This window comes from Elgaria multicarinata, chromosome 8, assembly GCF_023053635.1.
Source record: "Elgaria multicarinata webbii isolate HBS135686 ecotype San Diego chromosome 8, rElgMul1.1.pri, whole genome shotgun sequence".
Lineage (NCBI taxonomy): Eukaryota > Metazoa > Chordata > Lepidosauria > Squamata > Anguidae > Elgaria > Elgaria multicarinata.
Genome location: NC_086178.1, coordinates 68,982,857 through 69,054,945, shown reverse-complemented (window position 1 = coordinate 69,054,945; position 72,089 = coordinate 68,982,857).

Here is a 72,089-nt window from a genome sequence, read left to right as displayed (position 1 = left end):
AAGAATTTTTAAGATATGTTGATTTGTTGTACTAATGTTGTTCCCTGTCTTGATCCAAAGGGAGAGTCGGGTAAGAAATAAATAAAATAATAATAATTATTATTATTATTATTATTATTATTATTATTATTATTTCTGTGCAAAGTGTGAATGTTGCTGATGTGGAATCAAATGTGTTAAAAACTGATTTAAGCCATCGATGACTTAAACCTCACTGTCTACTAAGGATAATTTCCACTGCACCACATGATCAGCCTTCATAGGGTCATCACATGGTGGCCATAATTTCATGAGATGGTTCAGAACATTCCAGTGGGGCTTTTGGGTATAGAAATAGAAGGATCCAGAAACCTGCACATAGGGGGTTATCTGTTATAAAAAGCAGCCAGAAACCCATACACATGAAACTCTGAATTGCAGCTGATGAAGCATTATGGGCTTTTGCTTCATGGTGTCATGTCAAAAAAATTAGGGCAGTTTACTACCACCACCATCACTGCTGTCCTCCTGTCTATCCTCACAATAAGCTCCATCACACCAGCAATTTATCACACTCTAGCCATGCCTGGTATGTGTTTTTGCAGTCCCTGTCCTGCACTCATCTCATGTTTTCCCCTCACTTTTCTGTCTTATTTTGGAGTGGGGAAAGTCCGTTTTCCCCCACCCCTTCTGTGCACAATAAAGCTGCTCCTCCATCCTGTGTATTGCTGTCCTTGCGTTATATTGGACCTTCCCATTTTTTGTTGGGGAAGTGTGTGTCGAAGGACGGTCTTGCTGACAAAAGAGGAGGCTATTTAATTTAGAAGGAAAAGAAAAGAAAGAAAAGAAAGAAAGGTGACTAAGTAGGATACAATCACCAGTAAATGGTATGGAGAGTGTAGATAGAGATATTCCATTCTCATAATACCAGAACTCACAATCACCCAATGATATTGACTGCCAGTAGATTCAGGGCAGAGAAAAGAAAGTAATGTGGCAGACAATGCATAATTAACATGGAATTTGCTGCCACAAGATGTGGTGACGGCCACTGGCTTTGAAAAGGGAACTGACCAATCAGGGCCAGTATCAAGGATAGTTATGGCTGGGCACTTGCCCAGGGCCCACACCCCAGCAGGGGCCCACTGACAAGAGTTCCCTGGAGTTGCTCCTCCTCTCCACCATTACAGATTGCCTCTCACTCTGGCCCAGGCAACAGTGGTGGTGAGAGTAATAGATGCCTGCTTGCTCACTGTCTCTGTGCCTCTCAAGCCAGCAAGTGGTAGCAATGATAAGAAAAAGGAAGACAAGCAATAGCAGCTGGAGACAATGGTGGTGTGGAGGTAAGGCTTACTGAAGGCTGGAGCCCATTGATAGTGTCTTGTCCAAAGGCCCTCAAAACCATGAAGATCAATTCATGGAGGGAAAGTCTTTTAATAGCTATTACCTTTGGTAACCGCCAAGTTAAAAGGCAGTATTTCTGAATGGTAGTTACTGAAGTGGGGGGATGTCTTCATGCCCTTGCTGGTGGGCTTCCTGAGAGCATTTGGCTGCCAATGCAAGAAACAAGAGGGTGGACTAGATGGTGTCTGTTCTGATCCAACAGAGTTATTTTTTTCTTTTATAAAGGGTGAATTGTGAATTTATTATCCCACCACCTGCAGAAAACTGACCCTCAAGGTAATGAGCTGGCTGAAGAAAAGTGGGCACTGGACCAACCTTGACTGAGGAGGAAGCAATGGGCAAAGCAGACAGTATCCTCTGATCGGTGGGTGTAATGGTGGAGACCATTTCACGAACCAAGCAAAAATCTTGCCGCATCTTATCAATTGTACAGAGGAGTCACCAGCTGGCCGAGCAGTGGGACTGATAGCCCTAGGTCAGAATGGCAAGAGGATATTATGCAATGCCTTCACTTGCAGCCAGGAAATTAGTGCTCTGTTTCTGATGGATCACAGCTTGATTTATGGTGCCCATCCACTGAAAAGAGAAACCATGTTATTGAAAGAAGCACTAAATCATGGCTTGCAAGGAAAGGGAGTGGCTCTTTGTACACACACAAAGTGCTGTGGTGGGGAAGAAAGCACTTTCTTGTATTTTTGTTTTAAAAGAAAGAAAAGCATAAGACACACAGGGATGGAGTTAATACCAGCATTGCTCTTCCTGGAATAAGACATATTCTGAGAGTCAGTCACTGTGTGTATGTTTGGTAACACAGGCATTGAGGCTAGAAAGGATCTGAGATGGAGTATAGCACAAGAGCGAGAAAGGAACGTGTATGCTTCGCATATGGTTGAGGTCCATTATAGTAACCTTAGATTTTGCAAGTGGAGTTATGGGTCAATGCAAACAAATTAAGAGTTCATCCCCCAGAGTGGAAAGATTAAGACACAGGAAGCTGCCTAGTGGTTTAGATACTGGCTAATCTGCCCCCTTTCCCAAGCAAGGAGTGATGATTGGTTGGTGTGTTTTTTAAACAAAAGAAAAATGTCTACACATCTTTTAAATTAGATTTTCCTAGATAAATAACACAAAAAAGGGTTGACAGCACGAACACCTCCAGTACATGAAAACCTCACACTATTCATTTAAAAATATTTTCAATTTTCTTTAGCTTGAATTAGAGAGAAATGCAAAAACAGTTTGTGATGACAATCCAGAGAGCTTCGGCTATGCGGCGGTATATAAATGTAATAATAAATCAATGTAAAATTATGTATTTCATGGAGTAAAATTATGGGAAGGGAGAATGAGGGCCTATTCATATAAGCATTTGAGTCTGTGGCACCTGTGGGTTTATCATCAATCCTTAGAGATTTTCAGCCATGCTGGCATGTGCTGAACAGATCAGTCCTCTCCTTTACTTAGGATTTTGTTCTCCTTCTCTATAAGATCCCAGCCAATCAGGGATCACATTGTGAACTTAATGATGTCATAATGCTATAGAATTGTGTGCCAATGTAAATGAAGCCAAAACGCCTTACACTGGTCATGTGAAGGATCTTTAACAACCAGGAATGTGAGGGTAAATAGTCTATTCATGGCAATGCTTCCTGTATAAGCACACACCTTTTCACCTTTCTGCCCACCCCGTCTCCCTGACAACACTGATGGAAGTGTTTGTGAAAAATGTATCCTTTTCTGCTCAAAGCTTGTTTGAAACAGAGAGCAAACTCAATTTTTCAGTGGTAAGGAATACCTTGGATAGCTTCTTTAGAGTTTTGACCCAGAGTGGATTCACTGCCCCACTGACATTGGAGAAACCAGACTCCACTGATGCCAGAGCAGTAGTGATGTCTGAAATAAGGAACATGTTCTAGGAGCTATGATTATTATGGGGAAAATAGTATTTTATCTGAATCCAATGCAGAGTTAAAACTGAGAGTGTCTTTACATTAAGCCAAAAATGCACTATTACATTTTTCATCTTCTTCTGGAGTCTTTCTGCATTGACTATGGCAACTTTAGATGGTGACCAATGGCAGCCACATGATTTGTAATTAAAATTCCCCCCCTTTTGGCAATGCTCCATAAAGTTAAATGAAACATCACCATCTAGTGGCCAGAGATATCGCACACTAATTTTAAAAAGTGCATTATCTCTGATCTTTTTCAAAGTGAGATTACCGGTGGATGGCGCAGGAGTCATCCAATCATGGCCAGTCATGACCGTGCAATAAATTGCTCATGTAGAGAAGCTTTGAGGCTCTAAAGATGCCCTATTCTCTTCAGCCCTGAGGAATATTTTGCATATGCATCCCCACAGTACACATGAAATATTCCCTGATATTGAACACAACAGGGCAACCCTTGGCTATATGGAGTTCCCCTTGCACATTGTATCTTAGACAATGAACTGTGTGTTCTACAGGGCTGGAACAAGAGGTAGCCCTTCAAAATAACAGCAGCTCAGGCACAGCACCTTCAGTGAACTTTCCTATTCTGGAACAACTGGGACATGCAAACTGAGAACTCTCTCAGTCTGCATCTGATCTTCTTGGATACCCTGTGGAAAACAGTAGCACTGTAAGGTCAGAGGTTGGACATTGCAAGTGGGTCAAAATCCTATAGTGGTTAATATCAACACTTTCTACTTGCTACTGGAACTGCCCCTCCTGCCCTGCCTGAGCATTTATGTGGCAATGATCGACAGATATATAGGTTCCCTTTTTCAAGAGGAATATCTCATTTGTAAACAATCGCCATCCTAGTGAGCTCTTAACAGCTGCCCCGGACTTCTAGCAAATTTGCCAATTCTTGAGTGGCTAAAATTCACAATGTTTCCCCCCCCAAAACCTGCTCCAGTGGTCTGGTCTGGGGTCTGGCATTCATTAGAACAACAACCCTCCCAAGGGTATGGGGGCAGGCAGCTTAGCATCCCCCACCAAAAAGAACCACAAGAAGCAGCCAGGGCTTGGAGTTCTTTCTATGGTGAGAGGACAGTCCCAGGGAAAGCTCCATCACTGCTCATTCTCATGTGCAGAGGGGTCTAGCTGTGTGTAGCTGCCCAAATGGCCCTGTTTTAAACTGCCTTTCCAAAACAACCTTTATCGCTTGAGCAAGAGGAGCTCCTGTCATTAATTAGATTCCATGTCGAGGCTTCTAACAGAGCCACCTGGGAAATAAAAGAAAACAAGACAATACTTGCCTTAACCAAGAGAGAATTTGCAGAATGGCTGGAAATCGTCCTCATAAGTGCCTGTAATAAGTTTAACTATATACTGTACAGTAAATACAAGCCGGTCTATGGAGTGGCAAAAAATAATGAAGTAATTAGGTGAACTATTATAAGCACCTGTGACACTGATTAGCACAAGCACATCTCAGGCAGGAGTTTTGCCGGATACAACAATAAAAGGGTTTTGAAGCTCAGCAGCTCACAGGGCTAATTTCAGCAGCACCAGCAGCAAGGCAGGGGTGGGGGTGGGGAGGCGTGGGGTGCCGTGCCTCGCCTCGCCTCGCCTCCTCCTCCTCCTCCTCCTCCTCCTCTTGCCCCCCCCCCCCCCCATGCTGCTCTAACAAATCATGGATGCCAGAGTGAGAAAGTGAGGGTAACGGAGTCCAGTTGAGTTTGTTATTCCAGTCCGCCTAGTATAAACAGAGGTTTTCTAAATTAGATCCGCGTTCCAACCCATTAAGGTTAATGCAGTTTTAATTAGCAGCTGATTTGCAGCTGAGGAGAGATACCATTTCACGTTCCTTTTCTGAGTTTTTTCTTCTTTAAAAAAACAACAACACACCACAGGACTGCATGGAATTAAAGGCAAAATGAGAAAATTAAAAGCTTTTTGCCACAGTTTCCCCCCTGCCCCGGAAAGAAGATTTGAATGTTGAGGATTTCTTTCTCTCCCCTGCTCTTGAGATTTATTTTCCTCACTGCTGCTTTTAAGAGAGAGAGAGAGAGAGAGAGAGAGAGAGAGAGAGAGAGAGAGAGACTGGAATTGGGAAAAGAAGAGAGGTGAATTGTTTCTATTAGGGAGATGCATCTTCCATAAAGCGTCATTGCAAACACTTGATGTTTCTCTAGGGGTTCTTTCTACAAGCAGGTGCAGCTACCAAAGGGCTAGAGCTGGTTTGCCCACCCCCCTTGAGAATTGATGGCAGGGAGCCCAGTGACCTGATTTGGAGGCCCCCAAATCAGCTGCTGTGCTTGTGTGCCTTATCTCTTCTTACAAGCTTCACAGCAATAGACAAGTGTGCAACTGAGGGCAGGAAGAAGGTCTGACTGGCCCACCACAGCAGATGTGGTGAATGCAAACCTCCCAGGAGGGATTCTCCCCATTGCAGTGATTCAGCACCAGTTACAACATACTTATTTCCCTTTCCCTTTTTTCTGTAGGTTTGCATGTCCATATGTGCAGCTAGTGTCCTTTCTAAGGATAGCCCAATCCTACGTATACCTACTCAGAAGAAAGTCCCATTGAGTTCAATGGGATTTATTTTCAGGTGAGTATAGGTTACCAGCCTTAAAGTGACTATATCAGCTATTCCAACTGGGTGCCCTTACATCATCCCCAGCCATTTGGTCATGCTGGATGGGGATGGTGGGTATTGTAGTCCAAGACATTTTAGGCAGGCATGAGCTTGGAAAACTGGGATTACATGGTCTAGGGTTCATCCACAGGCAGGAGTATTGTCCCAGTCCTTTGGGTCAGTCACAGAACCCATTCCTAGTATTTTGGTGAAGATAAAGTATGATAAATCCATGTAGGCCCCCTTAAGCTCCTAGGAAGATGGGTAGATATATATATACATGTTCAAGGCTCTGAGGAATACAGTTCAAACCAATGGGCTTGCCGATGACTAGCAGTGGCATTAGAGCTATACTCTTCGATGAGCTTGAAGCCACAAAACACATCATCATCATTATCTGCTCCAAATCTGATCTAAGTCCTGGAAAGCCCCTGTCTTCAGCCCTGCCGAATATGAGTACTCATGAAATTTATGAATACTGTTTATGCCGTGGAAAACTATACAAGATTTCCTTCCCTTGATCCCCCTCCCCAGTCTTTCAAAGGACATGTTTATTGAAAAGAAAGGCTGTTCAAGAGGCATCTTCTAATATCTGAACATACTCAATTCATTATAATAACACAACAATTGGTGTCAAATATATCTGGGTGCAGCTGCAGTCATTGGAAATTATTTGTGAGCTCCAGCGTAGTGACTCCCACTAGACAAGGTCACAGGATCCTTGAAGGTGGGTCACCAGATTGCCAGTTGTGATTGTTTGCAGAACTTAGAGCTGAAGGCATTTTACTTGCAGATCAGGAGTTAAACCAAACAGGTTGATCATAAACAAAGAGCCAACTATCTAAGCCACCGCGCTATCAAGCAATAAGCTGATTTACTGGATGGGAATGCTTTTGTTGATGGATTCTTTATTCCAATACAAAGAAAGCTGTATCTCTTATAGCTCCACTATGTTGACATGGTCATTTAACCAAGCCTTCAGAAGGTTGGAGTTATCATATGATGTACCCATTGCTACAGATTGGTCCAAAGACCTGTTTTTCTTTGAGAAGAGAAACTTTATTCTTATAACAAACACCAGGATCGCCCAGGTCATTTTGCTGCCTGAAGCAGAGCAGCAAATGGCACCCCTCCCAACACAAACACACACTCCAAGTCAAGGTACATAATACCCTAGTTGGGTGAACTCCCACAAGCAGTTCTCCCCTTCCCTGGCAGTAAGTTTATATTAATAATTAGCAATTTGCTGCCCATTATTGACACCCAAAATTGGCTGCCCCATTCTGCCTGATTGTAGGCCCTGTCCTGCTGAGCAGACACAAAAACATTTTGTGACATCTTAAAGACCCAGGGTGGGGTATGGGCAACCTCCAGGGGTCTAGTGTCCAATCCTCCCTCCCCAAAGCTGCCTGCACCCCTGTACGTTGCTACCACATTGCCAAATTTGCTGCCCAAATTTGGCAGTGCAGCACAGTGGTGTGAAAGCTCCCTGCAATTTTGCTGTAAAATAGTGTGCCCAGGGAGTGTGCACCATGTTTTATAGCAAATTCAGTGAGTTTTTGATGGCTGTCACAGCAAATTCAGCAGTAGCATTGGGGGTTGACAGGGAGCCACACAAAACATGGGGGGGCAGCTGATGGGCCTTCTGTTGCCCATCTCTGTTGCAGTCCAACAGATTTATTGTGGCATAAACATTAATGGACTAGAGCCTGTTTCATCAGATACTTACAGTGTTATGCTTTCTGTTAAACCTTTACTGTGAGAACCCATCAAAGGATTTTTTTTGCTGCTCCATCCCCATGCTGACTCAAAGTGCCATCACCATCCCATTATTTTTGGTGTTACATTGTCTCTGGGTCTCCCCTTCATTAAGCCTAGTAATCTCTACACCAGGGATGGGGAGCTGGTCACCTTCCAAATGTTGTTCGTCCACAATTCTCCCATCATAGCTGACCATCGACCATGTAAAGGCAGATGGGAGTTGGAGTCCAAAAATATCTGGAAGGTCACAGGTTCTCTGCCCCTATTCTACACCTGTTGGATGCTCCTCCCACCTGTTGGAAATCACAGCATTAGTGGCAAGCTAAATACATACCATGAAGTGTGTTGAATTTAGCTGAATGAAAAATCCCAGATCAGAATTCCTCTCCAGGAACATCTTAATTTTGTTTAAAACAAACAAAAACAATTTGTGGAAATGCTAAGGGAAAAGTTTGTATTTGTTCAATCAATGTACCTTGCACATCTCTCCCAATTTGTTCTTGGGCCTGTGTCAGACTGCTGTGTCTATGGCGTGATGATGATGACACACAAATACACCACACAAATCCAAATGCTGAAATACTGTGGTAAGTTAGTTTGCACTTAGCAATTCTGTCTAAAATAAACTTTATTGCTGGAAAAAGGTAGTAAGACACAACCAGCCCTTGGTCTATAGAACTAGAGATTAAATTGTTGTCATCTATGGGGAATTTTATTAACAGCTGTCCATTGTCAACACACTAGTGTAAATGGAGTATAATTATTTATTATTATTATTATCAGGAACAACAAGAACAAGAACACTTTTAACAGCAATTTCTCTGGGTTGCTCTAACAGATAGATGTATCTGGCTTCTCTCAATTTTAGCACAAGATCTTAGTATGTTAGGACAAAACTAGACAAGACATGAAAGATTCATAATTCTATTTCCAGGCATTTCCTTAAAATAAAGGATGCATGGAGCACCCATCCCCAAATTAAATCGGAAGAAGGGTGTTAACCCTGTATCCCATGTTGTTTTTCTTTTCGAAATAATCTTCCCAAGGTGCTGTGTGAACATATAGGCACTTGTATGTTTTTCCCAGTGGAGCAAATAGAAGTTTTATGGAGAGTGGTGGGTAAAAGGACTAACCCCTCCCATGTGCCACAGCCCTGATCCAGTCCAGGTCCTACCCAAGCTGTTGCTTTTTTTTTCTTAAAAGAAGTATTAGGAGACCCTAAGATGGATTCCCCATGTCTCATCTCAGCAAGCACTACACCCTCTCTGCCATATATTGCTCAATGCATTGCTGCCAAGATACTTGTGCTATGGAAGCTGCACATTTTCCCACACTATGATGAGATGCACGCCATTTCTATTTAACTATAATCATTATTTCTAAATTTGCATCCGTACATATAAATTAGAATGTGGAAATTTAATACAAATTAATGCCCCCTTTTCTTGGTGATGCATATACTTTTCTTTGGCGATTCACCCGGCCACCCTAAATATGAGCAGGTCAAAAATGTGCAGGGCAATAAGCAGCTCAGATCTTCCTGGCATGAGAAGACAATCTGCCCCAGGCTACCATGGGGCTCTCAAGAGATGTACCAGTGCCAATCTCATACATAACATATTATCGTGAAACTCTGTAAACTCTCTAGGAGGTCCTGAAACCAGCTTCTCTGAAGTCAACAAGATTGTTCCTCAGTTCACTTGATTGGGCCCCTCTGAGTGTTGCTTTGTTTTAGAGGATGTTTGGTCCCAGTAGAAAGAGTCTGGGGCTGGGGCCTTTATATAACTTGAATGAATGGCGCCTTTCTGTATTTGCCATACAGTTTAATTAGCTTCCTGCAAGAGCTGTTTCTGTTTGGAAAACAAACTACATTCCCCCCCTCCCCTTTCTTCTTCCCACCACTATTTCAGACACTCAGCCTCCTTGTTGTATTTTCTTCCCCCATTAACCAATGAATTAATCATAATGGCTGCCAACCTATTAAATGCCACTTAATCTAGAAGGGAATGTGGCATTAGACAAATTGGGCATGCTAGCATGGATAGGGATGCTGAGCTTAAACGGTCAGATTATTTTGGGGGTGACTTTGACATGAACTATGAGAATTCCAAGAATTTGGAGTTTCAGATAACAGAGGACTAGAAGGTTGCTGATTGTATTATAGGAATAAACAGAAGGACCAGATCATATGCTATTTATCATCTGGGCCTTAGATTCCTCTGGCTTTCTCTACTGGAACAGAATTTATGGCATCTACATCTACATCTGTAGACGGAAAGCCAGAGAACAAGCCTGGGGTATCTCAACCCAACCCACAGAAGATTTGCAGTTTTGGTGGCTGCTCCCTGTGTTTCTAAAACGTCTAACTTTTCAGTTTGCCAGTCATGATTCCTTTCTGTCCGCTGAAGATCTGCCTGCAGACTAGACTGCAAAAATATACATTATTATGGCAAACATACAAGCACTAATCCAATTTAAATGGATTTCTTTCCAACCAATTCTATGCAGTTTCTCTTAAAGCCACTAGATGGTGATTAACTACCATCTCTGCTCACCCCATTTCAAAAGCGCTTCCAACACCAAAGCAATCCATTGGATTTTCCCTGCTTTTCCTTCCAATGAAACATATTTTTCCTTACGTTGCACAATTAGATCGCAATATTGAAATGAGACATAAAGAAAATCTGTGTTTTGTCAACAAATCTGATTCTCTTGACACCCAAACATTTTAGAGAGTTCAGGGTTGTTGAAGCAAAAACTGTATTATCTCCTTCAAATCCCTAACTTACCTTTCCACTTCTGATTCACACTACACAGTTCTTAGAAAACTTTAAACCCTGGATCTGGGGAAAGTTTTGATGCTTGACAGACCTGTGGAGGGATCAGGTCAGACTCCAGTACGGTACAGGCCCTATTCAGACAACATGCTAAACCATGCTGCTTAACCACAAAATTGTTAACGGAATGCATTCCATTAACCATTTTGTGGTTAAGCAGCATGGTTTAGCATGTTGTCTGAATGAGGCCACAGAGAGAGAACCTATTCCAAGATGTGTTAAGAATGGTTGAGGTTCTTTAAGAGCATTGCTGCTAAAACATTAAGTTTGTTTTTAAATGGATACTGTTGTTTTTATACTGTTTTTATGTTTTTTAAATTTTTGTATACTTTTAATGTTTACTATTTTTAATTGCTATCCAATTTAATATGCTATCCAATTTAATATGACTTTGATTTTCTCCTTCCCACATTAGCATTTTTCAGCAGCTGAATGTGCATTACTGCGTTAGGCAGCAGGCACAGTTTCTGTGAGAAGCTGCACCAGCACCACTTTACCTGGCTTGCTACCCTCAATAAGTTTCTGAGCAAGCTGTGAAGTGGCTTTTTATCACCCAACTTATTCATTTGTTTTATTTATTTATTTATTTCATTTTTATACTGCCCAATAGCTGAAGCTCTCAGGGCAGCATCCATAATAAAAGCAAAAACAATCAAACCCATGATAAAGCCGGCAATAAAAGTCACTTGAAAAGTATTATTTTAAAAGCCAGCACCAAAATTCCAGCATTTGAAAGAGCTGAATAACTGAGCAGATAAAAATGAAGATGATTTTAAAATGCAGTGTTACACATATTAAAAATAAAGCAAGCAGCACATGAATACTTTTTAAGGGGCTGGGAGAGTAATGAGGCTTTTGGTGCCAAAAACTCAACAAAGTGGGCACCAGGTGGGCCTCTCTAGGGAGGGCATTCAATAATTTGGGGGACACTTGAAAACAAACATAAGGTGCAATCCTATGCATGCTTAGATTGCGACTGTAATTGTTCCTATTAAAAGTATCTAACATTGATAATAGTCAATTTAATAAATGATTGTCGATATCCACATTCTGAGGGGCCACCTGCTCCCACATGAACTTGCTCATTCTTTGAGATCTTTGTAACCAAGACCTTCAGTGGCTAGGCAACCAGAGGCAGGGCCTTGTCTGTGCTTGGTTGGTGTGCACTCTTGTTAGCTTGAAGGCATCTGGTTAAGACAACTTTAGCCTCCTGAGTTCTTAACGAATGACATATTTTTATTTCTATCACTGCTGATTTAGCCCTTTTTCACTGCTCTTTTTCATTGCTAAGGACTTTCGTTGTGAATGGAATTTTAATGTGTCGTTTTACTGTTTTATCATTTTTGCCATTAGCTGCTTTTGAAACTAGTCTACACTAAATGGCAGGATAAAAAATATTGATAATAATAATAATAATAATAATAATAATAATAATAATAATAATAATAATAGGTTGTATCTCTGTCCTGGTTGTGTTCAGGGCCTGTCATCCCACCCTGGTGGCTTGTTATCAGATAAGCTTATAGAAGGACCCCTGAGATATTTTGAGGAACAAATAGAATTTTATGTGAGCCAGGCTGCATGGCCCCATTATAAGGGAAGGGATAGTAAGAGGGTCAAATTGTTAAAAAACTGCATTCTGGAGACGGGACAGAACAGCATCTCTGCTTAGATCTTTGTTACATTTTTATGGGATCTTTATTTATACCATATTTAGATTTCAACAGTCCATAGATGCAACCAAATAAGGCCATCAAATTCAGTGGAACTAAACTGCTTGAACTCTAAGTACCGTAGCTAAGATGGGTTGTGGAACACATGGAGAATCAGGAAGACTTCTAATTGATTCAGAGTTTTCCAGTGCTGAAAGCAAAGCCCAACTTCACAATAAAAGATTCAGAAAAAACTGTATGTATCAATTTTTGTTATTGGGTCATTTTGTTTGTTGTTGGATTATGCATCATGAGTGCAACCTGTATGCCACCCCGTGGAAGTAAGCAGCTCCGTAGCATTTTGAGGAGTTAGGGTTTGTATTGACCAGGAGCTCACATATTCATATCCCACCTTTCCTCCAAGTAGCTCAAAGGTATGGTGGCCATATACTAGAGTGACCAGGCCCCCGTCTATATGACAGTGGGATTGCTTCTCATTTAATTTTAACCCAAATTTTAGTTGATTCAAATATAGCCAACGAGTGTCACACTGCAGCAGCAACAGCGATTTATCTCCTGATATATATTTTTATAGTGCAGTTATTAATGCGCACATACGCACATTTGCACATACTAGGCTATGGGTTATAGATGAGGCAAGGTATCAATTTTATCTGCGGAGCTCCGCAGATTCATAGAAGAGGAAAAGCGAGTGGGGAAAGGACTGAGGCAGCAGAGGAGGATGTGGGGGCGGGGGAAGCAGCACGTTGCAAAGGACAACCCTCCAAACAGAAAAGGCTTCCCTAAGGCAGAAGAAGTGCAGGGCCCGGGTGGAGAAAAGACTCTCGAGCAGAGGCTGCTCTCTCTTGAACTGACCGCCTCTCCACCCATGCCCTTCTCTCCTCCTACCTTTCGGAAATCTTTTTATACTGTATTTTGTATTTGTGCTCTGTTGGTTGTTTTATTATGGTTTTAATTTTTGTGAACCGCCCAGAGAGCTTCAGCTATTGGGTGGTATAGAAACGTAATAAATAAATAAATAAATAAATAAATAAATAAATAAATACATTTTCAGTTTGCAGGGTTGTCCTTTGCAATGCACAGGTGGAGAAGCGGTCAGCTCAAGAGAGAGCAGCCTCTGCTAGGGAGTCTTTTCTCCAATGAGCGAGAGGGGGACTGAACATGTCTCATCCCTCTGGCTGCCCATTCCCCCCTCTTTGTTTTAATATTATAAGCTCTATCTGTGGAGCTCCTCAGAATCATATAATTCAAAATGAAAATGGCGTGAAGGAAGGGGGTCCAGAGAAGGACGCGATAGGTGGGAAGGTGAGAAATTGGCCAGTCACTTTGTCCTGCCCTCAAAGCTCCACCCACATGTCAAAATTCAATTTAACTCCCCCAACGACACATAACGACAATGCGGTGCAAACTCGGACATTCATCCAAAAGTCACAGTAAATCGCAAATGCGAATATGTGTATTATCACGTTAAAGAACTGGCACTGTGGCGAATGGGTGGCTGTGTCATATGTCCTAAAATGTGGATGTGAGAATTTAGGTTGGAGTAAAGAAGCCATATAGACATGCCCCAGGTACAAAAGAAGGCAGGGCTTCTGCAGCTTTAACTGTTGTGATGAAGAGGAAATTTCACCAGGTGCTGCATGTGTACAAATGGCACCTGCTGAAATGCCCTTTTCTATGCAACAGTTAAAGATACAGAAGCCCCATTTTCCGTTTCATATGGTCGCGCTATCAAAGGGGTGTGCCTATTTTATCCTTCAACAACCTGTGAGGTATGTTAGGCTAAGAGATATTGGCCTGATGTTATCTACTGAGCTTCATGGTTGACTCTTCATGGGTGAGTGGGGATTTGAACCTGTGTTTCCCATGTCCTAGTCCAGTATTTTAACTACTACACCTTGACTAATGCAGCCCTCTCACCTGGCCTTCGCCAACCTCCAGATGTGTTGAACTGCAACTCCCATCATTCCCAGCCAGGTTGGGGACAGCTGCTCTAACCACACTGACCTGATATATGAAATTTCCTAGGAGCACACTTGAATCCAGACTGATGAAAAACCTCTGGCCAGATAAAAATAATAATAATGAGCGGTCAACCGTGGGATTGTATGAACTGTGAATCAAGAAGCAGTTCTCAAGGACACCAAATATGAAACCAAAGATTTGATAGAGGTTTTGAAAATGGGGAATTATGTGTATGGGGAAGGGGAGGTTAATCCCAGAAAGAGAGAGAGAGTGGGGAGGGGAAGCTATTTGGTTGAGCTCTAAGAAAGCAACCAACATCCCGAGAGTTAGCAATATCGAACAAGATGAAGAATGGAGCATCGGAGTTAAGCTCCAGATGGTAAAACGATCCTGTTGTCACACCAAAACTGCTGCATGGCTTGCCGTGGCTTTCAGTGGAATCGCACCCTAGCTAGCAATTGTATTACAGAATGGGAAATGATAAGAAATGCAGTTCACATAAAAATGAGGTGGGAAGCCGAACATGTGAGAAGAAGCCTTTTACAGCAAAAGACATTTTAGTTTTCCATGGCAAATGCTTTTACCCTGGAGTGCACGTGCACATTTATGCACCTGCATCTGTGTGCATGGACCAGTTGTATAAAGACCAGGAAACAACCCATCATCTCACTATATCTCTTTCTACTGCATGCCTCCTCATCCTTGTGCCTTCTGGATGTTTTTAGCTTCAACTCCTACCAACCCCTGCAAGCACGGCCAATGCTCAGGGATGATGATGTCTGGCTTGGGAAGACTGTTTTCCCTTTCCTAATTTTAGGGAATTAGTGTTTATTAGCCAAAGTATTAGTTAGATGTCAGGGGACACACAACCCTGTCTTTTGATAAGTTGAAAAGGTACCCCCAATCTGTATGGCAGTTTGTTATTTTATAATGATTTATTGACAGACTAGAACTACCCGGACCCCTGACCATTGTCCATGCTGGATGAGGCGAATGGAAGTTGGAGTCCAACAACATCTGGAAGGTCACATTTTCCTAAGTACTGATTCAACTAGCACCCTCCATATGCATTGGATTACAACTCCTATCATCCCCTACCATGACCTTGCTGGCTGGGAATGATGGGGGTTGCAATCCAAAAAAGTGGCATACGCTTACAGATAGGATACAATGGCTCTTTGCAGATAGCAATAATTGAAAACCAAAAAAAAAATTCTTTAGATTTATTGTTTTATTAATATTAAAATTTACTTGATTAATTAACCAATTCATTGATTAAAACACATCTGACTAATTGACTAAGATTTTTATAAATTGGGCGACAACCTTAATTTATTTGTAGAGAGCTGCATTTCTTTTGGGTAACATCTTGCACTTTTAGAGTCAAATTGGCCTCTTAGACAAAATGGACAACACCACTAAAGCATTTAGGGAAGTAGGATATATTTGCAGACAAAGAACTGATATAAACAAAACCTAATTGAACATGCTCCTCTTTATGTACTTTGTTAAAATGCCGCTGTCCTTGGGTATAATAAATCTCAACTTATTCCTCTGATCTTGGGGCATAAACTGTGTTCGGTGAATTGTGTTACTTCTTGTCAAAAAGCACTGATTAAAATTTGCCTCACAGGCAGCGTAAAAACACAGAAAATGCAAAATAAAAATAAGTTATTAATCAGTCTAACGGGCAACTTAAATGAAGAGCTGTCTTCTGTGTCATATTAAAAATGATAATGAGGAACATTTCACAAGGCAATATTTAAAAAGGAAAAAAGGAGGAAATCTGTCATGCAGACTTCTCAATCTGTATCTACCTTGTAGCTTAATAGAAGCAAACTGTATGACAAGATTTGAAGTTGGTTACCATGGCTGTCTTGCCTGGGGAATACCTGCATTTCAACATAAACCTACAACCAAAAAAGAAGGGGAAAAACCCCACCAGGTGTTAGGTCTTCAGTTCCCCTGGGACAGCAAGGATCTTGTCTTTACAAATATTTGCATGTTGGATGCACCAGAGCTTTAGCCCCATTGAATACACCTCATTGTGGGGCAGGGGAAAGGGAGGAGAGTGAAATATGTTATGACACAATACTATACAAATGTGTTCTGCGAAATTAGATTTTTATGACTCCCCCACCCCTGAAACACTCACACTCACACATATACCCTACAGGCGAAATTCTGATGTGTTTTTTTCTTTCTTTCTTGTACGCAGAAAGCAAAGGAGAGAAATGAACAAATCTGAAGCTTTTCTTATTCATAGGGAGCCACTGAGTCCTGTAAAGATGGCCATTTTTCATATGCTCAATGTGCTTCAGATTGTTAGTTGGATCGGATCCTGATTTATGCTGGATCAACTGCACTGATAGAATTGCATTTCTCCATCCCTGCCTTCCCATTGCAGCCCCTCCAAGCCACTGAAAATGCTACATGGAGTGTCAGAAGACCCTCCTGAATGGGGTGACTGTGGTGTGTGTGTGGAAGGGAGAGGATCCCACTAAATTAGGCAGACAGGCCATTCACAAGTGGAGCTCTTCCTCTCATGGAAGGTCCCTTCTTCTTGTGAAAGGCAGATCCTGAATCCAACCACTAAATAGTAAGAAAATTGCCATCTTACTGGGTTTTAGCTGTGATACCCAATGTGGGGGTGGGGAGATTATTATAGTGCCAGCTTGAATTTTTTGGAGGGCTTTGGGCAATACACCCTGAATGGAGCCCCTCCTTCCGTGAGTCTGCCTTCTCGCTGCCATTGTCACCAGCTGCTATTGCTCCTCACCTTCTTCCTCATAATTCCTATCACTTTCTGCTTGAGAGGCAAAGAAGCAGGCACTGACATCTACAGCTCTTTCTTCTTACCACCACCATCGTCTGGCCAGATTGAGAGGCAGGTGAATGAGCAGGTCGCCATGGTGAAGAGGAGGAGTGACTCCAGGAAGCTCTTTCAGTGGGGCCCTACTCAGATGTTGCCAATTGGCAGATGCCCAACCATGATGGCAGATCTGGCAAGGGTAATGCATGGCAGTGTTGCATGGGTCTAACGAGGAAAAACACCCCCAGCAAGCATGTTTGCTACATGTACACCAAAGTTTTCAGCGCTCAGTCCCATAAAGCAGAATGATGATGCATGTCTACTAACTGTCAGTAGCATGCTAAAAGTTTTTAGTGGCCTCTGTAACCCTGGCACATCATCACCACCAACTGTTTGGAGAAATATATCATCCATTCACACTCTGTACGATTTACCTATGAAAAACAGCAGTGTGCATACAGCAGGTGTGCTTGCCAAATTATGTGTGCATCAACCCTGTGACTAAAACTTTGGCAAGGGTTCAGGTATTGCTCTGGGAAAGCAGAAGGTGGGGAAACTGATACGTATCACTGGCAGTTGGAGAGAGGACAAAGTAGTGCCAGGATCACAATGGAAAGTGTCCACAAGAAAGTATCTGATGATTTAAAAGAGTTCTAAATAAAGAATACATTGTGGGCCTGTTCAGACAACATGCTAAGCCATGGTTAATTTGCTAACCTCTTTGCAGCAAGTGGTTAATGAGCATGTTTAAACCATGCTTATGTAGCCACCATGGTTAGGAATGGTTCACATGACATAATGTTTAGCTCAAAATGCTTAACCACGGTGGCTTAGTGTGTCTAATGAACAGGGTCTTTGAATTATCTAAGAGTGGTTTCCATGAAGTTAGTTCAGCATTCCTCAGCCTGTTACCCAATACAAATCCCATCATCCACAGCAAGCATAGGCTAGTTTCTTTCCTCCTGGGTCCCTGCCCTGTCAAGCTAGCCTAAGGGTAGGGTTAAGAGGTAGTTAGTAAAACCCTCTTTTTTCTACAAGTTCTCTATCCAGTGGTGATTATGCTTCGCTAGAAAGCTATGAGGCAGCTGGCATACAATTTCTTATGCTAGAAACTGCTGTGGAACTTTTGCCGGGAGTCCTGAGACTAGATGGAGCAAAACTAGTAGAAACCATGTGCTCTTGAAAATGGGAACATAGGGCACTGCCTTTTAGGTCAGACCATTGGTCCATCTAACCCAGTATTGTTGACACTGACTGGCAGCGTCTCTCCAGGGTTCGGGACAGGGAAAGAGTATCCTAACGGCATCACAGTGATGAGATATTCTGATTCACTTGGGAGTCCAGATGTCATCCTCGTCACTAACCCCACTTCTCCTTTTATTGTATATACCTTAAAGTACTGGATTGCAGGTCAGAAGGCTGTTGACACACCACCTTCCAATGTAAACAGGCACAAGAAAAACAAACCTATGTTATTGCAATGACATCTGTAAGCCTCAGCCTCTGGTAAGGCCAGGCATGAATAAGACATAGCAGAACCAAAGACGGATTGGAATAATGTAAGAGTTGTGGGTGAAAGTAAGAGTATACTTTTCTTCAGGACTTACATTTCAGTGGTTATTATGTCAGACTTTCTTTTCCTGGTGTGATGGAATTTGGCAGAGATTCCTTTCTTATCCAGCAGGTATAAGTCAAAAATAGGATTGTGTGTTATAAACAATCTTCTTGGTGCTTAAGGTAAAAATGGAAATCCAGTTTTATCCATCATTTACACGCAGCCCAAATCCCCTCAATGCCTAGATTCAGGATGACCATTGCTGTATATGCTGGAGAATTATATTTGCTCCACATTTTTAAGACAGCCAAATTAATTTGCACTTCCCAGATTTCTCAGAAAGCCTTTCTCATTTGGATCGTGCATTTTTCTGATTTTTGTGATGCAGTTCTTGTCTCAACAAAGATTTAGAAAAATGCATGGGGATGGGGAGAAACATACCAAAAATCTGTGTTTTAAGAGGAAATGCATAAAATGTAAATGTGATTTGTGTGTGACTGCTTTATAGTCACAGAAAATGGGATGGAAGAGACATACAATTGAACACATGCAAAACTAACACAGACCTGAAGAAGACTGATCGGTCCATGCTTAGCCATGGCCATTGAACTCACTGTATTTACCCTGGCAAATTTGAGGAGGCAATAGCTGTGCAATGTATTGCACAGAGTACCATCACAATTCACTTTCATGGAAAGCACAAGCTCATAGAGGAAGCGTGGCTGCAGATGCCCATATCCCAAGAAGACGGAAACATTGATATAGCTTGTTAATGGGCATGTTGTTAATCATTTGAATGGCTTGGGTAAGGTGATCCCTTGCCTAGGCTGGGAATTTGTTTCCTGCTTGAAACATCTCTACTTTAGATGTACAAAGTGTGAATTACAGCTCACTCTATACCGCACCATGTATGCCATAACACATGCTAAGGCGTGCAATGGAAATGAGATGTATTGTAAGACAATCTAGTGTTTCGTGAAGTAAGAGACTAAAGGCCAGATAAGAGTGGGAGGAGGGAAAGCGGGGTACAGCTTTTCTTTCTTTCTTTCTTTCTTTCTTTCTTTCTTTCTTTCTTTCTTTCTTTTTTAAGAACAGGGACTTATACTATGAAGCATATTCTTATATTTCTATGCTGTAAGTATCACTACTTTTACACAAAATAGCAATGTTATATAAATTTACAGCATTGTAGATTTCCCCATTTATATTGTTTATGACTACATAATCATGCCAGAAAACACAATTATACTGAAAAAAAAAAACCCCACAATGTTTGAAAATTTAAGAATAGATTCTGGACCTTTCATTTTTATCCTCATTTATTCTTCGGCACTCATGTGGATCTAGCCCAGTTTTCTACCAACTTGCTGCCTTCCAGATGTTTTGAACTATCACTCCCAGGATTCCTGACTGCTGACTATGCTAGCTTGAGTTCATAGGAGCTGAAGTCCAAAATATCTGGAGGGCACTGGGATGGGGACGGCTGGTTGAGACCCTTTTAAAAATTTTAAATATGAAGGGAGCTGCTGAAAAACACAGGATGTTCCTTGTGGGATCTAGTCTTTTGACTTTCCAACAGTGCTGTACTGTCTGCCCCCTCCCCCGAAATACATCTCAGCCTACCATGGGTTATGTAAGCCATGTTAGGTGGCAGTGTGTACCAGTGGCCATTTTGAATATTCATGCAGCAGTGGGCTGTCAACGTGGTTTATCGTGTTGTGCAAACCTGTCAAGGTGTCTTACACTGGAGGGTTATGCAAGGGTTGTTTAACCCTCGCATAGGCCACCCTCCAGTTTTGCACAACACAATAAACCACGGTGACTGACTGCCACATGGGGAAGATGTCCATGTGCTTAGACTCTTCTTTGATCTTCAAATGATGGCAAATAGGTTGAAGGTGGAGCCTGCTGCCTTAATTCTGCTTCTCTCTCCACAGTCCATGCATATTTATTCTAATGAAATTGAACATCTGAAAAGCCCTGTTATCTCCTGTATCATGCAGATGTTTTGTCATGCACTAAACTAGGGATAAGAGCAAACTGCAAAGAGTTAAAACCACCCAGTGTTGGTGTGTTGGCTGATATTTTCAATTTTAGAAGGAGCAAGAGCTTCTGTTAGCAACAGCCCGAAGTGGTGTCACAGTCTGTTATTCCCACAGCTGCATACCATAAATGAATGAAAAAAGCTGCATACACTAATGATGATTAATTGCATTTTTCTCATATCTTCATATCAATTAGCTGGGAATGTTCCTTTGTTTAAATAATTGTCTTTTGTAAATAAATCTGTAAACACTACTTAAAGCATATTTTTGGTCTAATGGTACTTATCTGAAAGTTAACAGATTCAAGATGTGATGTGTATTTTAATTGATTGAATGTACAATAAAATGTGGCATTGGGTGCTAATTTTTACAGCAAGCACATTAGAGCTTCAATCAAATTATACATGGTTTAAAACAATATGAGCCTGCATTAGACCAGCCACTTCTCCAGCACATGTTGGCATTACAGAAATAGTATGAATACCGTATGGACGAATACCAGCTGGGAGAATAATAATAACTGATGCAATTTTCTGATTATATTTTATGTCACACCTGTGACAGCCCTTGGACATGAAAAAATATCTCTTATTGCGCCCCCCCCCCCCCCAGTATCTCCAGCTGGTATTGAGTTTTTAAGGGTGAAACCTTATGCATATTTAGACATGAAAAATCTCCTAAAACTCCCAGCAACTCTTCAGTCAGCCATGCTTGCTGAGGCATGCTGGGAATTTCTGTCTAAACATGTATAGGATTGGGCCCTAAAGGACATTTCTAACTGCAGCTGCTCCTAAAATTCTTGTTTAATTTTTGCTTTGATTACTACAATCTGTATTTGGGATGTACAAAATAGCCTGGCCCTTTGATAGAACCTTTCTGACAGGCAGGAGGAGGAGGAGAAGAGGAAGAGGAAGAGGAAGTTGTTCTTATTCTCTTAAGAAGTCTTTAAAAAGAAACTTTTCAGATACCACCTTCTTGTGTCACATCCTTCAGTGTTGCAATCCTGTACACACTTTCCTGGGAATAAGTCCCATTGAACCCAATGAGACTTAATTTAGGATAGACATGTACAGGATTGCAAAAAAGGAAGAGAATGGATCATAAGCAAAAAAAGGGAAGAGAATGGATCTGCTGTCCAGATGCTAACTGTTGATGGTCACATTACAGGCCCTTGCTTTTCCTATGGTTCTTTATCTTTAAATAGAGGACTGCTCTTTGACTGCTCTTCAAAGAGGAAACTCTGTAAAGTAGGACATATGGCCATTCTACTGACTGGTGCAGACTTTCTGCTTATTTGAAGTCCTTCCTTTCCCTCTGGGCCTAGAAATAATCCTTAACCTGACAAGAACAGAAGAGTGGGAGTTGGGGAAGAGGATGGACCTGAGTTTACCACTCTCTAACAGGTTGGGTTGTCAACTGCATTATATTGTCCAGTCAGTAAATAACAAAACAAAACTATGTTTAGTCTGGTAACCAGCACGGTTGTTTGAAAAAAATCAGCTGACTTTAGATTCTACCAGAGCCTATTCCTTTTAGTGCCCAATTATGCACTGGATCTACCCTAATTAGGTTGTCGCCCTCTTCATAGGCTCCACTCACAGTCAAATAGCTTCAGCCAATAGCTTCGGCTATTGGGCGGTATAAAAATGTAATAACTAACTAACTAAATAAATAAAATCTGCAAAAGCCCCATGAGCTATTATGGCACAAGGAGTGATTCACTGACATGGACATAGGAATTGTTGGTCCACCTTGCTCTGTATTATCTACACACTGACTGCCAGCAGTTCTTTGGTTTTTAGGATGGGAATTTTTCCACGTCCTGCCTGGAAATGTCAAGGATTGAACCTGGGACTTTCTATAGGCTTGTGCTATTGCCTCTTCCTCTGCTTGGCAAATGGGACAGGGCCATTTTGCACTATTCTACTTTCCATAAAAGAACCCTCCCTCCCTTACAATGAAATGCCATCCCTAGAGCTAAACCAAGGGTGGAGAATGTGTGATCCTCTAGATGTTGTCAGACTGCACTCCCATCAGCATGACCCAGCATAGCCAATGGGAGTGATAAGAGTTGCAGTCCAACAACATCTGGAGAGCCACATGTTTCCCATCCTTGGGCTAAATGAGTAGTCCCCTGATCATGCAGATGGCCCACAGGGTTCCAAGCAAGGGAATACTGTGCTGCTCTTCTTATATATTACATAGAAAGAAGAAACTGAAGCACATACCAACACAACAATGCCAGTAGCTCCATTAGTAGAGGGGCTGGGGTGAAATTCCTTTTCTGGAGCTTGGAACTGTGCATTCTTAGATTAAGAATGTTGGTTGTTATTTTTTAACTCTGTGCAGCACCTTTTAGCATGTGCAAGATCTAGTCTCAGTCTGAGATAGCACTCTGAAGATTGGAGAACAGGTTACTCTTTTGGAATATGACTGTAGCAGTAAAAAGGAAGAAGCAAAACAAAGCCCCATTTGTGTTGGGAACATAAGCTGTCAACCTTTGGTCCTGACCCCAAACTGTAGAACAGCAGAATCAGTAAAACTGAATTCCAAAAGCAGCTTCATACTAATGTACTAAAGTAGGGAGAACAGATGTGAAAAATAAAATAAAACTGGGGCTACGCATACAGAATTCACATCAAAGTTGAAACATTTTTCCCTATTGTAACTTCTAAACTAATTATCCTTTCTTGACTAAAACCTGCCATTGGATCTTAAAAGCTTGTCGGAATGAAGTGCAATGCTCCATATATGTTTACATTTACAACAGGTTTCCCTTTGATATTTGACAAGGTTCTCATGTCATCTGGCCTTAAAGTAGCTTCAGAACTTTTCATGGACCAATTTGTGGGATCTCCAGGATGCTGGGAATTGCTCTATATTCAGACAGCTTGCCCCTGGGAGAACACTTGAGGATTAACACCTGTTAGCTGGATAGAACAACTAATAATATAGGGGGAAATGGTTTCTTACAATAAGCTTTAAAAAATTATAGGATAATATATATAATTTTCCTTATTGATCTTCCAGAAATAACCTTTGGCCTGAAAACTTGGGCTGAATGTGGAAGAATGTATCTTTACATGTAAAATCAAGGCTCTTTTTTTAAAAAAAATACATTTGTAAATCTTACTGTCCTCTACCTCTAGTAAATATCTGAATGACATGTTTAAATATTGAAACATTTAAGTAATTCATAGATATTAGGAAATTCCTCCCTAAAATGCCATGACTAACTTAGACAGCCTTGATGTACCTTTTGAGATGTCTCCAATAAGTCTCAGTATTGGCATTTTGTTTCTAGATGACAAGTACCTTATGGTGTTTCCCCACCCCCCACCCCTTGGAACTGTACATTAGAGAGATGAGTAAACTTCAAAGGGCTAAATAGCAAGGGGAGGATGGAATATGGCCACACATAAAGGTATCCTGCTCCTCCAAACCCCTTTAGTAGCCAGACAAGGTCACTGATCAGGGTAATTTGCAGGAAAAGTCAATTTCTCAAGTACCCAAAGCAGGTGTTGTGGCATTCTAGGACAATTTACTGAAACGAAATTGAGGAAGTTGAAAAAAGCAAAGGTCACAATTCACAGGAAGAAGTGAGGAAAGTAAACCCCTTTGACTGTATTTTTAACTCCTTTTCAACCACAGCATATTTAGAAACTTGGGACTGTTTCCACTTTAAAGAAAGGCCCCCCTTTTGTAACTTTAGGAGATGTGTTTGCAAGGAAGGTGGTGGCAGGGCTGAAGAATATATATCCATTGCAATATACAATAAGTAGAGCATAAGGCAGCTGCCAAGCAGACAGACAAACTTGAACATAGCTGTGTTGCAAGCATGGTCCCAGAGATGGAAGGTCCCTCTAGTTCAAAGTGTTCTAATTCAAAATTTATTTTAGCAAAAGCAGGCCCAAAGTGAAATATAGACGTGGGCTGGAGAGAGAGAGAGAGAGGAAACAAAAGGGAGTTAATGAAATGAAACAAAATAAAGAAATGTCTTGGAAAAGGCAGTGCTCATATTATGGGGTAAAAAGTCAGGTAGGGAGGCTTTATTGAAATCCATGAGCCCCCCTGAGGGACAATCAGTACATGATATTTATTTATTTATTTATTTATTTATTTATTTATTTATTTATTTATTTCTATACTGCCCAATAGCCAAAGCTCTCTGGGAGGTTTACAACAATTCATAATGAATTTAGCAAGCATTAAAATACAGCATAAAATTCAGGGGGGGGGGGAAATTAAATATCTAAAATGTTAAACAATTTAGACAGCTAAAACCAGTTTCAATAAAATATTAGACCTGTTTAGATGACAGGCGTAAATGCCCCTTCATATGCCATGAATTGCCTGAGAGTAGAAGGCAGTCTTGACCTGGTGCCAAAACGACGACAATTTTGGTTCCAGGAGGGCCTCTGTGGGGAGCTCATTCCACAGTTGGGGGGCCATCACTGAGAAGGCCCTCTCCCTTGTTGCTACCTTCCGAGCCTCTCTTTTTACAAAGTATGCTTGGGTCAGCCACTCTTATTTTGAAGAAAAAGCAGCTATCTGGTCCAGACCTGGAGTTTCCTATGGAACACTCACCCACTGGCTGCTTTTTGCTCCTCACTGCAGTAAACTCCCCCTGCCACCCACCCACCCACACGCATACTTAAGCCAAAGCATGCCCCATTTTTATAGCCTTCTAAAATTAGTAGCTAAAGTATCTGTCACAAAGGCCTTCCCAGCACCTTCGGGGCTGTTGCAATCCAACCAGAGGGGGAAAGTGCAGCCACACTTACTGACTCCCTCCCTGCAGGTACAACCTCCCTCCCTGCAGGATGTCTCGACGGCTTTTGATACCATTGATCATGGTATCTTACTGGATTGGATCTGTGAGATGGGAGTAGGAGGCACTATGTTACAGTGGTTCTGCTCCTACTTGCGGGACTGATCCCTGAGAGTGGTATTGGGGGATTCCTGTTCCACCCCATGGCAATTAAGCTGTGGGGTGCCACAGGGTTCTATTCTGTCCCCCATGCTGTTCAACATCTATATGAAGCTGTTGGGTGAGGTCATTTTGGGGGTTGGGTGAAAACAGTATGCTGAGTGTACTCAGCTCTACTTCTCCTTGTCGTCGGAGTCAGCTGGGGCTGTGAAGGTGCTGGACCAGTGCCTGGAGGCTGTAATGGGCTGGATGAGGGCCAATAAACTGAAGCTGAATCCTGATAAGATGGAACCTCTGTGGATTGGTGGTTCCCGAGTCCGGGAAGTGGGTAAGCGACCTGTTCTGGATGGGCTTGCACTCCCTCTGAAGAAGCAGGTACGTAGCTTGGGAGTACTCCTAGATCCATGCTTGTCACTGGAGGCCCAGGTGGACTCTGTGGCACGGAGTACTTGGGGCCAGCGTCGGCTGATCCGCCAGCTTCGGCCTTTCCTGGACAGGGACAACCTAGCCACAGTAGTGCATGCACTGGTAACTTCCCGATTAGACTACTGCAATGCACTCTACGTGGGGCTGCCCTTGAAGACGACACGGAAGTTGCAGCTAGTGCAAAATGCAGCAGCTAGACTGCTGGCAGGTACATCTTACAGAGCCCACATAACACCAGTTTTAAAGGAACTGCACTGGCTGCCTATATGCTTCCGGTCAGAATTCAAGGTGCTGGTAATGACGTTTAAAGCCCTAAATGGTTTGACCTCGATACTTGAGAGAGCGCCTCTCCTTATATATGCCTGCCCGAGACCTTAGATCTGTTGGAGGAGCCCTTCTCCGCATCCCACCAATGCAACATATACTCTATGATGGGACAAGGGAGAGGGCTTTCTCTGTGGTGGCACCCCGGCTGTGGAATGCCCTCCCCTTGGAGGCCCGATTGGCACCAACATTGATTGCATTTCAACACCAAGTAAAAACATGGCTTTTTAACAAAACCTTTGGTGGTTAAACTCACTGGCACATTGTTTTAACTGTTTTAACTGCATCTATTGCTTTTAAATTATATATTGTTCTAACTTGGATTATGGTTTAATTTGTTTTTAACTGTGTATATTTATTGTTTTATACTGTATGTTTTTATCTGTACGCTGCCCTGAGATCTTAGTGATATAGGGCGGGATATAAATATTTTAAATAAATAAATAAAATAAATAAATGTAGTGCACAATAACCTTTCCCCCTGCAGTTGTGTATCCATGTATACAATCCCATGGAGTGATCTGATAGAATGAAGCAGACCATTAAGATAAGAATATTAGTAACAAGAAGATGAAAGATTCTACAATTTCCTGTTCAAGGGGTTTCAGGACAGAGGGGCACTGATTCCACCTGCCCTCTGTTCCAGCATGGAAAGTTTCTTATGGCACAATCCTAAGCATGTTTAGACCAAAAAAAGTCCTATAACTGCCAGCATTCCTCAGCTAGCCAGGCATGTCTTTTTTTCTGTGTAGACATGCATAAGATTGTGGCATTACAGTGATACCTTATTTATGTCTACACAGAAGTAAGTCCCATTGAGATCAGTGGGGCTTACTCTGAAGTAGGTGCATATATAGGATTGCACCCTTAAACTGCTTAGGGGGTAATCCTATGCCTGTCTTGACAGAAACAACGGGGACATGTGGGAGTTATAAGATTTTTCTGTCTAAAAACTGACAGGATTGCAAATCTGTCTAAACACAGGTAGGATTGCAATCCTAGACCCACTTGGCGTCCACATTGAAATCATTGGGGCTTACCTCTGAATAGATATGTACCTGGAAAGTGAACTCATCAGGACTTGATTCTGGGTAGACACGCATAGGATTGCACTCTTAAGAAAATATCCCGCTAGCTAAAACAATATGATAATCTAAACCCAAATTATATATTTCTATAAATCAGTGGATGCTCTTCATTTAGTGAAAGAATGAGGTGTTTGTCATCTCGGTACACTTACTTAGGTCATTGTTCCAACAAGAGATATTAGAACATTTGAGGAATTTCTGATTAGCTCAATCAATCCCTTCCTTTCCTTTCCTTTCAGGAAAGTGTGGATACAGCTACATTCCCATCGCCTGGAAAAAAAAAAAAACCCAATCCAGCTGTTAATTTTTTTGGCATAAGTGTCTTGCCTTCTTTTCACTGGTATCAATTACATCTAAAGACTGGAAACAATCTAGACACTGAATACCTAATATTTTCAGACTGGTAAATCGGAAGATGAGTATGAAGGACTTGGCTTGATTAGTCAGACAAATAAACAAACAAAGTAAAACACACAAATAAAGCCACCACACCTGCAAGAATGTTAGATATGTTAAAAGGGGTTGCATCCCTAGGCGAATTAGGCCGGTTCACTTTTCATCACCAGTGACCACATTACACATGCAGCTGGTGACATTACTTAGCCTCCAGCAAGGTCAGGAGCATAGAGTAAAGTGCACACAGAGAGAGAATTGTTCTAGTGTTTAGAGCAAAAACATGGCTAAATTGGAGCTAAACTACAGCTGCAGCTTGACCTGCTGCAGGATAGCTCTCAGTCCACTGTTAATGCCCTGTCCCTAAATACATTGGGTCAGATTTACAAGGGTGTTTCTTTGTCATGCAAAGAAGGCTAGAAGGGGTGGGAGGCATGTGGGATGCAGACAATGTCATGAGGGACCTGCGAAAATCTGTGAGTGCCCAGTAACGAGTGTGGAATAAACGCTCATCTGATGACGCCCTTAAACAGCAGGATATGTGATGCCATCGTCAGGGCTATAGAACTGTAAAAGTAAGAACCAGAAATAAAACAAGCTACAGAGAAATAAAACAAGCTACAGAGAAATTTCATGGGTGACACTTCCACTGTAATTGCAATCTCTTATATACAAAGAACATTTTCATCTGTGGAATTTCTGTCATGCTTCTGAGCTTCCTAGATTTAGAAGTGGTAGGTACAACAGTGCAAAGAGACAATGTCATTTCATTAAAAATACTGGGCAATTGATGGAATTGTGTCCTGTGGTCTGGAGCAAGGAGGTTAAAAAGAGGTGGAGGGAAATTATTGAGAGTCAATGGCCCTGATTCAACTCCAGTCACTGTAACTGGTTGCATGTAGCAGCTGGTACTTTCAGATGGAGCTGTGCAAAACTGAATGCTCATAACTGTTTGTATTGGAGGGGGTGAATTAAATTGGGAATGAGATAATGGAATCTAGAACAGCACCCACTCCAAATGGTTACAGGGCAAATTAGTAATATTCAAAGGCAGATGCATGCTAGTCGCAAATATTAAAGACTTACTCATGGGTACGTGCCTAGAAATGGGTTTTTGTTTTGGAAATGTAAAGTTATGTACTATCTGTTTTTAAAAGGGGATTTCATAATACGACTGCTTAACAATGATAACCTGGGTTTAAAACAAAAAACTATAGCCATCATTGTTCACTTCTCCTCTTTTACTGATGTAATTTAATTATCATATAGACACAAACATTTGCTCCACTACTGGATGCTTCACATCTGTTAGCAGAGATTTGATTAGGGCTACACAAATGTGCTAGATTAGAGCATCTCGTTGGTGGAATTTAAACCACCTGGATATTTTAGCAACATCAATAAGAATAATTCTCTTTTTCCAAATCAGTAAATCCAAGCTATATGAAAAAGAATTAATTAATGAGTACCAGATAGACAAAACAAACATTTGACAATGAATCATATTATCAAAGTGTTTGTGTGAGATCCTTCTCAGCTTATGTTTAGATGTCAAATTATATTACCAAAATTAAACAATCCATTCAAATGATTTCTTAATGCAGTAAGTCTCCATGTTATATGCACTTATTTTGGAGGTAACGGTGATAAACAGTGGCAGAATATTTTAACTACAGCAATATTTAAAGCACTGAGTGATAATACTACATGTGAATTAAAGTACTGCCTTTTTAAAAGTTACTTTCATTTAGATATTTAAAATGCCTTAATCTTGACCTGAATTTTTGAGAGTAGTTTTTGCTCAGACATTAAAATTTAGAGCTTGTGTGTAAATGACATCTCAAAAATTCTCCCACCTGTTTGTGGGCAGACAAGTTGGGGGAACAATTTCTCCTCTAATATGAACCTCTTTCCATGTATATGTTTTTTTGAGCATATGCAATATCAAGGTGCATCATGGGCCCTCTAGTTTGGAATTGTAGCATCATATCCTGCATCACCACATTATGCCTGTTTTCTGATTAGTTGATTTCATGTTGCCTGCCTGTATGATGATGTCTTGTGATGCACGTTGGGGGGGGGGGGAACCAATTTCAAATATAAACAAATGGGATCTGAGCTGGCGGTGTTCAAACAAGAAAGAGATCTTGGAATTGTGGTGGAGAGCTTGATGAATATGTCCACCCATTGTGCAGCCACTGTAAAGAAGGCAAACTCCATATTAGGCATTATAAGAAAAGGAATTGAGAATAAAATGGCCAGTATCATACTGTCCCTTATACAAATCTGTGGTGTGACCACACTTAGAATACCGCGTACAGTTCTGTTCACCATACCTAAAAAGGATATTATGGAGCTGGAAAAAGTGCAGAAAAGGGCAACTAAAATGATTAAGGGGCTGGAGCATCTCCCCTGAGATTGTTTAGTTTGGAAAAAAGGAGGCTAAGGGGAGACATGAAAGAGGTGTACAAAATTATGCATGGTGTGGAGAATGTGGATAGGGAGACATTTTTCTCCCTCTCCCAAAATACTAGAACCAGGGGATATCCCATGAAGCTGATTGTTGGGAGATCCAGGACATATAAAAGGAAGTACTTCTTCACACAGCGCATAGTTAAATTATGGAACTCACTGCCACAAGATGTATAGCTGGCCACCAATTTGGATGGCTTTAAAAGGGAGTTGGATAAATTCCTGGAGGCAAAGGCTATTAATGGCTACTAGTCTTGATAGTTGTGTGCTATCTCCAGTATTTGAGGCAGTAAGCCTGTGTGCACCAGTTGCTGGGGAACATGGATGGAAGGGTGCTGTTGCACCATGTCCTGCTTGTTGGTCCCTGCCCAGTGGCTGGTTGGCCACTGTGTGAACAGAGTGCAGGTCTAGATGGACCCTTGGTCTGATCCAGCATGGCACATCTTATGTTTTTATGTTCTTACTCACCATCGCTGATAGTCAGTATGAAGATGGACCCACATGGTTGTCATCCTCCTCTCCTCGCAGAGTCAGAGCTGCAGCAGTTGTGACAATGAGAGGAACAGCTAAGGAGACCCTTCCAAGTATGTTTTTTGGGCTCCAGGTGTTAGGATGACTGAAAAATTTAAGGAGAGGGAATCTGCATATTACTTTACTGTGCATGCTTCAAACCTCATAATCAATTCTGAACTTAATAGCAAATTTGTAATACATAGACTCATCTACACCACTATGACAGTGGTATGAAAGTGCCACACTACTGCTTTATAACAGTATTGAAGTGCTCTGACAACTGTTGGGGCCATTGACACATACCATATACCGCTTTCATACCACTTTCAGAGTGTTATATCCTGCTTGGTGTTGATGTGTCAAGGGCCCCAACAGTTGTCACTGCACTTCAGTACCACTATAAAGCAGTAGTACAGATCCTGCAGTGCACTTGAATACCACTATAAAGCAGTAGTGTGGCTCCTGCCTATTATATACCACTTTCATAGTGCAATATCCTGCTTGGTGTAGATTTTATTTATTTATTTATTTATTTAAGGATTTTTATGCCGCCATTCAGCCAAAAAAGGCTCTCGTGGCGGCTTACAAAGGTATTTCTTGACAGTCCCTGCCCACAGGCTTACAATCTAAAAGACATGACACAAAAGGAAAGGGGATTGGGAGGGAGGAGGAGGAGGGGGAAAAGGAAAGCAAATTCAGGCACTACAATCTTAGTTGTAAAGTTCAGCAGTTACAGTTGATAGCAGGAGGGAGGGGGCTCTCAGCTGGAGCTGGACCCAGGCACGGTGGAGAGGTGCCTGGCTGTTGCTGCTGCTGTTGCTGCTGCTGCTGCTGCTGCTGCTGCTGCTTCTTCTTCTTCTTCTTCTTCTTCTTCTTCTTCTTCTTCTTCTTCTTCTTCTTCTTCTTCTTCTTCTTCTTCTTCTTTCTGTAGATGAGCCCCCAGGCACACAGATAAAGTCCCGTGGGGTTTAATGGGGTTTACTCCCAGGTAGGAATGGGTGAGATAGTCATTCCATTGAGGTTTTTTTTTTTTTTTAAAAAAAAAATAGTTTTACCCAATTTGCATCTCCCAAGCTTTTAAGTGAGCCAAGAAAATGTGTTATGGCAGGTGTTGTGCTGCAGCTTGTCTGAAGAAAAATGCACAAAAATGTACATATTAGGGGAAAGTTCACACAAAATGAGTAGATATATTTTAGGAAAGTGCACACACAAAAGTGCATTACAGTAATGTTACATGCTTGGAAAGAAGGTAGCTGTTTTAAAATATGCACAAAAATTGCATATATTAGGGGAAAGTGCACCCAAAACATTTGGATTTCTGTATGGATTTTGTTTTTTAATTGCAAGCTTTTGCAGAAACAGGTTGAAACAAGCTGAAAATCTTAGTGAGACCAAGAGTGGCAGACCCATCCACCCTGACTCCCAGAGAATAACTGGTTTGAGTGGACCACCCAGTATTGTGACAATCAACTATTATAAAAGTTCAAAATATTAACATGATGACTTTACAGTGAACTTCCATGAGATTTACTATTAACCAGTTTATTTGGCCAATATAAGGGAGAGTAGTACGTTCGAAGGTTCCATCTGTCAAGGAAAGTAATATCAGGCTGACAAGCCATCACAAGAATAAGCATGCTTAAAAGCTTCCTCAAGCTATATAATTAATTATGCTATTTAATTATTTACACAATAATTAAATTACCTCTCATAACAGAACAAATGAACAGTTGGGACAATGCACACGAATCTTTATTTAAAGAATCCTCCAAAGCAACACTCCTATGGGAATATGGAAGAAGAACAGATTTCTGAGGATATGTTGTGTGCTACATAGTTTAACTCTCGATGGTTATGACTTGAGTGCAGATAACTGGGGTGATATTAATACCCTCCATATAGCCTGTAGATAAATACCAATGGGTTGTTGTTGTTTTTTAAAAAATACTCACAGTGGGTTGGGACCTATCAACTGCCCAAGCTTGAAATCACTCAGGGTTTTATCCAAAGGACACCACTGGCAAATTAGCTTCCCCCTCCCCACTATACTCACCAAAATTGGCTCCAATCCAAATGCAGATGTAGCCCTCAGATTTCTGGTTCATAATTATCTGTTTCAACCACTGACACTGTTATGCTACTCTAAGTCCTTTCTGCCCATTACAACCATCAGACTTTTTATTTTTTCATCACATACACACATCCCATTCCTTCACATACATGTGCACTTGCACATTGAAGAAGGGTACCTTTCACTATCTGAGTGCTCAGGGAAGTGGTACTGAATCTTTGGGTAAGAGGCAAGTCATAACAGTGAGAAACTAGAGGCACAAGTGTTTCTGCAGCATGGAATGCTCCTGCCTGTATAGAGACAGCCTGGTTTCAATGATTCATGCCCAGGAAACCTCCTAGTTAGATTACTGCAATATGTTGTATATGGGACTGCCCTTGAAGATGTTCCAGAAATGTCATTTAGTACAAAATATAGCAGCTAGGGTACTGACTGGAACTGGACATTATGGCCATATTGCACAAGTATTGTACCATCTGCACTGGCTCCCAGTTCATTTCTAGGACCAATTTAACAGTTTTGGGCCAAAGTCTCTGAAGATCTACTTTTCCCCATATATTCCTGCCCATACCCTAACATCATCATCTGAGGCTCAGCTCCGAGTTCCCCACAAACTGAGTTACATAAACAGCTTCTGCCTCAGTTAAACTCTTATATATAAAGTGCACAAATTTTATAATGCATTAACAGTGCAATCCAAGACATGTCTACTCAAGAAGTCAGCCCCACTGAGTTCAATGGGACTTACTCACAAGAAAGTGTGTATAGGATTGCAGTCTTAATGTTAGCATATACCTTGTGGCCTGTCTTAAAGCAGCTCCATTGTGAGAGCAGAAACACTATACATGGAATGGCTTCAAATCAGATGCATATGAAATGTCTGCAAAATATGAGATCAAAGATAAAAAGAGTTGATTGATATTTTATTCTTGTAAAAAGACAATCCCATTTCAGAAATGTATTCAAGTCTGTCCTAATTTAAGTCATTGGGATAATAAACAGGCAAGTGATTTCATTTGCTGGTTTCCTTCATTAAATTGTAGGCACCAGCTGCTCTTGCTCATGATTCATTGAGGTTATTTATTGGTAAAAAGTCAACGCCCAGTAATCCAAATTTTTGACTGAAGAAAAACCAGCAAGAGATTGAAGGGCAAGGAGCACATCAAACTCACTTAGAAGAAACTGTAGCTGGGGCTGTAGCATGAGCCAAGCATGTGGTGTGCCTGTGAACTTATATTTGATAGGCTGGCTGCATCCATTCTTGGAAGTCAGAGACCTGGCTACCATAATCTGTACTGCGGTTATCACAAACATGGACTACCACAGTGCAGATTATGTGATTGCTATCTTTGAAGACAGTTTGAACTAGTGATGTGCTGAAAATTTCTCCCATGAAAATTTTGACCATTCTCATTCAATTTGATAGAAATAAAATTGCTTTCGAAAAGAAATTCAAAGGAGAAGAAATTCTGAAGAAATTCTTATGAGTTTGGTTCAGGGTTCTTGTGCTTGCCTTACTTATGAAATGACTGAGGAGTGTGCGAGACCATCCTGTCATCTCTCTGACAGCTTGTAGCCTCCTTGGCTTCCCACACTTCCCACCCAGGGAAAGGCATCATAGAATTTCATTCTTCCCATAGGGTCTTTTCAAATCAGGAAATGCAGGCAGCCTGGTATGCAATAGAGAAATGTTGAGATGTATAATAGAAAGAATAATATAGATAGTACCTTCAGCCACCTCACAGGGATTAGTTGAGGTCAAAAACACCACCAACACACATTCAAAATGAATTATAAACTGCACTGAGAATGGGACAGAAAAATGGAAGCACCTTTCATGAAGAAAGAAAACTTTCAGGAAATTCCTGAGATTTTTCTTTTCTTACCTTCTAGCAATAAAATGACACTTTTCAGAATTTTCTCCACATTGTCTTCATTATTTTTTTGTGGTGGTTGCATTCCCTCCCCTCAATGCCCTGGAGTGATGTTTTGCATTTTGCATTGTAGAGGATGCAAAATGGGGGCCAGGCTGACAACACAGTTGACCCCTTTGGGAGAAAAAATATGCTGTTCCCAGTGGTGATGCCTACCTGTGAGAAATGGTTAGAGAATTTCTCTTCCCCCTGGAGAAATTTGGTGAAATTGTCTCCCCAATTTCTCTACCCACAAATAGGGTGGAGAATTTTGACAGGCCACTTCTGCACAGCTCTAGTTTGAACATTTCAGCTATTGAAAAATGCAGCTCCCCATTATCAGGGCTGAATGTAAAGCCCATACAACACCTGTTTTGGCCAATTTGCACTGGCTGCCAGTTTTCTTCCGGGGGCAATACAAAATGCTTTAAACTGTATGTGGTGGTCTATATCTTGTTTATCTTAGTAAATGCCTTATCCCACAGGAGCTGTCCCAGGTGCTGAAGTTATCACAGGAAGCTCTGCTGAAGGTGTCTTGCCCATGGGAAGTCAATCTGGTGAAGACTTGCAAGGCAGTTTTTCAGTTGTGGCACCAACTCTATGAGGTTTTCTCACTCTTTCTGTTGAGGTGGGACAGTTTGGTAGACTGTACTGGTAGGATAATCATCATCATCATCATCATCATCATCATCATCATCATCATCTATATAAATAAAAATGAAAAAGACCGTTTGTTACTGTCGTTATATCTCCGAAAGTTCTTCACCGATTGCTTTGAAATTTTGACACAGCGTTGCGTTCGAATACGCGAGCGTTGTTATGTAACTATGTTCTCTATGGGGTCAAAGGTTTGTCTTAAAATCGAAGAAATAGGCCTCCTCAAAACCAGTCCTGCTGATCATTGTGACATCACCAACCAGTAGGCCAATCCACTGCCTCTGCCTCCTCTCCTATTTGCATATTCTCTCGCAATTGGCTGAGTGAATATAGATGTCACACCTGTGACAGTTACACGTTCTGAAGAAAGGTAACTGCCAGGAGTTTCCACTAACCTCCTCACCGTAAAAACATGCTTTTATATCTCCGAAAGTTCTTCACTGATTGCTTTGAAATTTTGACACAGCGTTGCGTTCGAATACGCGAGCATTGTTATGTAACTATGTTCTCTATGGGGTCAAAGGTTTGTCTTAAAATCGAAGAAATAGGCCTCCTCAAAACCAGCAAACAGAAAATTGTTGGAGAGGTTGTGGGGTTAAAGGAACGTATTTGCATATGTGGTGGGAATGTAACTATGTTCAGAAATTGTGGAAGATGGTGTTTTTGGAAATTGAAGAAATTGTTGAAATGAAGATAGAAAGAACACCAAAAGTTGCATTGCTGTCGCTATTTGAAGAAGATTTTAAATGTAAAAAGGAAATTAAGGAACTGATAACGAATTTGTTGACTGCAGCAAGATTAATTATAGCTAGGAACTGGAAGATACAAGGGGAATATTCTATTGAAGAATGGTATAAAGAAGTATGGGATATAGCTATTAATGATAAATTAACAAGTAATATTAAATGGAGAAGAGGTATAGCTAAATCAAATGATTTTGAAGGAATTTGGAAACAGTTCCTAATATTTGTATTTTCTAAAGGGAGTGGGAATCCACCAGCAGAAGAAAGTATGAGATTCTGGAATCAGGAATGAGATCCCGTGGTGGGGGGTGCACTGTAGGTGTATTGATTATGTTATTAAGATAAGATATTGTATTCAACTGAATTATGTAGTATGTTGTGTGTTTTTTATGTGATGTAATGTGTATGTTTATGTATTGTAGAAAATAAAAAAAAAAATATAAAAAAAAAAAACCAGTCCTGCTGATCATTGTGACATCACCAACCAGTAGGCCAATCCACTGCCTCTGCCATTTGCATGTTCTCTCCTATTTGCTCTTATAGGTCATTGTGACATCGCCAACCAGTAGACCAATCCACTGCCTCTGCCTTCTCTCCTATTTGCATGTTCTCTCCTATTTGCTCTTATAAGTCATTGTGATATCGCCAACCAGTAGGCCAATCCACTGCCTCTGCCTCCTCTCCTATTTGCATATTCTCTCACAACTGGCTGAGTGAATATAGATGTCACACCTGTGACAGTTGCACGTTCTGAAGAAAGGTAACTGCCAGGAGTTTCCATTAACCTCCTCACTGTAAAAACATCCTTTTTAAAAAACCAAACAGTAGGCCAATCCACTGCCTCTGCCTCCTCTCCTATTTGCATGTTCTCTCCTATTTGCTCTTATAGGTCATAGAAGCAACAATCTTGACAGGACCTTTCAAAGGTGAAGATGTCCTCATTCCTTGCATTCCTATGATTCCAACAGATATGCCATTTCAATTTAAGAGATTGCAATTCCCAATTCGATTGGCGTTTGCAATCACCATCAACAAAGCTCAGGGCCAATCTTTAGAATTGTGCGGTTTATATCTAGACACAGATTGCTTCTCACATGGACAATTATATGTTGCGTGTTCTAGAGTGGGCAAACCAGACAATCTCTATATCTACACAGACAATGGAACAACTAAAAATATTGTATATCTACAAGCATTGTGAAATTAAACATATTAGAAACATCCGCTTTGTCTTTTCTTTCTTTTCAATTTAACCAGACTGAGCCACAGCAACATGTGGCAGGGTACAGCTAGTAATAATAATAATAATAATAAATTTCTTACCCATCTCTCCCTTTGGATCAAGGGACATTAAATACAACATTAAATACAAAAACACTATAAAATACAGTAAAATACATATAAAAACTAATACATCATTAAAATAACAGCCAGGCAACTTAAAATTTGACTGGGTAGGCCTGCCGGAAGATATACATCTTTAAAGCTTTTTTAAATTCAGAAAGAATGTTAAGTTGGCAGATCTCTCCTGGCAGGCCTTTCCACAGTCTGGGAGCAGCAGAAGAGAAGGACTGACAGAAGCAAATTCTTCCCAGAGGGCCTGAGTATGCGGGGTGGATTGTACGGGAGAAGGCGATCCCACAGCTAACCTGGACCCAAACCATGGAGGGCTTTAAAGGTAATAACTAACACTTTATACTTCCCCCAGAAACTAATTGGCAGCCAGTGATGTGATTTTAAAGTTGGTGGGTTCTTTGAGGTGACTTTCTCTTTCATCCTAAACCAGCCTCCCCCAACGTGGCAGACCCCAGATGTGTTGATGACAACTGCCCTAGTATGTGTATAGTCCATGGTCCATGGCACTTTGTCTGGGGATGATGGAGGCACCAGGTTGGGGAGGGTTGTCTTAAACTCTGAAAATGGATGTTCTAAGCTGGTGTGTGTGGTGATGATGATTTGGTTTACATTTTTATCAGTTTTTTGCTTTTGCTTTTCAACATTGTGATTGTATCAATTGTCATCTGCTGCTTTGTGGATCTTGAGTGGAAAAGCAGCATATAAATATTACAAACAAATAACGAATACTTTCCCAAGTTTTCATTCCAAATATATGTCTATGTCTTGAACATATCTATTCAGACAACATTAAGTGATGCCAAGCCTTTTCTCTGGCAGCCCCCCAGTTATGGAGTTCCCACCACAGGGAGGTTAGTCTGGCCCCATCCATGATGACTTTGAGGTGAAACATAGAGAAAACATGTTTAGTCCACCTGGCTTTTATGGATTTTCATTTGAAATTGAAGGCTTTTGCTTGGCTTAACTTTAATTCTTTGCTTTAGTTCTGTTATAGTAGTATTTTGTGGTGTTTTGCTTTGCAACCACCATTAAGGGGCGGGTTTAGGGCCAAAACAATGTATGGAATATATATATATATATATATATATATATATATATATATATATTAAACCTCCCCCAATCTGGTTCCCCTCAGATGTGTTGGATCACAACTCCAATAATTCCCAGACAGCACAGCCAATGGCCCTGCTGGTTGGGATTGATGGGAGTTGTAGTTCAACCTATCTGAAGGGCACCAGGTTGCAGATGGTGGTTATGTATGTCTAAACAAGCAAACTAACAAAATCTAAAAAATTTCTCATGAGCTCAGACGCTCAGTCCTAGAAATGTTCTTTATTATCACATGTTCAGGAAACCTGAGGATGCTAGTAAATGTGTATGCAAGGAGGCCATTTTCCCTTTAAATGTTCCTTCAGTTCTGAAACCTTAATCCCATCTACCCCAGTACCAAGTACCAAGCAATTGCCAATATCTCCTCATGACAATACTGAATATTACACATCCATTTCTGAGGGGTGTCTTGGCACTGAGTTGGCGCTGCCTCCCTCAGAAACCCCATGATTTTCCTCTCCCACAGTGGCATTGGGTAATCCTGATGCTGAAGAGGGAGCGTGGGGTTTCCGGCGGCCATCTGGGTACCAGAGCCACCCCCTGCCCTCTTCCTGGTATAAGGTGACCAATCACTGGTCACCTTCCACCTGGGACCACCCCCATATTGGCCCCAGTGCTGTGTCAGATGGCAGAAGAGCTGTACTGACCTCGCTCCCATTGAAAAAGTCTGGGTAAGTACCCAACTTTTTCAGTGCACATCTTCACTGGTAGCCTTGCAGTGCTGCGAAACTGCATCTGCATCTTATAAATGACACAGCGCAGAATTGCAGCCGCCACGGGGCTTATCCTGCATCTAAACAGACCCCTGGATTGTAAGAAATCGTCATCTATTATACATATATGTGCCTAAGATACACTAGACATTGCAGATGAAGAAAAGGTGCAGGTCCCTACCTGCAGGTTTACAGGAGAGAGAGAGAGAGAGAGAGAGAGGGAGGACACATGGAGGGAGGATGGAAATTTTGCATTTGTTGGGCAAGACAAACCTATACAATAAGAACTTGATCATAAGAAAAGAAGCAAAGGAATGAATAATAGAACATCATCAAGACAGAAACACAAGGGAGAATACAAGAGATGAGTTTTTAATAATTCTTTAAAGCAAGACAAAAAAAGGGAATCCGGCCAAATATCTAAAGCATGAGAGAGAGAGAGAGAGAGAGAGAGAGAGAGAGAGAGAGAGAGAGAGAGAGAGAGAGAGATGAGGGGCCACGAGAGAGAAGGCACACAGACAAGAAATAGCACAAGGGAGTGGAGGTTTAGTAAGAAGATTAGTAGTTGATGAACAGAGGGACCAAGGAGGAGAATGGGAGAAAGCAATGAAGATAGATAAGAAGGGGCAAAACCACGAGGAGACTTAAAGGTTAGAAGCAGTTTAAACAGAATTCAGAACAAGAGGGGAAGCCGCTGAAGAGAAGTATAACATGATTAAAGTATGAAGGGAGAAAAAATGAAGCCAGCAGTAGAGCTGAGATAGAAATGATGTGGTTAAATCAGCAAAGACCAGCAAAAACAACAACCTGCATGCACATTTTAGAAGTAACACAAGTGGAGCCTGTAACAAAAGGTGGCAATGTATAGTGACCCTCTTCACTGGGCCAGCCAGCCAGCAATACCTGCTTCCAAGAAACTCCATTTTGGCTAAAGAAGGATCCACACTTCCCTCTGAACTTCAGAAATCCGAGGAATGATACACGGAGAACTGACAGGCCTCTTTTAATGCAGTAATGGCCTTGTGTTGACTTTTCAGTGGAAGTGCAGAAGGGGTGATCAGGATAACGTTGTCCATTGCTGGGAAATCCAGGCTGTTTTATGCCTGACGGATCCCTGCAACATCCGTGAATCAGCTTGCATTCGTGAGCTGATCCAATACTTCTCCAGAACTTTATAGTCTTTTTTTATTTGCACAAATCATGATTCGTGCAGACTTGTGGCTGCAAATAGCATAGTTTGCATGGAATTGCGGGTGTGAATGGTGTAATTTCTGCAAACTAGACGATCTATGCCCACAATTTTGTGCAAATTGTGCTATCTATGGCCATGATTTTGTGTAATTTGTGATTTGCACAAATCCCCCACAAAGTGGTGAGTTGCTCTGACTCAGCATGTGCTGAGCTTTTTGTGTACCACCATCCTGGTGGTGGAATGCCCTCTTCAAGGAGGCTAATGGTGCAATGCTATGCATGATGGCTAGGGATTGCTGGGAGCTGTAGGACTTTTTTCTGTCTAAAAGACATAGGATTATACCCTAAGTTCACCTCCACTTAAGCTTTTAACAGTTAATGCCTCTCTGTGATTTATTATCAGTCCCTGGTTTTAAAAGAGGGAATTCCACCACTGGGATGTTGGTACACAAAAGGCCATATGTGCCTGCCCGGACCCTAAGATCATCCTCAGAGGTCCTTCTCCATGAGCCCCTGCCAAAGGAAGTGAGGCAGGTGGCTACCAGGAGGAAGGCCTTCTTCTCTGCTTGTGGCACCCCAGTTGTGGAATGAGCTCGCTAGAGAGGTTACCCTGGCACCTACATTGTACTCTTTTCAGCACCAGGTGAAGACCTTTTTATTTTTTCAGCATTTGAACAGTTGATCATCTTAGTGTTTTTTTTACTTTGCTGTTTTAAACCTGTATTTAAAATCTGTATTAATCTCTGCATTGCTGCTCATTTTCTTTCCTGGTTGTGCTTTTATTTTGTACTTTTACACTGTGCTTTTATACTGCTGTTTGTTTTATACTTTGAATTGTCTCTGTGGTTTTATTTTTTGTAAACCACCCAGAGAGCTTCACCTATTGGGCAGTACAGAAATGCAATAAATAAAAATAAAATAAAATAAGTTTTACGTTTTGTAGTTTATGTATTTTAGGGTGGAGCTTACAGATGAGTGAGCCAGAGTTTGGTGTATGTGTGACCTGGCAAAACCCCTCCGAACTTCACCCACCAATATCCCTAGATCAGGATTCCACTTTCTGCACCCAACCATCGCATGATCAACTGAACATTGGGAACTCTACCTTTTGTAGGTTTTCCAGTCATGCAGAGACAGCAAATGTGTTTACAGTTTACAAGCACAGGCTTTGTGCAGTTCTTTGGATGAACCAGTGGAAGTCAGGACAGGAGACAACGGGCATAATCCTGGTTCTATCCACCTCATCCCACCCTACCCCACCCCTGGGCAGTGGACATCTGCACAGGGCTAATGTGGAAAAAGAAGGGTCAAACATAATGCCTGAAATCTTAACTTGCTGAGAAGCCAATAAAGAGATGAGTGTGTGTGAAAAACTGTTCTGTCTCTTGCATATTGAATTTGAGATCAAACAGAAATAGCTGCATGACAATTTGAATGTGTCTTTTATTTATTTAGAATATTTTCGGATCACTCCTCCACTAATGAGTGCTCAAGGTGATGTACAATAAAAACTCAAAGTTTAAAGTTGCAATCCTAAACATGTTTAGAAAGATGAAAAATCCTACAGCCAGACACATGAATAGGATTGCACCGTAAAATACATAAAATTACAAAACCTAAAACATACTTTAAAACCAGGGGTAAATGATAAATTAGAGAGAGGCATACACTTTTAAAAGCTTAATGGGACACTAAGGAGGAGGTGAATTTAGGGCACAATCCTATGCATATTTTGACAGAAAAAAGTCCTACAATTCCCAGCAGCCAAGTTCACTTCCCTTAAGAGGTGGGGCATGCAACAAGGCCTAGAGCAAATACATAAATTACTCCCACCTTACAGGTGTGGCTGTAAGGACAGTAAGGTAGGCAGGGTAAATCCAGGGCTCTCTAGTAATGCCAGTAAGAGTACTTTTACTTATGCCACCACTTTTGTTATGTAACGTTGTGCCATTGCAGGGGGCAGAAAACATATGGAAGCATAGGGGGAAGCATACAACATGTTCCTATTTTTTATTATTATTTATTTATTTATTAACAAACCCCTCCCCCCAATAGCTGAAGCTCTCTGGGGGTTTAACAAAAATTAAAACCATAAAACATAAGAACACGATAAAACATAATATATAAAATCTTTAAAAGTATAAAACTTTATACTGCTGCTGGCTTTAATTCTGTGAATTAAAGCCAGCAGCACTATAAAGATCTCAAATCACAATAACGTATTGGAAAAAAAACAAAACTGAAGGACTAAGGGCATCATCAGACAAGCGCTTTATGGCATGCTCATGACTGGCCATTCATGGATCTTTACAGGATGTTTTCATCATGCTGCAATCCTCCTGCGCATCTCCCACTCCTTCTGTCCTTTTTCCCGCTTCAAAATACCACCCAGAAAATAAGATTCTTCTGGCTGTAATGCTAATTGGTGCTATTTCCTGCCATGTGCAGAAGAGGTTGCTCCATAAAATGCCCACTGAATGGGCCACGTGGTTGTTGCTTGCTTGCTTTTTCTTCCCCATGTGAAGAAAAAGGAAGCTGCTCATCCCTATTGTGGGACAGAAGCAGGAGGGAAAGCGACAGTAGGGAAACACAATCCCACCCCTCCATCTGATGTTCCTCTAAAAAGCTTGGGAGAATGCAGAGGCTTTCACCTGGAGCTAAAAAGACCATGATGTAGGTTCCAGATGAACCTCTCTGGGAAGAGCATTCAACAACTAGGGTGCCACTTCTCTTTAGTAGCCACCCACTTCACGTCATTTGGCAGGGGCACTCTAAAGTCCACTGTTCCCTGACCTTGCCCTGGCTCCACCCTCTTGCTCTGTTTGTGTCCTGACAGCATCAGAGTTCCACCAGTGGTAGCGCCTGCCAACTCAAGAATAGCACTATACTCACTAACTGGAACACATTTAGGATCTGACCATTTTGGGGGATTGGGGAGTGACCGTTTCCCTACCCAGCAGGCATCACTACAGTAGGAGTAGAGAACAGAATCCGCTGTTTAGTCTGCACAGAATTTGAAAGTTAAGAGACCGTAAATCACCACAGTTGTCTTTTTGACTTTTTTCTTAACCATTGAACTTAAAACAGTTGAGCTCACTTGATAATAATTTGGTCAGACAGAAATCTGGTTGGCCTGCCAGTTTGTGGTTCATTATGGTAAGCTCCTATCTGTAATTTACTCCTAGCCACAATGGAAAAGGGAATTTATCTCCAATGTGTGTTGCATTACATCGGGTTACATGTCATGCGGTGCCATGACACAATGTAGTTTTCGAGAGCCAGATAAAATGCAACACATTTTTTCAATGTAGCTCTCACAGAATGTGGCAGCATGTTTTGATGGAGCAAGTTCTTGACAAAGGAAGAAAGAAAAAGCCCCGAATCAGCAAGACTCCATCAAGCCGCTCTCAAGTTGCCGGTTCCATATTTCCAGAAGAAGGGATCTTGGGAGCCTTGGTGTCTGCACTGTGGAATGACATGGAGCTGGAGGTGTTCAGAAATAAGGAGTTCCTTATGTTCATTGGAGTGGTGAGATGCTGAGATAAAACTAGGCTGACTTACAAAGCAGATGGCTGATGCATACCATTGGTTTGGGGGCTGCAGCCCATTTTATGGTCTGGAAGCCACTATAGACATCTGTGGACTCCAGACAAAACAACTCACTTTTGGGCAGGTGACTGAATACAGCCTAGAGCGCGACACTGGGTAGACAATCAGGTGGACCCTGCAGACTGGATCAGAATCTTCCTAGAATTAGGGTGGGAAGGGTCTTGTTGGGTGGGGAGGACTCCTCTAGTCTGCTGCCCTGTTCAGTGCAATCTATTCCGCTGTCAAACAGCTCTTCCTTTTAGAAGGTTTCTCCTTAATTGGCTTTCCTGCAGTGACTATCCATTGGTTCAGTCCTGGCCTCTGGGGCAAAAGAGAACATCTGACCCATCATCTCTCTTCTATTATTTGAAGAGAGCAATCATGTTCATTAGTTGATTTCTGTAATGTCAAGCATTGTCATGAGCTATGACAAATCTCACACCCCAGACACAAATTCCATATCAGCTGATGCAATCTTTTTTGCAGAGCAAATCACAAAGCTTTATGGCTGATCAAGCATTTATTTATTTTAGTTTTTATCCTTAAATGGGGTTATTCCTGGCCCCTCTAAGCAGCTTACAGCAAAATCACTAAATATGGCATTAAAACAAGCGAAAGAAAATGCAATGATCAAACCATGCATGCACACCACTTGATTTCTCAACGTTTCATAAAAGTGAAAAATCAAATCAATATAAATAGTTGAGAGCCAACATGGTGTATTGCCACTTTCTGCCAACTTGCTGCCTTCCAGACTACAACTCCCAGCAGGCTGGCTAGGAGTGATTAGAGCTGCAGTCCAACAGGCACCAGGGTGGGGGAGGCTGTTGTACTGGTTAGAATGGACATCAGGCTTAAACCAACGAGAGCCAGGATAAAATCCTAATTCAGACATGAAACTCCCTGAGTGATTCTGGACCAGTCACTATCCCTCAGCCTAATCTACCTCACAAGGTTGTTGTGAGGATAAATAGAGCTAGGGGACCATGTACATTGCCCTGTGTTCCTGGGAGGAAAGGGAGGGTAAAAATGTAATAAATCAATGGCACCCACTGTGCTTTGGCTTTTAGATGGCAGCAGGTGATTTGAGATGGCAGCGGGTGAGGCAAAAGCTTTGTTTGTAGTGGGATGGCTCATTCAAAGGAAAAGGGAGGAACTGAATGAATAAGAAGGCAGGATTTTCAAGGTGCATTTATTCTGCCCAAAATGTTTCACTTAAGATCTTTGTCAGAGCTACTGTAAAACAAAATAGCACTATGTTCTGTTAAAGAAGAAATGATAATTTACTGCACCGAGATGTTCTCTCCTATTGTTCCTGAGAAATAATAACAAAAATGAAATAAGTGCAAATATTTGAGAGCCAGCATGGTGTAGTTCACCTTCCCCCAACTTGCTGCCCTCCAGATTGCAATGCTGGATGTAGTTGTGGTTGTGGGTAACATGTGGTGATAATGGCAGGATCTGCTTTTCAATGAATGTATGCTGAGAAGGTGGACATATGCAAGTATGGAACTTGAGTTCTCATACATTATGTTTATGGGTTTTAGTCAACAGTCTCCTTCTGTCTGCAGATCAGACAGCTGATGGACACCTTCTACGTACCCCAAATCTGCCCCCAAGGATTGGGGGACCCTCCAGTGTAGACTTTGGGTATGTACAGGAGGCTAAAGGAAAGAGGAGGAAAAAAGATATTCCAGTTGCATAAGTAGAAGTCCACTTACACACTTTAGATTTAGCCCTATTTAACATACATTCACACAGTATACGTTCATATATGTCTAATCTGATATCAGTTTAAGGCATCAATGCTCTTGCCCCTTGATTTGAAAAAAGAGCACTTAAACCAATTCTATGAAAAAGAATAAGAAGTTGGTGAACACTTTAGCAACTTATGCATGATATGAAAAGTTTGCTGGGATAGAATGTGTAGTAGAAAAGAATAAGAATGAAAATGCTATTAAAATAAACCTGCAATGGTGAGACGCTGCTTATGATGAGAGAACATTATTGTCCAAGTCTACAGCCATCTCTATGCAAATGACTTAGAACTAGGTCCCATTGTGTTCAATGGGACTTACTCCCAAATGTGCATGTTTAGGACTGTATCTTTAATGTCTAAATGTGGCATGAGAAATATCACCCATCCTTTGTGGTGAAAAGGAGACATTTCATTTTGAAGTGTCACCGTGTGAATTAATGAAGATAATATAAAACACTTGTAACGTTAAAAATCTTACATGTCTTCTCACAGGACTGAGACATACCACTCAAGAGGATTAGCTTCTAAAAGTCAGATAATCCTCACTGTTGGGATAAAATGTATCTTATAGAAATTCTTGTAACATACGCTACATAGGCATTTCCCTAAAATTAAATTAGCCACCAAAATGGAATTCATTTAGATAATTTTTTAAAAGTTGCTTTAACAATTTGTTTCCAAAGACTTTTCAATATGTCTAGCCAGAGATTATTGGAAAAGAAACAATTTAGGAAAAATTAGGTGGAAAATGGAAGCAGAAACATGGAGAGGTTATAACTTAAGGCTACAATCATTTTGGAGAAAGTAGAAAATATACATTTATTTATTTTTCTATTTGCAAATTGCATTGGTTTTCAAGATGGCAATACAATTAACAACACACACTGTAGACGTTATAATACAGAGATCTAATCTACCTTAACTCATGACTGTTGGAGATGTGAATAGAGATGTTGATGAAAAAGCTTTGGAGGTCATTTTGGACTCTCTATGATACATTTTTATTAATACATTGCAAACATCTGGAAATGGTCTTGCCTGCAGTCTGCTTTGGATCAGCTTCTATGACTAAATCCCATTGCTTTTAGTGTAACTGGATTGCACCATTTGCGATTAGGGTGAGAGTCCTGTGTATTTGAGAATTAGTTCCATAGGACGGATTTATGAATAAACCAGTGCAGGATTCAGTCGTAATATAATAGATATTGTTGAGTAGATAGATTTCCAGCATGCAGTAAGGGTGAGGACTAGTGCATTTGTTTACGCAATATACTACTGGATGTAAAATAAATTTGACTGTGTGACCACTTTGTCACAGAATGCTTTGGATATGACAAGTGAATAGGGTCAATGTTCAGTGATGTGAATGATCCATATTGTACCAAATGAATAAGTTGAATAAGATGAATGAGATGAATCTGCCAGTTTTTCTTTCTCTCTCATTCAAATGTTTTAAAATAAAAAGTTCTTTCCATCCTGAATGTGAAGAAATGTGGGAGGTTTCGTAAATTCTTATCAAAAAAATTAACTGAAATGGAATTCTCAACCATCTGCATTGGCCATATTGAACAGGTGCTATCCCTAGTATGGAGACAAACATGCTGTACTTGCCTGCCACATAGCTGTTAAAGATGAGTGGACTTTAGAGGTCAGAAAGAAGAGGTGGCAATTCTGGTAATATGGTTGAATACACAGGTATTCAAACCCTGGCCTTTATGAAAGAAGCTCTTAAAACCCTGGGCCCAAATGGATGAATCTATCAGTTTACATTTCCATCACATTCTTTTTTTTTTTTTAACCCAAAGTTCTTTCCAACTTCAATATGGAAAAATTGCAAATTTTGGCAAATTCCTATCTTCAAAAGCAAACTAAAGTGGAATTCTCACCTGTCCCTAGCTGAGAGTAATGATGGAAGTAAATGTTAGAAGAAATGTGGTCTACTTCTAAAAACAACAGGACTGAGAAAACTTCTCTTCCTCCATATCATGCCATCATGTGGTGAATTTCCCTGTTTCTGCCAATGATGTGGCACACAGCCAAGGGAAACTGCTCAGGCTACCACTGAGGAGAAAATGGCAACCTACTGTTCATTTTCCCTCTCCCACTCGCCCTTCCTGACACGGTAAAATATACTGTCTGTGTTGACATCATTCTGATGTCATCATGTGTGTTTTCCTGCATGCAAAAGCCAATGAAGAAAAAATGTATATTGTGCTTTCAACGAAGAGAAATAGACATCAGGAAATAGGGTAAACAACAGGGAGGGGACAAGTTAATACAGGGATTACATTTTTAGAGGCATCCCCATAATTCTTGTAATATGTTATTCCCCCCAACCTTGAAAGCCTGTATACTGTTTCAGCAAGAGATGTTGTTTCAATAAAGTATCACTTTACTTGAAAAAAGGCAAATAATCAGTTGTTGGTTTGGCAAACAGCCTTAACGACATCCACACACAGCAGAACTCTTACAGATAAATCAGTACTCATAATATTATCTATTATTACCCAAGGAATCACATAAAACCGGAGCAAGAGGGATGTTAACAATGCATAAGGTGTTTGTAGTAGATAAAGTTCCCTTGAGAATTTAGAAAGTCCGTGGAAGTGTATATATAATATGTAAAAAGTTGTACACAAGCTTTGTGCTAAAAGTCTGGAATGTGAACTTCACCACTGAATCAGTGCAATATATATTCAGGCATAAAAGGAGTTTAAAAACACAACCCAAACCTTTGACAATATTGTTCAATTCTCTCACAAAAGAATTGATTGGCTACTGGGCTACATAGGGGGAGTCTACACACCGTTCCGAAGGCGCTCCGAAGCCACTTGAGGGCGCCCTGAAAACGCTCATGTACTATGTACCTTAATCGTCCCCAGAAGAGGCGGAGGAGGAGGTGTGCTTCGGCGTTCCGAAGGGCGAGGAAAGGGGGGGGCGGCGGCTTCTTCCGTAGTTTGCCTCTCCAAGGAGCGCGCGCGGGGGAGATCCACAGCCACACCAAGTAGCTGCGTGGAAGGGGGTGGCGGAGGAAGCAGGCTGGAGACACGCGCATGCACACACACACACATGGACACACGAGGCAAACTGTTGCTGGCAGCGGAGGGCGAAGGGGAGGAAGAGGCGGCGGCAGCGCGCGCTGCATCCCGGCCTTTCCCGCGGGGAGGGATTTCTCTCTCTCTCTCTCTCTCTCTCTCTCTCTCTCTCTCCTGTCTTCCTTTGAATTCCGCGATCCATTGTCCTCCTCGCTCTCGCTCAGGGCTGCTCAAGCAACACACACACACACACACACACACACACACACGCCTCCTCCTCCTCCTCTTCTGGGGACGATTAAGGTACATACTACACGAGCATTTTCGGGGCGCCCTCAAGTGGCTTTGGGGCGCCTTCGGAATGGTGTGTAGACTCCACAACCATGGAGATTTCTACAATGCATTTTTTGAGTTACCAATAAGACAGCAACTTGACAATCATTGTGTTTGTTTATTTTGACCATGGGAGGGAGGGAGGCAGTTAGATTTTCTTCCTGAGCGGCAGAAAAATATCTTGGCCTGACGCTGTTTTGGGAAACCCAATTGAAATCTTTATTTGGAATAATCTGAAATTAAGAAACCACAACATCCCTCCTACACAAGGGGAATACATAAGAAGAACCTGTACAGTTATGCAGAAATGGAAGGACTCTATAGGCAACATTCACTTTTGTTCCTCCATTTACATGAAAAGAAGGGGGGAACTGGGGGAGTTTTCTGAAAATGAAATATATAGAGGTACCAAGAACTTTTCCTTTTCAGTGTTATTTCCTACCAGATCTATCTCAGTTAAGCAAAGTGTTTTCCTTTGGGAATTCTTAATATTATTCCATCAATGTGGATGGCACTTTAAGGTGTAATATAAGCAAAGTTACAGGTTCCTGCTGGTCTACCTTGAAACAGTTACACTCTAAATTTCAACAGAGGGAGAGGAAGATGATGGTGACAAGAGAAATGGAGGAATACAAACAAGGTTTGTTGTTTGTTTGTTTATTAGTTAATGACATTTCTAGACTGCTCAATAGTCAAAGCTCTTTGGGTGATTCACAAAACAAAGATTAAATAAAATATATAAATATAACAAAATAATGTAAAATCTAAAACAAATTAAAACAGCCACAGAATAAAACAAAGGTTAAAACAGTAATAGAAGCCTGCGGTAGTACAAAGCTCTAAAAAGTACCAACACATTTTTAAAACTGAAAGACTATTGGGCGTGAGAGAATATAATACCTGGCACCAAAAATACCACAAAGGCATTAAGCAAGCCTTTCTGGGGAGGGTATTCCATTACCAGGTCACCACCATTGAAAAGGAGAGATAGAATTGGGTATCACCCACATATTAGTGAAATCTCTGTCCAAAATCTTCCCAGTGGTTTCATGCATATGTTAAACAGCAGATAAAGTCCTGTGGGCAGAATGATAATACCCCAGCATCACCTTCTAGAATGAACTATCTAAGCAGCAGTGGAACCACTGCAATACAATACCTCCAAGCCCCAGTCCAGAAGGATATCATAGTTGATAGGATTGGATGTTGTTGAGTGATCAAGGGAATTAATTGGGTTGCACTCCCCCCTATCAACCCAGAGGGTGACCAAGGTAGCTTCTGTTCCAAAACCAGACCTAAAGCCTGGTTGAAAAGGATCTAGAAAATCAGTTTCATGCATGAGTGCCTGATGTTAACCAGTTTCATTCAACTTTGTCCTGGAGTTGACCAGTGATTAATTGCTTGGGCATCTTCCCAGAAAGCCAATGTTGACAATCATCCTATAGCTGTTTAGATCTTCTGGATCCAGGTTAGGTTTCTTCAGGAGTATCCTGATCACAACCTCTTTCAAGGAGAAATTTACATCTTCTTGAACCCAGCTTGACAGTACCTTCCTAGTAGATGTAATAAGTCAACTGAGATTTGGGTTGAGCATACTGGTGGTTGGCTGGACTTAGTCAAGTACCTTGTCCACATCCTCAATAACTAGATTAAAGGAACTGCATTACATATGGAGTGCACATTCCCCCCCCCCTTTTATCAATAGTGAGCACATGGAGCCTGATCGAGATTGGGAACCTGGGGTGGCTTTAACTCTTTGCCCCACACTGCAGTCCTGATCCAGGTGTGTGTGGGGTGTGTGTGTCATTGATATGAATGGAGAACAAAGCTCCCATTGGGGCAAATAGCAGCTTTTCCCCATCCATGCAAACAAGTAAATGGCCCGATCTGGATTTGAACAACAGCAGGGGAGAAAAGATTAATATCTCCCTACTTCCCACACCAGGTCTCAGTCTGGACTGAGGTCCTTGTTCTCACTATTTGTGAAAGAAAAATCATGCATTAAAGGGCAAACCATGTGAATAATGTAACATGGAGTTTGACTTACGGAGTCTTCTGAAAGGGACCCAAAGCCGCTGCTGTTTCCTGTTCTGCACCTGGTCCTGTCACAGTCATCATCATATAAATAATAATAATAATAATAATAATAATAATAATAATAATAATAATAATAATGTGATCCTGTTCTTTTATTTCTTATTTTATGGGTGCCACTGTATTTGTTTGCATACAGCAGCCATTTCGCCAACTGTGCATGCAAACAAAATATTAAGCAAGGCAAGAAAGAGGTAGCAGTGGAAGTGGAAGGAGAGCCTCTGGTGGAAATGGGAATTATTTGACATTATCGTTAATTGTACTGGAGTTCGGGTTGATTTCTAAGCATGGGTGCTTAGTAAGGAACGAAGCTCTGTTAGACCATGAGCTTGTAGCACACTTCCAGTGCAGATATCCATTGGGCATTGATCTGCTACTAAACATGTATTTGCTCAGTGTCTTGGGGCACTGATCTGCCACTGAGCCTAAGCAATAACATCAGCGATTAGAGCAGCAAGAGACATAAAAAATGCCAGGGTTCTTGGAGCGATGACAAAACGATGGGATTGATCTCTTTCAGTCGTGCAACCAGTTCTCTGATGTGATTCCATCTTCTCTGCTGTATCATAAATATCATTCCAGTGGGACTTGAACTCTTTGGCATCCTGTTTTCAATACCCTTGGGCATTAACACATTGCTGGATTCAGTCTCAGCAGCCCTGGTGTCTTGGCACTATCACCATTGTGTCTACCCAGCCAAAACACAGCCATTGAAACAGTTCCTGAACTTTTACAGAACACTTTCTCTCTCATGCTGCATCACAGATTTTATACGGAGGTGATTTATCTGAGGATAGCCCATAACTAGTCATGACGTTTATGCTGGGTTGGGCCAGGCCAACAACAGAAAGAAACATGGTCTAGAACTGAAGCATTTTCATTCAGCTAAGGAGTGAATAAAAGCTCCAGGGACTTCCTGATCCCAAATATAACCACGAGAAGTTGTAACCTGAACTTGAGCAACACCAATCCACTGTCCGTTCACTCAGGATGGCTTGCGTCCTCCTGGGACCAAACCTCTGACAATACTGCCCCCCAGGCAACTAGAAATAGTCAGGATTTCTCCCTGTTATGAACCTGTGAAGTGCAACTTGTTCTATAAGCCAGAGTTTATGTGGCTGTTGGTGCAGCTGGCAAGTGTGGTGTAACTTTCCCATTAAACCATGGCCATTAAACCATTTCCCATTAAACCACTGCAGAGAGAAGGGCCAGCCCTACCGTTAGGCATAGTGAGGCACTGCCTCAAATGGCAGGTGCTGGGAGACAGTGGTGGCAGCCTTCAGGCTATTCCTGATTAACTCTCTGGCTATTCCCCTCTGTTGGAGGACAGAGCTTTGTGTGCTACACATCCTTCCTGGGGCTATTAAACTAGCCTGCCACCTCCAGCATGGTAGAAGATGCTACTCCATTGCCAATGTTGATTTAAGATTCAGCTGTGAGTCCAGACAGCTTCTGCATGTGGACTGGGGAAGAGGTGTCATTTTGTCTTTTGCCTCAGGCAACAAAATGTTTTGGGCCAGCCCTAATGGGAAGGAATGGGGAGCAGATATTTTTACCGATGGAGGATGGTTTCCTTGTGATGCAGCCAAATAGCATCTGGGGTAGCAAGAGAAACTGAAGAATTTGGCTGTGGCCACAGACCTTTACATTCACTCATCCGGCTGATGCATCCTACACAGGCATCCTTGTTACGATCAAATTGTCTGTCAGCTTCTGTGATGGAAAATGGTAATGTTTATTAATATTGAGGACAACACCATCACAAACGCACTTCAAATACCCTTTTCTAGTGCAACACACATTAGGTCATGAAAATAAAGAGAAAACACAGGTACCAAATTCTCCTCTGGTGAATAACTGCATCAGTGCTCAACTGCTAATCACATGCTGCTACTTGCCTGCATGAATCTAATAAGTTTCTCACACAATTGTGCGATGGATGAGTGATCTGTTTTACTCACAGAGAATACACATCAAAGTAGAGAATCCTATTTGTATTCCTTAATGGTGTTATTTCCACGAGATTGAGGTAGTGCACCCATAGTTTCTTGTCAGAGGGACATTTTCACCTGTGGGGCAAAAGATAAAACCAATATAGTAGCTAATCTGCTGTAAATTGCAAAACTTACACTGAGAAGCCAAATTGTAGAATCACAGTCTAAAACTGAATTTTTTAAAATGTCTGGGTGAATAAAAAGGTTTTCATGTGGCACCACAAAGACCTTAATGCAAGCTGCAAGTAAGCCTTTCTAGGTAAGCTACTCCAGACCCCAGGAGCCACCACTGAGAAGGCCATCTCCTTGGAAGCCACCCACCTCACTTCACTTGTTGGGGCACCCAGAGCAGGGCCTCTGGTTAGGGTCTTAAGGTTAGGGCAGGTGTATGAGGGAGAAAGAGATCTTTCACATAAGTTAGAGTCAGGGCTTAGCTGTTGGCAGCTGTCTAGAGTGAGCCAAGACCCAGAGATCTGCACCATAAAATAGAGATATGCAACGTTTGGGTGGGTCTGTGGGCATATTATTGGCAATTTGAGGAAACTGTCCTGGGAACCACCACAAAATGGCTGCCTTGGGAGGTGTGGCTAGTCAGAAAGGATAAGTAACCTGCCCGAAAGACTGAGTACAAGACAGAACCATGGTCCAAACACCAACACTCTAAATAACTAATTTGAACCTATATTTTTTCATGTCAACAGAAACTTATTTCACAGAAGGCAAATTCTTTTACTCTGCCCACCACTGCCAGCCACCTATCCGTTCTGCTTACCAGACAGAAGTGGCAAGAGTCCCTTTTTATTCCCCCTTCTTTTTCTCAGTGACTGGGCACTACAGAGGAAAGCCATGGCCTATAGCTGCCCACCATATTACTTCCCTAAATATGTATCTGAGCCCTCATGTGTCCCAGTGGCATTCATGGGAAAAGAAGATGACAGTAGCTGAGGCCCTCACTTTGCTTTGAGGCAATCCTAGCTACAGGTAAGAAATTTTATTTCTTACCTGTAGGTGCCAAAAGAGGTGCTCAGGGGCTGACCGGTGGCCATAGACACCATGTTGCCTACTCCTGCTATAGAACAATCAGTTGGCAACCCAGGTACAGGACAAAAGAACAAGCCAAGATTCAAAACCTAAGGACACACAGAGGCACATTGGCACTCAGGTAGACATGGCTGCTCAGGCAAAGCACCACCAACCCAGGAAGCCCTCTTTTACTCCTTCCTGCCCAGGAGCAGCCAATGGTCAGTGGAATCAATCCAGGCCTCGAAGGTTCTTCATTGAGAAGCTGCACTTCTGCAGCTCACCACATGGGGCAATGGTCAGCAGGCCCCTAAATGGTTTGAGGCCAGGATAACAGAAAGACGCCTCTTCTTCTATGAACTAAGCCATAATTGAAAGTATGGAGGAAGGCAGTAGGGAGACTCATATAACACAGGGTCACCCAATGAAATCGAACAGACAAAACAAAAGTACTTTTTCCACATAGTCCACAATTAACTTATAGAATTTCCATGTTCTGTGCCACTATTCCTAAATGCTAGCTGCTGGTGGTGGTCTGTGTGTGAATGTGTAAATCATAGGGGAGAACTGGTTTGTATCCAATGTTAGATTGACGTAAAGTAGACTATGATTAGGACTTAAGCTAAACTAACATTGGATACAACCCACTGTTGCCTTCATACCCTACTTGGGAGCTTCATGGAAGTATCCAGCTGGCCCAAACTACTCGACTAAGTGGAGTGTTGGTCTGATCCAGCAGGGCTCCTCTAAAGTTCTTGCATTCTGGTAGTCCCAACACAATGGCATTTGATAACCCAGGAGGCTTGTAAGGAGATGCCAATGGAAGCCATGAGCCAAAAGTATCCTGGCATAGTTTATGCAACATGTTGTCATTAAAAGACAGATCTGTAGACAGACCTTTAGTTTTATTTACTGTATGCCACCTTTTTCTACTTCTGGCTAAGCTCTTTGTATTAAGTTTGTTGCAGAATGCAGAGTGTGAAATAAAGGAGACAAGAGGATTTTTTTAAAAAACCATGTTGCATCTCTACAAACTAGAAACTTTCAAAGGATTTTGTAGAAAATTATGGCCATATATATATATATATATATATATATATATTGGCTTTTGTTTGTTTATTCATGTTTCAGATTGGTTTTGAGCCTATAAAATTCTCATGGGTGGGGTTCCTCTAAAGGAAAATGAAACATATGGAAGAAGAATTATGTGTGTCACAACTGCCAAAATGATTTTATGGAGCAAAGTCCTAGAGGGAGAGTCATGTTCCTGAGAATCTTGAGGTTTAAATCCCGTAGAAGAAGACAGGGATCAAGCTTAGATAACTGATTTTCCTCAACCAAATTCCTTCCATAAGACTGATCAAAAGAAAGATCTTTTCACCAGGGCTTAATCCCATACTGCATCTGAAGTTTTACGTGCTGCTTCATCTTTGCATTCAAATTATTGTCTGCTTTGATCAACACACACAAGAATCAAATGCTTCATAGCAGTTGACAGAACAAAATCTTCTTGCTATATCATCAAGAGCAGCTTTCCTCAACCTGGTGCCTTCCAGATGCTTTGGAGGACAACTCCCAGCCAGTATGGCCAAAAGCCAGGGATGTTGGGGATTGTAGTCCAAAACATCAGAAAGGCACCACGTTGGGGAAGGCTGGTATGGAGTGTACTTCCTCAAATTTTTAGTGTACTTCCTCAAATTAATTCCTCAAATTTGTATGTGTCAGCTGCCAGCCTGGACCCATTCCACAAACCTTGGTGTGGTGGATTAAAAAGAAAGATAATGCTGCATGCAGGTCTCATAGAACCTATGGGGCCAAATATGAATGTTGCTATAAGATCTCTTGCAAATATCATCTGTCCTATGCCCAAGTCCCCTCAAAAGATCATTCTGTAGTGAAGATGGAAGCACTCCAAACATCTGGGCTGCAGGGATCAGAGGCGCTAAAACAGCTCACCTGATTTTTGAAATTAGAATTATCCAGATGTACCATCCTGGGGGGATCTTGTTTTATGAGTGTGTGCCTTAATTTCAATAACTGGGCTTTAGTGATTTTTTTTAAAAAAATAAAATAAAGTAACATGCAGCATACTTGTCTTAAATGGATGCAGACACATATTTATTTTTCTCCTGATATATGAAAAAAGAAGATAAACGCTAGCCTCAGGGCCTATACATATGAACAGACACCACATGGAAACCACTTGCAGTTGCTTCTCATGGCAGCTGCCTCTTTGCAACAAGTTGTTCTCAGATGCAAAAGCTCACCCAGTGAATCCAGCCATTTTCTCCACATGAATGCAAAGCTTTTCTGGTGGCAGCATTACCCTACCCTGTGCCTGCTTGCCCTACCCTGTGCCTGTTTGCATTCTCTTCTCCTCCTTATTGTTTTACTATGATTTTGTTAGATTGTAAGCCTATGCGGCAGGGTCTTGCTATTTACTGTTTTACTCTGTACAGCACCATGTACATTGATGGTGCTATATAAATAAATAATAATAATAATAATAATCATGGCATGGGAGAAAACCACCGGACCATTTTGCATGAGGCTCAAATGCACATAACAGACTGGCTGGCTGGGAGCACTTATGGGGAAGGACAATTTAAAGTGATTTCCACATAGTCCATTGTTAATGAACATTGGCTCTCAGTCACTCATGCCTGTGCCAGAAAAAATCTAATTTAAGCTTAATATTAGCACCCGGAAGCTTAATATAAGAGGAGGGGCACAATATTCTTTTCTGCACCTCCAACCTAGAATAAAGATACAGAGCTCCATCAGACGACCATTTTATTGCACACTTGTTACTGGGCTCTCATGGATTTTTGCAGGTCTGTCTCATGAAGTCGTCTGCCTCCCGCACACCTCCTGCACCTTCTAGTCTTCTTCATGCTACAAACCTCCCCCCCCCAGTAAGTCTGACTTATTTTTAAAGATGGAAGCTGCTATCTCCTGCTGTGTGCTGGAGAAGCAGCACAATCAAAATGGCCCACTGAATGGACCACATGCACGTTGTTTACTTCCTCTTTCAAAAGAGGAAGTAATGAGGGACAAATGCACAGGCGGAGAATCAACGATAAGCAAACATGATTTTTCCAATGTGATGACTCTCACAGCCTCATTTCTCTAAATGGCCCAGGGAACAGCCAAAGCAATGGTATCATCTGATATTTGCACATTGACATGGGCCTAGTGCTACCTGCTGGAGATGAACAACAAATACGGATAGACATGATTTTGAATAACTCTGCTTTGAGTAATAGAATGATTTTGTGTGTGTGCCATTCTTAAGCAAAGCAAGCCCCAAAGATATGTCTTAGTTAAAGCAAATTTCATTTGGAAATTCAAAAGCATAATATGAGGAAAATGTGCTGCAGTTTCACTCAGCTGTACAAACAGGATTACATGAGTAATCTTCAAGTACTGTAAGGAAAGAATCCTTTTAGCTTCCAATGAATTAGATACCAAGGAAGCTTTCATTTGCTAGCAAAATGCACTTGCAACTTCTGTTCTAACCACTTCTGCTCCCCAAAGCTCCCAACACCTGGCTTATGCAGCCCCATTTCACATTGATTAATCTGTGATTGATACATTTGTCTTTTTACCCTATGTACTGAATGCTTTTTATTAGGTGGCACTGCTGTTGTACTAACAGCAGTAGTAAACAAACAATCCTAGAACCTCCACCAGAGGATAGTACATAAATTGGTAGTAGGCATGTTTGGAGGGACTGGGTGCCAATTTACCACACTGGGAACTCATCACTGGCAGCACACACACACACACACTCAGGCCACAGCTAGACCTAAGGTTTATCCTGGGATCATCCAGGGTTCGCCCCTGCCTGAGCACTGGATCCCCTGTGTGTCACCTAGATGAACAGGTTCGACCCCGGGACGATCCAGGGATAAACCTTAGGTCTAGCTATGCCCTCACTCTCCACTGCCAAAATTGCCACCCAAATTTGGTAGCAATTTGACAGCAGCAAGAAAGCTGCTTTGCCCTGTAAAACAAGAGAAGCCCCACGGGGGTGTGAATTTGCATTAAAACAAAATGTGCAACCCACATGCCTTGTTTCAAAGTCCAAGGGTGTTGTTGTTATTTTGCCACCACCACACAACTTCGGTGCCAATTTGGAGGCAGCACCTTGGGGGATGGCAGTGGCCAAAAAAAGGCATCACTGCTCACTGCTAACATAAACCTTTTAAAATTATTATTATTATTATTATCATCATCATCATCATCATCTCTTTTCGTGCTTATGGCGGCTTTTCTAGATGAACATGATGGGCTTTGCCATGTCATGTTGTCTTTTACTGATTCAGGAATTTTGTTACAACTGAACATGTATTAAGTCTGATTGCCTTCTGGGTGTTGGTGTGGATGCATTTTGGTAGGCCCAGTTTCTGAAGGTTTTCTGTATAATTTTTTGATGTGATGCCGGTAACTGATGTGATAACAGAATAATTGTGATCTTTTCCTATTACCATAGTTTTTCATTTCCATAGCCAGTGGTGTATACTTTTCTCTTTTCCTTCCTTTTCTACAACATTTTTGTCATTAGGTATTGCTATGTCAATGAGGTATGTGTTTTTTTCTTTTTTTGTCTATAACTGTTATGTCTGGTAGGTTGCAATGTATTGTATTGTCTGTATGAATTGTTCTATCCCTGTATATTTGATGATCTGCATTTTCCCAGATTGTTTCAGGTGAGTATGTAAAGTATGGTGTAGGTCGTTTGACGAAGTTGAATTTCATGGCCAATTGTTGGTGAATTATTTTTGCAGCTGTATTGCATCTGTCTGTATTTTTGTAAACCGCCCAGAGAACTCCGGCTATTGGGTGGTATAAAAATGCAATAAATAAATAAATAAATAAATAATATATTCCTGCCAAACTTTTATATCCTCCTGGTATATTGTTTCTTGGAATTAATGACATCTCCTACATAAATCTGTTGTTACACTATTATCTTTTATGATGTATTTTGGGTAGTTCTTGGTTGCTATAACTTAATTTATTATTATTATTATTATTATTATTATTATTATTATTATTATTATTTTACAACACATCAATGTACTTGGCAATTTACACCTCTTCTTCTTCTTCTTCTTCTTCTTCTTCTTCTTCTTCTTCTTCTTCTAAAAAAGTAGTTCACCTCAGAGAAGCTTACAATTGAAATCATTTGAACTGAATTTTATTGTACAATCCTGTGCATGGGAAGTGAAAAAGAGCTGGATGGGATTAGGTGAGTGTAGTGTCAGTAGGTTGCTGAGAAAGCAATATACTGTAGTACTTATTTCTGACAGGGTAGGCTGATGTTGCTACCTCAGCATGCAGAGGAAGGATAGATGTTTGAATACTTCCCCATATACCCTGCACCTGGGAACCTAATACGTCAGTATGGGGACTATGCTGCAACCCTTCTCCTGAAAATGCTAGCTTTCTACTTGCAGGTGGTTTTTTTGATGTAGTGGCAAATTTGGTAATGCAATTCACCACCTGTGTTTGTAAGTTGGACAGCCTCAGGAGGCCCATTTAGCATGGTGTGGGTTTTTCTCCCCCAAATACATATCGATCTATAAACAGCCATTTTTAAATCCAGTGCTATAATTGTGTGTCTCATAGGGTTTGCCTTCAGTTCTATGTCCATAATCACGGATGTCCATATCCCGCTTTAAAATTAAAAGTCAAGCGTAGACATTTTAGCCTATTCCCTAAAGACATTATGCACCTGCTTGCTACCATACAATCTAAATTTTAATTAGTGATTTGGCATGGTCTGGCTTTTTCAAGCTAACAGTGTCTTTTATTTCTTCGTTTGACAGGCTCTTTCCCCTTGGGAAATGAGGGAGAGAGTCATTTTCATATAAACTAGAATCGTTTGGCAAACATATATTCTGCTAATTTTGATTTAATATATTTGATGATTTAGAAAGATAATATATCAGATATTCTGTAATTAACTAGGAATACGTAGTATATCTTGCATTGATCGAGAACAGATAGGAAATGCAGAGACATGCAGCTCTATTGCTTTAGACTGCACATGTTATGACTCCATCATGTTGACACTCCCCAACTGTACGGTGCAGCTATGCTACTCTTGTCTGAACTCAGGAGACATGCAGAAATTCCTTACACAAGTCACAAACAGAAATCTAAGTTCTGCAGCAAGGAATTTTTTAAAAGTCCAGCATTTAGGAATTTTTCCAGCCCTACTTGGAGATGTCGGGAATTGAAGGTTTTGCAGGAACCTTCTTCCTGCAAAATAGAATCTGTACCACTGAGCAAGGGCCCCTCTCAAAACTCAGTTATCTTCCAAAATTTGCAGTTCTCCAAATTTTGCAATGGTGTTCTCCATGCAAAATAGAAATTCATACAAAAATGTGTACATTAGGGGAAATAATGTTAAAATGCATTATATTAGGAAAATTGCTTGCAAAAACTGTATATGTTAGGCAAGAACATGTACAAGAATGTGTGTCCACTAGAATGGTTTTTTAAAAGTCTCTCTTTGGGATGAACCAAATTTGAGACTAGAAGAAATTCTTAAACTTTGAGATGAATATAAGATTGAGAAACTGAGAGAAAGTGAAATTGACAGATTATTCCATACCTGCTATATAGGAAGCAACCAGGTGGTGCATCACTTCTCTTGCATAGATCTTACTGAGCAGAGTGAGACCTCTGTGCCAGGGATTTGACAACATATGATTAGGGATGTAAGAGAATGTAAGCCTGTGGGCAGGGACTGTCAAGAAATACTTTTGTAAGCCGCCATAAGAGCCTTTTTTGGCTAAATGGCGGCATAAAAATCCTTAAATAAATAAAATAATAAATAAAATATTGTTTCTGCTCATGTGAGTCTGCCCCATTCAGAACCCTGACTGCAAACGAGAGAACGAGAAGGTGTCTGCTGGAAACAGTCGCAAATTCCCAAACATCCTCGATTTACATAACTTCCCCCATTCTGTTTGCACCAATTTCCTAATTGTGCAAATTTCTAAGCCAGCCCCACTTTTAGTCTATGAGTGAAATTTGCACAACTTTGCAAATTTGTGCAAATTTGGGGATTTTTGCACAACTTTCACATTTTATCGCTGTTAGTTTTGCACAATTTCCCCATTCATACAAAACAAGCAGTGGTTGCAAATATGAATGTACATCAGGCACGAGGCGAGTGGTGATACAATGTTCAGAGAATCTTGGCCAGCTCAAACATTCCTTACATATGATGGGGGTTTTAATGGGTCCTGAGTTTTATTATTGCTGATTGTTGTGTTATATTTATTTGTAAACATTTTTTTATTTATATGATACGTTACAGTACTGTATATTTAAGGTTTTAATTGATGTCAGGCACCCAGAGAACTTTGGCTGTTGGGCAGAAGAGAAATGTAATAAATGAAATGTATGAAAGTAAAATCTTATTGGAAGTTAAATCTTAAGACCAAATGTCTCTTTGAGACCAAAGCATGTCTTCAACATGCCTTTCTCAGGGTTCCACAAATCAATGAGATAAATGACACATTTGCAATAACTGGAGATTACATATGATTAAGCAAGATTTGTTCCAATCAGAAAGCCCAAGTTACAGTTCATAAACATGTATGCACTTAAAATGGGGAGGATTCAACCTGCAGGAATTTGTGACACTGTCTTGACACGGCCCTTTGCTGTTCTGGATATCTTACTATCTCCGGTGAGAATTTGCTAGCTCCATTTTTTCCATTTAAGTGTTAACCTGGCAAATGAGTCATTTTGAATCCAGCTGCAGATCTGCAAATATCAAGTGTCTGTGAACAAGCAAAGGACTCGCTGCACTTACTTTGCCGTCAGATGGTTTCACTTAGGAACCCAAAGGTCAGGGGTCACAGCATGACCTCATCAAATTAGGCTCAACTGAGAGAAATGTTTAGCACAACAAAAGGAAGTAATCTGAAGTACATTAAATGCAAATGAGAGTGCCATGTGCAAACTTCAAAAAAAAAAAAAAAACACCTGATACAAGCAAACACTTTTAGGATGGTGGATGGAGAGATGAGGTTTCAGTTTTTGGCAATGGTTCCAATCTTGCAATCCATTTTATCTGCAGCAGGATGAATATTAATCTCACTGGTATACAAATGCTTACATTACACTTATGTTTCAAGTTTTCCATTATTCCCTGGAGGGATTAAGCTGGATCAGAGTTGAACTTTTGTGGCTACTCCCATCTCCTTTAGTGGTTTGGATACCAAACAGATCTGGTCAACACAGTAATTTGCTTTGCAATATGAAACAATCATTCATTTCTAATCCAAGTTCGCAGGGTTAATACAGCCATAGGCCTCCAGTTTGGTGGCTGTTGCTCCAAACATTTGTCTGAGAGAGCTGAGAACAGTTTCCAGAAATGACTAAGTCCTGCTTTCGATGTAGATGGGTCACAATTCACTGGGATGTTCTTTTGTGCAAACCCTATTGACATGAATAGGTACTGAAATGAGCACTAACATGCCCTTGCAGAGCTGTCATTTAAGCCACGGCAGATTATGAACATGGGACAATGAAACATACTAAAGGGGCACTTGCTCCCATATAAATCTGCTCATCCTTCTCCAGAAGCCCCACAGTCAGCGTTTAAGAACATAAGAAGTGACTTGGTTGGATCAGGCCAAGGCTCCTTCTAGTTCAGCACTCTGTTCACACAGTGCCAACCATCTGGACACAAATGCAACAGGAGCCTCCTGTCCATGTCACCCAGCAACTGGTGTGTATAGCCATCAGGACTAGTAGCTGGTAGGTAGCTGGAGTAGAATGGCCACTTATGAATCACCAAAAAGGTGATATACCAAAAATATATCACTAATTTGCACAACATTTGCAGGTGCTGATTAATTGGTATAAATACGCATTTTAAAATAATTATTATAACGTAAATAGAAATGCAATACAGCTCCCCATAGTGTGGAACACTATGACCAGATGATGTGTGTGCCTGTTCAGCCTGCTATCGAGGAGCTGTTGATGGATCACTTCAAGCCTCAGCTCTTCCTTCTGATGGTTCTTCATCTTAAAACTGAATTTGGTCTGGAAAGCCCTTCAAAGAAAGGACACCTTCAAAACAGACAGCATTCCTCCTTAGGAGGAGACTCCTCTGTAAAAGAGGGCTCATGGCCACCCTAAGCTGGAAAGGGCCATAGCTCACTGGTAGAGCACATGCTTCAAATGCAGAAGGTTCTAGGTTCAATTCTTGGTACTGTGGTCTGATCTGTTATCATTCTTTCCTGGAAAATAGGAAGGAGAGGTGCATCACCTGCCCAAGAGCAATTCCGGTTAAACTGAGCTCCTAAATATTTGAAATCCTTGAGGCTGGCCTGGTTCTACCATTAGGCAGAATGAGACAGCCACCTTAGAATGTGGCTGATGGAGGGTAGGGAGCATCAATGAGGTGTTAGGAGATAGGGCTGTGTGTGCTGCAGGCACTCCCTAAGCTATTTCACAGCCCTTAGGTAGGGTGGAGAATGCTGTTGAAGTAAGTTGCAACTACCAGTCCAGTAGAACTATGTGTTTGTGTGTGTGTGTGTGTGTGTGGTGGGCAATCATGTCTACCTCAGGCAGCAAAATGTCTTGGGCCAACCCTACATGTGAACTATCCCATGTCCATTTTTGTCACTTAAGCAACCTGGGTCTTCTGGCAAACAGAGTGACTCTAAAAATCTAACTCTAAATTACTTGCTTTTGAAGTGTGTGTTCTGGGACTGTTAGTAAAACATTGCCTTCATAAACAAGTAAAAGAGAAACTTGCACAGAAGCAAACACAACATACAGCAGATGAAGCTGCTTCAACAATGTGTAATAGCATTCATGGGCACGTGCATTCAACAGCAGTCTTGGCTTTGAGAACAGGGATGATGGTAAATGTACGGTTTTTCAGCTATGACATAAGAACATAGGAAGTGCCATGCTGGATCAGACCAAGGGTCCATCTAGTCCAGCACTCTGTTCACATGGTGGCCAACAGGCCATTGGCCAGGGATGAATAAGTAGGACATGGTGAAACAGCACCCTCCCAACAAGTTCCCTAGCAATTAGTGTATAGAGGCTTACTGCCTCTGATGCTGGAGGTTGCACTTAGCCATCAGGACTAGTAGCCATTGATAGACTTCTCTTCCAACCCCCTTTTAAAGGTATCCAAATTGGTGGCCATCACCACATCTTGTGGTAGTGAATTCCATAGGCCATGCCTTTCACCAGTGTAGTTGACCCGGTTTAAATCGGGATCCAACCAAGAAGGTCCCACGTTCAATTCCTGGTGCTCCAAACTAGGCTTGTGAAAGACCCCTCTGTCAAACCCTGGAGAGCTTCTGCCAGTCTATATGGATAATATTGAGCTAGATGGATCAACACACTGTCTCGGCATAAGACAGCTTCCTGGGTGGATTGTAAATTTCCTGGCTCACACTTATGGGCTGAGGTTAGGCAGGTAGAGGGTTGGAATTGACTAGTATGGCTTTGACCTGTTTATTGAAATTAGTTTGAATTTGCACCAAGCCAAGTTCTTAACTAATTTGTGGAGATCGTCAGATTGTTTTGTGTAGTCAATAGTCTTTTGACTGCTGGGATTCAGCTTCCACTTAACAATCACTGGATATTTCTCCTGCAGGGAATTTTGGCCAAGGTGTCTCAATAATGATGGGGCAGTAAAAGTCTTATTATAACCAAACTAGGCTATTTAAGATGATGTGAGACTCCCTGACCTCATATATCGGTCTGTTTTCCAGATGCTTAAAGAGCATGAATGGAATGTGGAGATGGCAGCACCACTAAAATGAAAGCCCTTCAGCAAAAGAAAAGATGGGAAATCATACATTAAAATGTAATCATTACCATCTACATTATAGTGCGGATTCATGCACCTGCAAGTGAGGACTGCAACAAAATGTTGCAGTGTGGAGTGGTCCTGCTCAGATTTCCAGTCCCTCTGTTCCATTCCTACTTCCCACCCGCACCCTAATTTTCTGTCCTATCTCAACACTCAGCCAGCATTTTGAGCCACTGAAGGAGCTGAGGCCTCATCACACTGCTTTTGTGGGCACCACTACAGGGTTTCTCACACACACACATTTTTTTATATACTTCTGCAAACCTTGGGGTTTCCCAAAGCCTACTGGTACTTCCCTCTTGTAGTGCATGGTTGGTGGTGTTTTTGCTACCTAAGCAATGTCACTCACAGCCTGAAAATCAGAATAGAGGAGAAACAGACAGAAAGCTACTCCCCACGAGTGATTTATTGCACCCTTGTGATTGGTCACCCGTGGAAGTTTGCGGGTTCTTTTCATGATGTCGTAAACCTCTGAAGCATCTCAAGAGGGAATCTGTCATTTTATAGAAGCCTGAAAATATGGCAATGAATGTGGTAACATGCAATAAAGCAGCACCATCTACTGGTGGTTGAATTGAAACATATGGGAAAGAACTGGCAAAAACAAGGTGTGAGGAGCATGTGTATTTTGCCGATTATTAAACCCATGCAGACTCTAGAAGACAAAGCCCCAGTAAGGTTGTGGGATTTTTGCTAAATGTGGAGAAGCCCATAATGAAGCAGTGGAAGCTGGTGGGTCCGAATTCAGTGGGGCTATGTATCCATTCTGGGGTTCAGTCAGAACCAGCCAGCTATAGGATGACTGGTTCTGTCTGAAACCCAAGTTGGATTCACAGCCCCACCAAAATGGGAGCCACCAGCCTCCACTGAGAGGACGCTAACATTTTCACTCCTCTCATGGTGAGATCCATCACATGTTGATGAACTGGCTGCCCACGAGCAGCTCTAGGCATGAAATAGATGGTTTCTGCCTAAGCCCTCTGCACTAGCAATTGTTGCTGCCACTCCCAACCTTGCCAAGGTAGATTTTGGGGAAAAGTGGACAGTGGACAGGGTTGGGGGTTGAGTGCTCCTAGTCTTCTGGGATTGCTGGGAGAAGGCATGAAAATGCCCCACTATTTTTCTCCCCTGAGGGTTCTCCCCAAACACTCAATAAATCTGAGCTAACTACAAGGCTCACCTGTCACTAGGGCTGAGGTGGCTGAAAAAGAAGGGGGGAAATGGAGAGACTGAAGGGATGTGTCTACACTATGCAAGGGAAGGGGGAGGATATGCTGATTGCGAGATCCTCCCCCTGGGTTCACATGCAGCACGCAACATCCAGGAAGGAAGGAGGACTTTGCGGCTGCCATTTTTAATTTTTTTTAAAAAAAGATAGGACCTGGACTGCACCTGTGCTCCAGCACAAAAATAAGTTTTTTAAAAAGTCCTGACCCCACTCCCCCCACCCCAATGGCCCCGGACTCCCCCCGTCCCGGCTCCTTCCCTCCAATGGGAAGAAGGAAGAAGCCGGGACAGGTGGGGAAGAGGGAAGAAGCCTGGACAGGTGGCCACACCACCCGCAGTTCTTAGGATTGTCCCTGGAATGCGGGAAAAACTGAGAAAAAAAGGTATGGCATATGGCAATATCCCGGGGAAATGAAGGGATCATCCCTCCCTGCTCCCAGGATCCCCGATGTGGACACACAGGGACGATCCCAGGATGATCCCTGGAGTATCACCTGCTGTAGACATGCCCAAGGACACAGTCAGAAGATGATATATAGTAGGGGGTTGGACCTCTTTCAGTCCAAGGGCTGAAGCTCTCGGGGGAGGGGGGACACATTCCAGTGGTGGGTGGAGTTGAAAGGCAAAGGGGGTGGAGGCAAAGGGGGCAAAACAGGCAAGGCTAGAATACCCAAAATACAAGCATACTTTAGTTTAAAGCTCTTTCTGCTAATAACTCAGGGCCAAACTAAACATTCTCTCTAACACACATTGTCAACCCATGCATGCTAGGTCTCTTTACCTCCATGTAAGTATGCCCAGTAATTTGTATTGGGATCATGACACTTCAAAAGAGGAGGCTTTAAACTCCTCCCCCCCCCATTATTGTTCTGAAATTCCACAACCTCAACAGAACCCCGGAATGCAAGATTAGGACCTCTGATAGGTTGGATTTGGTCCCCGGTGCCTGATAGATAGGCTAAAACACTAAGAGTGAGGCTCATGTTGCAGGTGAAGGTTAAAAGTGGGGTGCAGGTCTGGTCCTGAAGGCCACTGTTGGAAGAGGGTGAGATACCAAGAGACAACAGAGCAGGACCCAGCTCTCTGATAGCTGAGAGGCCAGATACACATATATCAAGTGTCTTCCCTCCTCGTAGCCCTTCGAATGCACTGCTGTCGGACCTGATTTTGTGATGGAGTAAAACGATCCTCTGCCTTGTAGGCAGACAGACAGTAACATAAGCAGAAAAGTGCAGGTAACGAGAAATGGCTGATAAGATTCAGGGTGTAGGCAAGCAGTCACATCTGGCTGCAAGATGCTCTGAGCAGCTCGTTGGACAAAGGCGCTTGGTCCAAAGAGGTCACAGGAGGTTCATTTGTGCTGCCAAGAGTGAAAAACAGAGTGAACATCAATAAAATGCTCTCTCGCATGGTTTCTAGTTTACCCAAGGAAGGAGAAAATTGAATTGTTTATTAGAGGGTGGGGAGCAGTGGGTCTCTCCTCCTCTTGGTCATGGGAAGGTTAGGAGAGATTCAAATCCACTGAGTTGCTAAATAGAGTTGAAAGGAAGTTTAAATAATATCAGTCAGATTACAAAAACAACCATCTGAATGGAGCTGTGTGAGATGGTTGGAACCTCTTAGCTATGGCCAGGCAAATGCAGCAGTAGACAGTCACATGTCTCTGAATATCAAGTGTGAGGATGCTCTTAATTAGGCCCATACGGGATGGGCACTGACTGGGGAGATGGGGGGATTCAGGATAGATTTTTATTCCTAACTATAATTCTTGATGTAGATATAGTTACCTCTGATATTCCTGCAGACAGAGGGAAATTGGTGTGGACTAAGAACATAAGAACATAAGAAGTGTCGTGCTGGATCAGAACGAGGTTCCATCTAGTCCAGCACTCTGTTCATGCAGTGGCCAACCAGCTGTCGACCAGGGACCAACAAAGCAGGATATGGTGCAACATGTTTCCCAACAATTGGTGTGTATTGCTTTATTTATATGTCTAGGGCAGTCACGAGAGAGAGAGAGAGAGAGAGAGAGAGAGAGAGAGAGAGAGAGAGAGAGAGAGAGAGAGAGAGAGAGAGATCATAGTTGATTAATTATCAGGATTTCAGTTGATTAATCCATTAATTAATTGACTAGGTTGGCACATCAGTAAAAAACTATAGAACTAAAGCAAAGCATGCTTTCTTTGTTTCTATAGGATGCATACATGTGTCATACCAAGCATCATCTGAGAAAAACCATTCCACTCCCTATATATGAGAGAAATGGCTCCTTCCATTTGCACAAGGACCAGTGATCCAGCAGATGTTCCCATTTGAAGAAGGGGAGGGGACAATTGCATCCTCCTGAGACATCTCCCATTGGAGCAATTTCGGGTGTGTGTGTGTGATTAAGGGGCTGCAGGTGATGGGGGATTCGGGGAAATTTGCCTCCCCGTTCTTTGGTGAAAAGGAGCATTTCATGTGCAGAATACATGGGATCTCTGGATCCAACCACTTTATATGTATAAAAAAACAATTACGGAAATCCTTTTAGTTGAGGCCAGCTGAAGAGGGCAGGGGGAAGGGATCCCTATTTACCCATCCCTAGCAAGAAAAACCCAGCACATGTGATTTAGAACCTTTCTACTTCTCCCAGCCTTCCGGGAGGGAGGGGGGAGTATCTCGCAATATCCTGATTGTGAGATCCTCCCCCAGGGTACAAACATGGTGCATGACATGCCGGGAGGAAAGAGGCACATCACGGCCACCATTTTTTTCCCATGAGCGAAAAAGTGAGTAGTGTTTTTTTTAAAAAAGAAACAAAACTGAAACCGAAACTGCCCCCCCAAACCCCTCCCTGCCATCCTGGGGGTGGAGAAATTGCTGCTGTCCCCTCCACCGATGGACACAGAGCCACGCCACATGGCTCTGTGCCCATTTCCGGTACCGTGCTTACCTGTGACTAAGCACGGTGCCAGGCAGGACCGTCCTGAGATCATGGGAAGAATTGGGTTTTCCCCGGGTTTCTTTATCCCATGCTCATCCCCCCTGCCCTGGGAGTCCCTGTGCATCATTTGGATACACAGGGACTCAGCCGTGACCAGCCTGGACTATCAGGCTGGTGTAGACATGACCTAAGTCCAAGCTTTATTGAACAGCATTCAGGATGGAGTGGATCCCAAAAGGGAAAGGCCCATGTGTGGCATTGCCAATTGATCAAGGAGATGGCGGAGGACCTGGGAGACTGTACATAGAAGCCACAGCAGCTATCTGTAGAAGCCACTGCCACCTTACCTATTCTGGGTCCTCTGTCCTGGCACCAATAGTTGGTGGAGTGGAGTGGTTGGGGGTCTTTGTGTCTGGAGTCCCAAGATCAAGTAGATATAAAGAGAAGGCAGAGAAGGGCTAGCGATGTGCTCAAGTCCTAATGTGCATTGTGAGGCCAGGTTACTTGTGCCCCATTGTTCCCTTTGTGTGCAAAGTGCCCTTTCCCCTTGTCAGAGATCCCTCTAAGTATTCACAACCTGACAGGTGCCCTGTCATGAGAGTGACATTCTTCCTGTGTAGGGTTTATATACTGGTAGTAGTGTGCTGTGATGAAGTGCAGCATTTGCTATGCTCTCTTTTGTCAACATGGTTGGGAAGGGAAATACTTACCAGGTCCCAGGCTGGTGTAAAGTTGTGCTTCTGATGGGACATAATTGTGCTCAAGGGGAGGGGCAGAATCTAGGATATGATGTAAATATGCTCCTTCCCTGTCCTCTCCAGTGCTGGCCTGGCGACAGCTCAGCCCTGTTTTAGCTGTTCTGCTGGCACAGTCTTCCATCACTGTATTTGGGGTATTGCATTGGCATATCTGCCATAGCAGCAGCATTGCTCTGTAAGAGCACTTCTATGGAAGGATGAGGTTACAATTGTAATAATAATAATAATAATAATAATAATAATAATAATAATAATAATTTATTATAATAATCTAAAACCATTTAGTAACAGTAACAATAATAAAAGATAAGGAAGGTATCATACTGGTTCAGTTCAGGTTATTGCGCTGGTTTAGTTCCTGATATATAAATGTGAGGAATGGTACTTCAAATTGAAATATATTATATGTTATATCTTCCCTGGAAATACACACAGAGAGAGGGGGAATAAAATAAGCAAGCAAAGTGGTGGTGGGAAGGAGGGGGGGAGGAAACAGGAAAAGACATTACTGCTGAACTATAATAATACAATACCCCAGTGAACTTCTCCTCTCTCTTTTTCTCAGTAATGTCTTCAGGTGACACTTTATTTAATAACACAAAAGGCTCAGATCTGCTACTTTTAAAAAATTCCCTTAAAGTCCTGAGTGATGCATTTTCATCACCTGAATTTATGGTAATATCAGTCCAAATAATTTATGAGTTTTAATTTAAAGTGCCTGTTTCTAATAAAAATCATTAAATCTTTTCTTCAACTACCACACACATTTAAGCAGTTGTTCTTGATAAATAGTATTTCATATTACAGTTGTTGACTATTTTTCATTGACTGCAGTAGCTCTGCAAATGGAAAACATCTCAAAACTACAGCTATTCACTATTTTACTGAAGTTGATTCCAACAGAGGATTTTATCGGAGTCAATCTGGAAAACAAAAGCCAGCTAACCTACTTCTCCTTGTAATCATAGTTGTGCCCTCCACTTCTGTCTGCATCCCTTCCATGCTGCTCAGTTTGCAGACACCCGCTGGGATTATTTAAAGACATTTTATTTTGGAATCAAACATCTCTCCTGAAAGTTCAGTCCCTCTGATGCATACATTAAGCTCCCCTGTGGGCAAGGACTATCTGGTTCGTTTTACCAAAGACAATCTTTCCATCCATTGAACTGAAGAGGAAGCTACCCACACATGCAGGAGGCAGGACCAACCTGCATTTACACCTGACACACTGGGCTGCGTGCTCATAATGTGGGGAAGGTCCATAGCTCACAGGACCCATGTACAATCTGTGGCAGTGAAAGACCTCTGCATGAGAAGTCAGGATATTTTCATTGGTGATGGCCATCTTTGGTCATCTTTGGAATAGCCTGGCAGATTTGTGAAGTGCCTACAATATTATCATTTAGGGACCAGGATAAATGAGTAATTCTACCTTACACTGACAGTGAGTGGGCCCTGCATGGTTATTTTGGAGTAAATAAAAAGCAGAGTGGGAGCAGTATGCTATGCAATTAATGTAATGCATCATTTGACCCTAACATGGCACAAAGTTTGGATTTAGTGATGTCTGTGTTCTAGCTTGTTTACATTTGGGTTTAACTGAATATTTGCTACAAAATCATTAATATTCATAATATTTTTTGAATGGAGGCAGTTTACACATTATCAAGCGATAAGAGATTGTGGTGTCTATGTATGTACAAACCAGCCATAAGATGGCATTTGAACCCAATTCTCTAAAGCTATCAGGGCTGAATGCATTGATAAGGTACCCTTGACCTCCTGATAAAAAGGATCTCAAATAGCAGACGGTTATGCTTTGACTGAACCGGTACCACTCAGAGTAAACAGTACAGAAGTACCAATTATGAGTCGTATCATAAGAACATAAGAAGAGCCATGTTGGATCAGTCCATGTTGGATCAGTCCAATCCAGCATTCTGTTCACACAGTGGCCAACCAGCTGTGACTAGGAACCCAGA